Source organism: Phoca vitulina, unplaced genomic scaffold, assembly GCF_004348235.1.
Source record: "Phoca vitulina isolate PV1807 unplaced genomic scaffold, GSC_HSeal_1.0 scaffold12, whole genome shotgun sequence".
Lineage (NCBI taxonomy): Eukaryota > Metazoa > Chordata > Mammalia > Carnivora > Phocidae > Phoca > Phoca vitulina.
The window spans coordinates 48,854,917-48,926,508 of record NW_022589715.1 but is presented as its reverse complement, the minus strand read 5'-3'; the positions used below and the strand labels follow the sequence as shown (position 1 = coordinate 48,926,508).

At 44.8% G+C, this 71,592-nt stretch overlaps 1 protein-coding gene and 1 long non-coding RNA gene across 2 annotated transcripts in view; both read left to right on the top strand.

Moving 5' to 3' along the window:
• Nucleotides 1-2,789, top strand: part of LOC116636338 — a 28,830-nt gene extending 26,041 nt beyond the window's left edge. Inside the window, exon 3 of the long non-coding RNA XR_004300326.1 lies at nt 1,321-2,789. This is a non-coding gene — a long non-coding RNA (uncharacterized LOC116636338). The remainder of the gene's footprint in view (nt 1-1,320) is intronic.
• A 41,695-nt stretch (nt 2,790-44,484) lies between these two features.
• Nucleotides 44,485-57,013, top strand: LOC116636337. The gene is made up of 3 exons (XM_032411075.1): nt 44,485-44,676; nt 49,564-49,678; nt 55,313-57,013. The coding sequence occupies exons 1-3, from the start codon at nt 44,512-44,514 to the stop codon at nt 55,690-55,692; spliced, it is 660 nt and encodes a 219-aa protein (XP_032266966.1). The 5' UTR covers nt 44,485-44,511; the 3' UTR covers nt 55,693-57,013.
• The last annotated feature ends 14,579 nt before the right edge of the window (nt 57,014-71,592 follow it).

Sequence of the window (71,592 nt, the reverse complement as noted above, 5' to 3'; positions counted from 1 at the left end):
TTAGAAATAAAGGGAAAGAGATTTATTTCAGAAATAAAGACTAAATTAGGAAAACTCAAAAGAGAAGAAGCACAACAGACAAAGACAGAAGAGAAATAGTAGAAAGGAAGAAAGATATTTTTTGAAAAGGAATATAGGCCAAACCAAAGTAAAAACATAAGATTACTTCCTGTGGGAGAGGGAAGGATTAAGGTGGGAGGATCAGGGATTGTTAGAATTCTCTGAATATACATTGTTCTGTAGATTTAACTTTGCAACCATCTGAGTATGTTACACAGTAATAAAACAAAATATTTTTTTTTTAAGGTTTTATTTATTTGAGAGAGAGAGAGCAGGAGCATGGGGAGGGGCAGAAGGAGAGGGAGGAGCAGACTCCCTACTGAGCAGGGAGCCCAACTCAGGGCTTGATCCTAGGGCCCTGAGATCATGACCCGAGTCAAAGGCAGACGTTTAACCGACTGAGCCACCCAGGCATCCCAAAATAAAATATTTTAAAGGCAATCCTGAAAACAAAAAATAGAACACACACACACTAGTTTGATTTAATCTCTTTGAAGTTTTCAATGTTCAGTGTTGGTAATCCTAGTAAAGTCCTCTCTGTTTCAATCTTGTTTGTTCCTATGGAAAGTCAAAGAAGAATTGAACACTTTCCTCACAATAGACTTTTTGCGTTGCAAGGGAGTGAACAGAACTTCCCTTATCCTGGGCCAAGTGACCTCCATTCCTCTTCGCCTTTCTCTGAGGTCCAGTTTTAGCTTGCTTCCCAAACTTTCCCTTGATACTTTACAGTTCTGTTACGATTCCCTAGGTTCAAGCCTAAGATAGAGATGGGTCCGATTCATGGCAAGCCCATTTAAATTTGGCTTTCTCTCACAGTGACCTGAGGCAAGGGCATCACCAGGAGATTAAAGAATAATCAAAGTAGCTTGGAAATTGCCAGAGTGATTTGGGAGATCCCAGGACATATTAATTTTTCTGTGGGTATTGCTTATTCTCTTAGCAGTTTGTTTGTCAAGACCCCAAGTAATTTGGCCAATTGGATGTCAGCTACGTCTGGAAGGAAGTGTGACCTTGTTGAAGAGGGGCAGTTTTCAAGGCTAACAGCCGAAGGCCAGATTCCAGCAGCTTTCCCAGCTGCTGGAGGAGTAAGTCCTTCCTTCCTGAAGGGGGTCCGGACAACACGTCATAGCATCCCCTAGAACTCCCCGGAATTGTGGAGGCTCAGCCAACGTCAAGACTTTAGCCCAAATGATTATTGTCCCATTCTGTCCATTTCCCATGACTTATCAGTCTGTATTTGTCCATCTTGGTTTATTTCAGAGCGTGGCAAACCTTCCAGAGTAATTGAAATACAAAGAGAAGAGGTGTTGTCTGGAAGAATAAGCCATCTGACTGGAGAGAAGAGCAAAAGAGGAAATCGTAGAAGGACCCCATTGTCATGGTTGGTTGGCTTACAGTGGGGATGAAATCAGAACCGCGTGATGGATCCACTTTAGGTCATTGAGAATGGCTGGTGAGCAGGTGCCATGTTAGTTCTGGATCACATTTAAAGGTCATCCATGCATGATTCTTCTATCTACTGTTCATTTTAGATACACTAAGAAATCACTGCGGCGGCGGGGGAGTAAAGAACATGCCCTCCCACCTTGACCAGCCTTGTTCCCCCCAGCTGCTCCTCAGGGCCCCACTGTTGTAACCCAGGGCCTCTAGTGCAAGCTGAGAGATTAAGAATGAGGAAGAAAATATCTTTTAAAAATGAAGATAATATTCCCATTCTCTGCTCACCCTGGAGGCTTATTTTGAAAATCATAGTGATTTAACTTGTTAGCAGTTTAATTCACTTTTAAAAGATTAACCAGACTAATTATTCATCAGATTTCACCACCTTTGTCAGCCTCAATAAGGATCCTTTGTTACAATGATTAATGTGTTTTAATTGCAACTTCTCTCAGAGCAATAATTCGATCGCACAGTATTTGCCGAATCTATGGAAATCTTGGAAATGCTTTGACAGCTGAGCTATTCTTGGGAAATGAAAGTAAAGGAATATATATAACTAACAAAAAGTGTTTTATAGCATATCATTAATATGGATTTTCCCACTCTGACAGACCTTGCTCTACCCCAATCTGTGAAGCCACTTGCTGTGTACATCAATTTGCCATCCAGGAGCTCTCAGGAGCTAGGGATCAGTTAACACAGGTTACAACTTCCTCCAAGCTGGTGCCCTCCGACATATGCTAGTCATGATAATAATCGAAGCAAACATACATAGGTCCCAGGGAAAGTTAACCAGCCGGCCAGTATCCATAAATCATCATCCAGTTAAGAGGCTGGATCCTGCATTGATCATTCTGTTTTCTACCCAGTGCTGCATCTTCATTTAACTGGTGGCTGCTGTCCAAGTTAGAGATTTTTACAATATCAAAAAGATGTCTGTAGATGCTAGTGGAGAAAGTGTATGTGGCCAATACTAATTTTGAACTTAAAATGTATTTTAATGGTATTTTTGAAGCACAGTGGTTCTAGGACCTTTGGCGTCAGACAAATCTGGAGTTGATTCTTGACTCTACCACTTATTAGCTGTGAAAACTTGGGGGGGAAATCAGCAGTATCTAGCCTCCCTGAGCCTCTGTTTCCTCATCCCTTAAATTGGTATAATAATACCCACCTCGTAGTGAAGATTAAAATGAGGCCTTACATGTGAGACCGGGTGGCGCGAGCCAAGCTACTCATGCTGTTTGACAAAGTCCAAGTGTGGGGGACGATCCTGAAAACAGGAGACTCCACAGCTGGCTCCTGCTCTTCTCTTTCATTTTGTTTATGGTAATCTTTATAATTGTGGGAATATTTCTGGGGTTTCATGATAAAGTGACTACTCATCTTAGTTACGCCTATCTAAGCAATCATAATGAAACTAATTCCACAAAGAATTAGTTTCTATAGAACAAAATAACAAAACGGTCACGCTCTGTCTAGCACCTTTCTCTTTGCATACTGTTTTTTAGTTTTAGCGAAAGCCAATAAGCGGAAATCAATAAAGGTCATGTTAATCATTACAAAGGAAAAATGAAAGAAGGCTATGGCTGTAATCCAGAAAATGATCTAAGATTTGGAAAAACAAAAATATCCTAACATATAAATAAAGTTCCTCCGAGGCTGTCAGGAGGAGATGCTTGCAACCTGACCCTGTGTCTGTGTCTCCTCATTCGCCGACGCCGTCCTTTCCTACGAGAGACCCACCCCGGCTGGAGCTGGACTCCGGCAACCGAGTACGCTATCTGGACTGTAGTAAGCTTTCAAGGATGTCTGCAACAGCAGTAGGTCTTTCCAGTTTAAGAAAATCATATGTACACAAGCTTCTCTGGGCCTTACAGTAACCCGGAGACAAGCAGGAAAGGTGTGCTGCTGCTTTGATTTTTCTCAGACAAGAAAACTGGGCACGGAAGTGTGCTAATCTTGGTAAATATGTCCTCTCTGCTCATCTGCTCAGCTAAGCACAAAGGTGCTCTAAAACCCACGGATGTCGGCTCCTATTCCAGTGCTTTTTCCACTGCATCCTAGAGGCACCAAGGCCTCTGACTGAGTAGAGCAGTTGGGCACAAAATGACCGATTCCTTATCTGTTGGCAAATACTAGCCCCTCTGTTGGGATATATACATCAACAATAGCTGACAGAGCCAGGCATTACCTCATTTAATGGATCTAGCAAGCCTGGGAGGTAAATATCCCCACCAACCCCATGTCACAGCTGAGGACACTGATCACTTAGAGATAGGAAATAACTTGCCTGACAGATTTAAACCTGGGTCTGTCCAACTCCAGTGTCTGGGTTTTAACTGTACACTATTCTGCCTCCTGCAATCCCACTTTACAAAATACTAGTTTTTAAAAGGGAGTGTTTTGAGACCTCCGAGGTCTGTATGGTAATCAATTACCATGCTTTAAATTTCTGCCTTAGGGGGCACCTGGCCAGCTGGGTTAGTAGACCATGCAACTCTTGATCTTGGAGTTGTGAGTTCAAGCCCCACATTCAGCGGAGTGCTTACTTAGGAAAAACAAAAAATGATTAAAAAATAAATTACTGCCTTAGTGGATCAGGCACCATGACTCAAAAATGTCTTTAACTCCTGAACCAGAGTTTGGGAATACTGTTTTTCCTTTACTTGAGGAACAGCATTCGCTGGGGAAAGGGTTTATAGGATCAAATACTAGAAAGCAAATTCTTCCTTGGGTGTTCATCATGCATGTTTACTTAACAAAGGTGCTGAAAAATACCACGGTTAAAAAAAAATGCTTAATTGTGTTAAACCTGGTTCCTAAACTTACTTGACCACAGAACCCTTCCTTTTAGTTACAGTCATTAAGAACCTATGGAAACCAACTCTTTAAGTGTTTTTCTTTTTAATTTTTTTTATTAACATATAATAATTATTTGTTTCAGGGGTACAGGTCTGTGATTCATCAGTCTTACACAATTCACAGCACTCACCATAGCACATACCCTCCCCAGTGTCCATCACCCAGCCACCCCATCCCTCCCACCCCCTCCACTCCAGCAACCCTCAGTTTGTTTCCTGAGATTGAGTCTCTTATGGTTTGTCTCCCTCTCTGGTTTTGTCTTGTTTCATTTTTCCCTCCCTTCCCCTATGATCCTCTGTTTTGTTTCTCAAATTCCTCGTATCAGTGAGATCATATGATACTTGTCTTTTTCTGATTGACTTATTTCGCTTAACATAATACCCTCTAGTTCAACCACGTCAGTGCAAATGGCAAGATTTCATTTTTGTGATGGCTGCATAATATTCCATTATATATATACCACATCTTCTTTATCCATTTATCTGTTGATAGACATCTGGGCTCTTTCCTTGGCTATTGTGGACATTGCTGCTATAAACATTGGGGTGCACGTGCCCCTTTGGATCACTACATTTGTATCTTTGTGGTAAATACCCAGTAGTGCAATTGCTGGGTCATAGGGTAGCTCTATTTTCAACTTTTTGAGGAACCTCCATACTGTTTTCCAGAGTGGCTGCACCAGCTTGCATTCCCACCAACAGTGTAGGAAGGTTCCCCTTTCTCCACATCCTTGCCATCTGTCATTTCCTGACTTGTTAATTTTAGCCATTCTGACTGGTGTGAGGTGGTATCTCATTGAGGTTTTGATTTGTATTTCCCTGATGCCGAGTGATGTTGAGCACTTTTTCATGTGTCTGTTGGCCATTTGGATGTCGTCTTTGCAGAAATGTCTGTTCATGTCTTCTGCCCATTTCCTTTTTTTTTTTAAGTCAAAATGCACTTTTTAAAAATTTTTTTTATTATGTTATGTTAATCACCATACATTACATCATTAGTTTTTGATGTAGTGTTCCGTGATTCGTTGTTTGCGTATAACACCCAGTGCTCCATGCAGAATGTGCCCTCTTTAATACCCATCACCAGGCTAACCCACCCCCCCACCTCCCCCCAGAACCCTCAGTTGTTTTTCAGAGTCCATAGTCTCTCATGGTTCGTCTCCCCCTCCGATTTCCCCCCCACTATAGGTTCTTCCCCTTCTGTACCTCTGAAACTAATACATATGTTAAAAAAAAAAAAAAAGAAGACGACTTCTGCCCATTTCCTGATTGGATTATTTGTTCTTTGGGTGTTGAGTTTGAGAAGTTCTTTATAGATTTTGGATACTAGCCCTTTATCTGATATGTAATTTGCAAATATCTTTTCCCATTCTGTCGGTTATCTTTTGGCTTTGTTGACTGTTTCCTTTGCTGTGCAAAAGCCTCTCATCTTGATGAAGTCCCAATAATTCATTTTTGCCCTTGCTTCCCTTGCCTTTGGCGATGTTTCTAGGAAGAAGTTGCTGCGGCCGAGGCCGAAGAGGTTGCTGCCTGTGTTCTCCTCTAGGATTTTGATGGACTCCTGTCTCACATTTAGGTCTTTCATCCATTTTGAGTCTGTTTTTGTGTGTGGTGTAAGGAAATGGTCCAGTTTCATTCTTCTGCATGTGGCTGTCCAATTTTCCCAACACCATTTGTTGAAGAGACTGTCTTTTTTCCATTGGACATTCTTTCCTGCTTTATCAAAGATTAGTTGACCATAGAGTTGAGGGTCCATTTCTGGGTTCTCTATTCTGTTCCATTGATCTATGTGTCTGTTTTTGTGCCAGTACCATACTGTCTTGATGATGACAGCTTTGTAATAGAGCTTGAAGTCCGGAATTGTGATGCCACCAGCTTTGCTTTTCTTTTTCAACATTCCTCTGGCTATTCGGGGGCTTTTCTGGTTCCATACAAATTTTAGGATTATTTGTTCCATTTCTTTGAAAAAAGTTGATGGTATTTTGATAGGGATTGCATTAAATGTGTAGATTGCTCTAAGTAGCATAGACGTTTTCACAATATTTGTTCTTCCAATCCATGAGCATGGCACGTTTTTCCATTTCTTTGTGTCTTCCTCAATTTCTTTCTTGAGTACTCTGTAGTTTTCTGAGTACAGATTCTTTGCCTCTTTGGTTATATTTATTCCTAGGTATCTTATGGTTTTGGGTGTAATTGTAAATGGGATCGACTCCTTAATTTCTTTCTTGTCTTGTTGTTGGTGTATAGAAATGCCACTGATTTCTGTGCATTGATTTAATATCCTGCCACTTTACTGAATTCCTGTGTGAGTTCTAGAAGTTTTGGGGTGGAGTCTTTTGGGTTTGGAAACCAACTCATAACCAAAGGAAACAAACTGAGGGTGGCTGGAGGGGAGATGGGTGGGGGCTTGGGGTAACTGGGTGATGTAATGAGCACTGGGTGTTACATACAACTGATGAATCCCTGAACTCTACCTCTAACCTAATAAGACACTATATGTTAATTAATTGAATTTGGATTTCAAAAAAGAACCTATGGAAACTCATTTAAATAATAATCACAGCCAAATTTATGGTGCACTTAGTATATTCCAGACTCTGAACTCAGAACTTCACATGTATTCACTCGTGATGAGACTCTTATGAAGCAGGTATTTTTAGAATAATCTTACAAGGTAAGTGTTTTTATGAAACAACTTTCCCAAGATCACAGACTAATCAGTGGCAGAGCCAGGACCTGAACACAGGGTATCTCTCTCCAGAGCCCATGCTCTTTCAGCTGCCACGGGAGAGCTGATTCAGCTCACCATACTCAAAGTTATGTATTTTTTTTCTATTTTAAATATGGAAGAAGTATGCTATACTACCCCACCAAGGGGGAAAAACCTTGGCAGAACCACCTCTTTGAATCAGACACTCAACACCATCAAATTCCTCTATCTGATATTAATAACTCCATTTTTTCCCTGTAGTGCTATTTGATTCTTAAAATACTTGATCCAGTTACAGACATCTACTTACATTTTGTGTCAGACACGGAGGTAACATCTTATCTCCATGTCTCTTCCCAGATAACAGTTGCTTCAGTTTTCCTCCAGGACTAATGCACCAGGATCAGACAGATGAGAATTCTCAGAAACAGTCAGGTGATCACCCATCTGAAAGAGGAGACATGCTACTTACCCCAATAAGGCAAAAGCACGAGCATTTTCTTTTCTTTTCTCTTCATTATTTTCCTTTCTTTACTTTTATTTTATTTTATTTTATTTGTTTTTTGGTTTTAGGTGGAGCAGTGGTTTGTGCAGTGGGCCTCACTCATGTAACTGAAGATTCCCCAGTAGAGAAAAAGGACCAGGAGAAAAGGCCATATCACAAAAGGTACAGAAAGCCCAAAGAAAGCTTCCAAGTCCTGTTGTTGCCTTTCTTCCTTTTGATCCTCTCTCCCCATAGAGTGGCTTTTTTTTGAAAGCATACTTTTCCAAGTTGTTACATTAACAAATTTGCACTGATTTCTTTGTCCTTGTCATCTAAAGACCACCTTGTTGGCGGTTGGTGAACTTTTCCTTCACGCCAGGCCTGCTGCACTGTCTAATGTCACAAGTGTCTGCTCACATTAGCTCCCAGAGACTGGAGCAGATCCTGCATGGGGCCTTTCCAGCAAGTTGATTTGACAGAATGAGTCCCCATGCTAGCTCGTGGCACTTATCAGTTAGTCAGCCTTCCTTGGGGAGGAGAATTTAGAGTGCACCATATTCAGTTTCCAAATCAACGGCTGTCCCCTCAGGAAGCTGTGTGTTGCATTATTAAAAGAGATGCCTTTGACCACAGCGCCATACTTAAACATTCATCCACATTAAAAAAAAAAAACAAGGTAGAGTCGGGGGACAGCAAAACAACACATCACCCCCTTCCCTGTGTTAACTCTTTCTCCCCAGGTTTCGGGTCTCCCTCACTGAACAGTCCTGTAACCTTTATTGGTGAGCATGAACGCTTGTTATTTTTTGGTGAGCCTTGCCTTTATTTTAAAAGGGGTGCTTTTACATTACTTGGAATGGCTGTGAAACCTTCCCCTAAATTGTAAGATCTTGGAGCTGAGATCTCTCTATTCCCAACATCTGCTTTTCACTGAGCTCCCGTAGCAAAGTCAAATCCAAAAGTCTAGCCGTCAGAAACAGCAATGACTTTGGTTTATCTGTTACCTGCCTTTCCCGGGAGTTCAAATGAAATGCAAGAATTAGTTCTGAGTTGAAAATGAACAGATCTGAAGCTCACACTTTAATTATTACAACTTTGCATATTTCTAATTTAAAAAAAAAAAAGTTTATATCCAGTTTACCTTTATCTTTCCAGAGGAGGAATTGACAAGATTGGTGGAGAAAAGGAGGGGTCCTTTTTAAAACTTCATGTTGATATGAATATGAAAATGGATTAAACTCTGCTTCCAATTTCCAAACATGTGTACTTCAATGAATATTAAATGGCAGGCCCCTATCACCATCCTGACTTATTTACTCACCAGAGTTTTTATCAAAAAGGGACTGGAATTGCCTGTGGAACATGAAAGTCTCCTGTAATTGAGTTTAGAGTGGTAAATCCACTAAACAGGCCACGGCCCCAGAGACACCCCGAAACCCACCTGTCAGCTGGTGTTAGATCACAGCGCAAACAAGGCATGGCTGCCAGCTCCTGCTAAACACTGCTGTGGCCCAAAACAAAACAAAACAAAAAAAAAGAGAGAGAGAGAGAGAGAAGTTACTCCCCAGGGGATGAGGAAGGGCTGGGGGCAAATTGTGGGGGTTGGGAGGGCAGGCGAGAAACTCTCATCTAACAGCTGCCCAATGTCAGCTGGAATCATGATCTGAAACTCAGCTCAGGAGGGGCACTGGCTAGGGCCTCATTCGGTAAGGTGTCATTTCTTTATCCTAACGTCCATTAGGTAGGAGCGTAATGGAGTGGACAAGAAGCTTTTTCATCGTGGTTGAGCCGTGGAAATCAGAGCTCAGAGAGTTTCAGTGAGAATAAAGGTTTAACTGGCTTAAGACTGGTGCAGAAAGGTCCACATCTGGAATGGAGGAAAATGTCCGACTAAGACATGTTAAACCACACAGGGATGGGAATAGGAACAATGCAAGCTGGAGAACCATAATTCATCCGATAAACATTGATTAATTGTTTACTAGTGCCGATTGCTCAGTGTATAAAGATGAATAAGACATAGTCCTTGCCCTGAAGGAAAATGTATAATGTGCTTGGGGAAACACACAGACAAGTCAGCTATTGCAGTACAGTGCATCAAGGGCTTTGGGAGCAAAAGTATGTGCCTAAAATAATAAGTTAGGGACAGGCCTATCAAGGGAGAAAGAGAAATCAAACGATCAAGGGCTTTATCAGCCTGGCTAATCAGTCTGAAGTTTATCCTGAAAGCCATGGGGAACAATGGAAGGATTTTAAGCAGAGGAGTGATGTGGTCAGGTTTGTGTTTTAGAAAGACCAGTTTACCTATTGTGCATAGCATGAATTAGAAGGGGCAAGGCTGGAAACAGGAAGGCCAAGTGGAAGGCAATTACAGGAGTCTTTGAGAGAGGGGGTGATGGCCCAAACCAAGGAAGTCACAGTGGAGATGGAGAAGAAGGGACAGAATGAGAAATATTATAGAAAAGAATCAGCAGGGCTTGGAAGGCAATTGAAAGTGGGAAAAAGAAGGGGAGGGGTCCCCGGGTGGCTCAGTCGGTTAAGCGTCTGCCTTCAGCTCAGGTCATGATCTCAGGGTCCTGGGATCAAGCTCCTTGCCGGGCTCCCTGCTCAGTGGGGAGTCTGCTTCTCCCTCTCCGTCTGCCTCTCTCCCCACTCATGCTCTCTATCTCTCTCTCTCAAATAAATAAAATCTTAAAAAAAAAAGAAAGAAAGAAAGAAAGTGGGAAAGGAGGGAGGAATTCAGAGTGGCTCTAAGGCTTCTGGCTTGGGTGTAGGGTTGCTGGATTTAGCAGATAAAAATATATGCAATATTTGGGACATATTGATACTAAAAAATGATTCCTTTTTTTATCTGAAATTCAAATTCAATATTTAACATTTAATTCAATATCCAGCAAACCGACCTGGGGAGCTGGGTAAGTGGTAGGGTATCTGTCAAGCTGGGGATTGGAGGAGGCACCGTTGGAAGCAGAGGCAAAGAACATGATGAGTTTACACTTATTTATATTGAGTTTGAGGTATCCAAGGGATATAACTGGGTTCCGATTATCCCCCAATACCTTTCTGCCCTTCTGCAAGGATAGTGGTCGCTGGCACATGGCCCCCCACCTGATGATTTTACTTCCCAGCTTCCCTTGCAGAAAGTAACCATATGACCATACTCCGGCCTGTGGAATGTGAGAAGTGATGTGTGTCTTGCTCTTAGAAGGATGGGGCATAGGGGCTCAGTCGGATAAGCGCCCGACTCTTGGTTTTGACTCAGGTTATGATCTTAGGGTCCTGAAATAGAGCCCCGTTTCCAGCTCTGCGCTCAGCGGGGAGTCTGCTTTTCTCCCTCTCTCTCCCCTTCTCCCTCTGCCCCTTTCCTGTCTTATGCATGCGCTCTCTCTTTCTCTCTCTCCCTCTCTCTCTCTCTCTCTAATAAATAAATAAATAAATAAAAGAAGGATTGGGCATGAACCTCTCCTGCCTCTTTTCTCCTTTCCACTGGCCGAAAGATCACCAGCACTGAAGGAGCCAACATGGGCTCAGAGATGAAAATGTTGAAGGTGGCCGTGCCCTGTCACTTGCCCTGGGCAGTCTACCTCTGAATTTTTCCAGGAGGGAGAAATAAGCTTAGTCTGTACCTTAACTACAATACAACATCCAAGAGGAAATGTTCAGGGGCCCCTGGGTGGCTCAGTCGTTAAGCATCTGCCTTCGGCTCAGGTCATGATCCCGGGGTCCTGGGATCGAGCCCCACATCGGGCTCCCTGCTCAGCGGGAAGCCTGCTTCTCCCTCCCTCACTCCCCCTGCTTGTGTTCCCTCTCTCGCTGTGTCTCTCTCTGTCAAATAAATAAATAAAATATTTTTTAAAAAAAAGGAGGAAATGCTCAATAGCAGTTGAACATAGAAGCCTGCAGCTGGAGAAAGGGGCAAGAGCTAGAGACCCGAGAATTGGGAGTGGTTAGCAGACACGCACTGAATGAGGCTTTAGTTTAGACGAGGTCTGTTAGAGGGAATGTATGGTGAGAAGAATGAAGCACGACAAAGTCAGTTCTGTCTTTTTTCTATGGACACTTTTTTTGGGGGGGAGACACAACTTTAAACTTACCCTCGGGTTAATCGAGATGTTCCTGTAGTAGTAGGATGGATGTTTGAGAGTTTGGTTTTCATTTGCCAAGCCTTCTGCCTCTGTATGCCACGTGTTAATGTTCGGTGCTACTGAGTTCATTCGTTTGTCTTTGGATTTCTATTTCAGCAGTGTCTGGGAAGCAGGTGTGTTCCGGTGCCCTGGGGGCATGCGGGCATTTGTGCAGGGGGCTGGCTGTGCTGGGGTCTCTGCTAGGGTCAGTTTCCATGTGTGTAGTCAGTTTCCATGGGTGTGTCGGCACACATGTGCATCTGCTCCTCTCTGTCCTGACTTGTCGATGTGTGCCCTGAGGATGTCCTTGTGTGTGTGTCTGTGACAGATGCTGCTTATTTCGGCTTAGTTAGTAGCCAATTCCCAGCACTGCCAAGAAGCAGTAGCCTTTTAGATTCTTCTCACATAGAAGTCTATTTTGTCCCAATTCTGTCCATTTTGGAGTAGCTTTTAAAAGATCCTTTCAGGGGTGCCTGTGTGGGTCAGTCGTTAAGCGTCTGCCTTCGGCTCAGGTCATGATCCCAGCGTCCTGGGATCGAGCCCCGCATCGGGCTCCCTGCTCAGCGGGAAGCCTGCTTCTCCCTCTCCCACTCCCCCTGCTTGTGTTCTCTCTCTCGCTGTGTCTCTCTCTCTGTCAAAATAAATAGATAAAATCTTTTTTAAAAAGTTATTTTATTTTTTTAAAGATTTTATTTATTCACTTGAGAGAGAGAGAGTGAGTGAGAGAGAGCATGAGTGGGGGAGGGGCGGGTGGCAGAGGCAGAGGGAGAAGCAGATTCCCCGCTGAGCAGGGAGCCCCATACGGGGCTCGATTGAAGGACCGTGGGATCACAACCCGAGCTGAAGGCAGATGCTTAACCAGCTGAGCCACCCAGGTGCCCTTAGACTTTATTTTTTAGATCAGTCTTCAGGTTTGCAACAAAATAGGTAGGAAGATACAGAGATTTCCCATATACTTCCTGCTTTGACAGGTGCGTAGCCTCCCCCAGCAGAGTGGTACTCTTGTTACAACTGATCAGTCTACATTGATACATCATTATCACTCAAAGTCCATAGTTTACATTAGGATTCATTCTTGGTTTTATACATTCTGTGGGTTTGGGCAAACGTATAATGACATGTATCCATTATGATAGTATCATAGACTAACTCTACCATTTTGCATTTGGTTTTGTCGGTGTTCTGGATTTTGGCCATTCTAATAGGTATATGGTGCTATCTATCTCATTGCTGTTTTCAGTTATCTTTTCAAATCCAAAATGCCTGAAGGAACAGTCTCCCAAACTTGCCAAGGACATTCCTTGCTTCTTCCATCTGAGTCTACCTGTTCTCCCCAGACCCAGACTGAGGCTATATTTTACATAATATGATACAAACTGGGATCTGCATGGGTGTCAGGGGCACCACACTGTGTGTGTGTTTATGGTAATTTCTAAACATACTCAAAATTGGAATAAAAGGACCTCCCTATATCCATCACCCAGCTTCAATAATTATCAACATTTTGCCATCCTTATTTCATCTGTCTTTCCCTTTTTTCCTGCTTGTGTATTTTAAGCAAATATTAGATAGCTTGTCTTTTCACCTGAAAATTTCAGTTTGTATCTCTAATTTTTTTAAGATTTTATTAATTTATCGGAGAGAGAGTAAGCCAGAGAGAGAGCACAAGCTGGAAGAGAGCAGAGAGAAAAGGAGAAGTGGACTCCCCGTTGAGCAGGGAGCCCGATGTGGGGCTCAATGCGGGGCTCGATCCCAGGACCCTGGGACCATGACCTGAGTCAAAGGCAGATGCTTAACCGTCTGAGCCACCCAGATGCCCTTGTATCTCTAATTGATAAGAATTTTTTAGGGGCGCCTGGGTGGCTCAGGCATTAAGCATCTGCCTTCGGCTCAGGTCGTGATCCCAGGGTCCTGGGATCGAGCCCCACATCGGGCTCCCTGCTCCGCGGGGAGGCCTGCTTCTCCCTCTCCTACTCCCCCTGCTTGTGTTCCCTCTCTCGCTATGTCTCTCTCTGTCAAATAAATAAATAAAATCTTTAAAAAAAAAAAAAAGACTTTTTTACATCCCGCAATGTCATTTACCTAACAAAATTAATAATAATTCCTCAAAATCATCTAAACCCAGTCCATATTCAAATTTCTTAATTATCTCAGACACCTTTTTTACAGTTGGCTTTTTCAAAATCCACATGTTGCATATGGTTGTGTCTCTTAGTTTCTTTTGTTCTGAGGCAGTCCATCCTGGCCATTGATTTGGGGAGGAGCCGGCTCATTTGTCCTGTATAATGTCTGTGTTCTGTATTTGATTATTTTCTTGTGGAGTCAGATAAAATGTTCCTCTGTCCTCCATATTCCCGGTAAACTGATAGTTATATTTAGGGCCTCGATTAGATTCAAGATCAATATTTTTAGGCACCCATACTTCATAGGGTGGTGCTTTTACTGTGAGACCTACAATATCTTGATGTTTCACACTTAATGTTGCCAACATCGATCATTAGGTTTAGGTAGTGTCAGCCTGCAGAGTTCCCCATTAACCTTCACCCGATGATTTTAGCATTCATTGATGATTGCTACCTAGGTCCATTATTTCATTTGGAATATTAGTAATTTTTGAAAACTTTGTTATTCTTTCTGTGATTATGAGCTGGGACTCTTCCGGCTCAGCAGACTGCTAATCAAGGGAATAATGGAGTTGCTAGACACTCAAGGCCGAGTGAGGGCCCTGTTTTCCTGACCTTGTTCCATATTAAAAAAAATTAGTTCACCTTCCTCAACACGTGATGGTCTAGCTTAAATTCCAGGCTTGGTCCAACTGAAGTGACCCTTTGTACTCAGATAATGTTGACGTTAGCAAGGGTCCTAGGAGAGGGGTCTGCCTTTTGCTTCAGGAAAAGAGGGCTCTAAGTGTTGCAGGAGGAGTCTTTTCCTAAGACACAAGGAGCTTAGAGCTGCTCAGGAAGTTTGCTGATTTGGGGAGGACTTTCTTTAGCCTTTCCCACCTCAGTCAGGCTCAGTCTGGGACTCTGAGGCTCCTGCTTTTCAGGGAAGCAGCAACCATTCAACCAATGATCCCAATGACCACATAGCCGAGACTCTGATGCTTTAGCTTTCTGGCACATCCCTCTCTGTCCTCAGATGGACTCTAGGCCCTTTGCCACCCCGGCTTGGGCACTGAGCTCCACACTCCTTTGAGAAACAAGAACACAGCTGACGTCCTGCCTAGTGTCCCTCCATTAGCCCTTTCCTGGATCTGAAGTCTTCTGAAGAAAGCCCCATGACAAACAAGACCCAATCTCTGGGTTCAATACTCAGTTCTGAGGGACCAGCACTTGAGGGAAGACTGGGCTCTGTCATCTGTCAGGCTGTATGGATGACTCCCTGCTCAGCAGCTGACTAAATCAAAGAAACCGTTCTTCCTTTCATACAAAAACATGGGCCTGCATGGAAAAAGCTGCACCAGCACTCATTTCGGAGGGAAGGGGGGGAGATGTATTTTAAATTTTCCCTAAAGATGTGCTTTAGTCGGATTCCATGGTACACATTATTGGCTTTAAAATAATGAGACTTTTGGGCACCTGGGTGGCTCAGTCGGTTAAGCGGCTGCCTTTGGCTCAGGTCATGATCCCGGGGTCTTGGGATCGAGCCCCGCATCGGGCTCCGTGCTCAGCGGGAAGCCTACTTCTCCCTCTCCCACTCCCCCTGCTTGTGTTCCCTCTCTCGCTGTCTCTCTCTCTGTCAAATAAATCAATTAAATAAATAAATAAATAATAAAAGAATGAGACTTTTAATCTCAAGACATTCACTGAAAATGCATACATTCTTCAAAATAATCACTTGCCTTTAGATGGTTACAAACCCCAGAGGAAAATCTGTGTTATTTCTTTGTATTCCCATCAGTAACCGTTTGGCTTAGAGTGACTTTTAGCTGTTTCCAAAAAATCAAATCCACCCTGAAAGCAAAGTGGTGTGCCTTCATGGAGGGTGGCCAAAGCAGAAGCCGCAGGCTGAGCGCGGCCAGCAGGGCAAGGAGAGCTTGCTTGCCCCTGCGCCTCTCAGACTTGGACACTAGATGGCAGGCTTACCTTCCAGATAGAGGCGTCTGGTACCTTGTGGATTGATGTGTCTGGCACGGGCAGCCCTGCCTCTGCGTCCGGCTGCCACTCACACTCCAGTAGATCCCAGGGACCTGGTGGGCTCCCCAGGGTGGGTGTGACTCAGCTTTGGTGAGGAGCAAGGGGAAGAGGGGTCTGGTTTGGGAATGCCTGCCTGACTGCAGCTATAGTAGGCTCAGGGTCCGGGCTCACTGGATCCCAAACCTCCTGGCTTGTGGCTACAGTGACTCCACTACAGGGCCAGCCACGCCCCCCTCCTACCTGCCGGCCCTAGGTGCGGGGCTTAGAAACGTCTCCAGCTTCCCCTGGGCTGGCTCAAAGTGCGAGGTCCTTCAGACCTCCCAAACCCAGGGAGGTGATGCTTTTTGCAAGCTTCTCTCAAATAGAGGGTGCTGCTCTGAGTGTGGGAACTGCTGAGCGCCAGCAAGGAAATACACAAGCCTTTGCTGATCCTGGGCTGAGGTCTGTGGTTTCATTATTGTGCAAGCCTCATAGTATTCTTGACACTTCTTTTGGCTGCCCCTGCCCTCCTCCCATCCTGTTCAGGGTTTAGATATCAGTACACATAAGTCCTCCTTTGGGGGGCAAGAACCTTCATGGGTTTGCTTCTGGATTCCTGGTGTCTGGCACACCGTGAGGGCCTCAGTGGATGTTTGCTAAATGAAATGATTGAATGAATGAATGAATGTCGGGACTGAAAAATCATTTCGTTTAACCTAATTCTAAAAAGGATCCCAAATGGATGGGAATGTGTATTTTCTGGGATGCCCGCCTTTACCTTTACTCCTTCTTCCTCACCCCAGGTGAGATTCCACCCCAGGATCTGAATTTGGGTTATGCCTGAACCTTTCTTACATCTAGCGAAAACCTCCCACGCTGCAATTTGAGACAGTTCTTTTTGCTATGATCTCAGCACAAGTCGATGATGGGATTGGGAAAAAATATTGTTAGGGGATGAGTTGTGTCCCCCAAAACCATACATTGAAGGCCTACCCCCTAGTACCTCAGAATGTGGCTTCATTTGGAGATAGGATCTTTAAAGAGGTAATCAAGGCTGTTAGGGTGAGCCCTAATCCAATCTGACTGGTGTCCTTATTGGAAGGGGAGATTTGGACACACGGGGAGACACCAGGGATGTGTGCACAGAGGAACAACCATGTGAAGGGGCAGCAAAGAGGCCACCTGCGAGCCAAGGAGAGAGAGACTTCAGAGGAAACCAACTCTGCGGGCACCTTGATCTTGGACTTCCTGTCTCTGGAACCGTGAGCAAATAAATTTCTGTTATTTAATCCAGCCACTCAGTGGTATTTTGTTATGGCAGCCCTAGCAAATGATTACAAATATGATGATATGATAGGATAGGATTAAAATATAATAAACATGATACGATACGTAATGTTTTGCCCCTTTTGTCAGCATGTCCAGTGTCTAAAGAACTGTTGTCTAATTGATACGATGGCAGCTGAAGTGTCCACCTCTGGCCCCTGGCCCCTGGCCCTTGCCGGGTAGGTGGGAGGGAGAAAGAAAGAAAGGCCTCCTTAGAAAGGAGAGATGTCGACAGCTTTAGTCATGGTGTGGGCTGCCCTCCCAGGTCTTCTTTATTTTTTTATATTTTTTAAAGATTTTATTTATTTATTTATTTATTTATTTATTTAATAGAGAGAGAGCGCACACAGCAGGGGGAGTGACAAGCAGAGGGAGAGGGAGAAGCAGACTCCCCGCTGAGCAGGTAGCCCAATGCGGGGCTCGATCCCAGGACCCTGGGACCATGACCCCAGCAGAAGGCAGACACTGAACCAACTGAGCCACCCAGGCGCCCCTCCCAGGTCCTTTTTAGAAAAACCCATCATCCGCTATGATGAAGAACAGGGTGATAGAGCCCTCGGGAGAGTGGGTTCCTGGGCACCACAAAAGCTAAGCTCCTCAAAGAGGTCAGCACGGCCTCAGCGGCCCAAAGGCTGACACGTCAAGACAAATCAAGTCTGTCAGAGAGAGAAAGCAGCAGAAGAGGCTGCTTGTGGGCGATTAGATTAGACCAGAGAAGATTGAGTAAAGGCTCCCCACCTGGAGATGGAGGACATGGAAGGGAAGGAGGCAGGGCACGGGGCTGGCTGTGGAAGTGTCAATGAGAAGCTAAAACACTGAAGCAAAGTCAGCTCAGCAGACACAGAACACCTTGGGGTCAGAGACCATTGAAGGGGTAGCGGTGAAAAACAAGGCAGCTCCTCTCTCCTTCCAGAGTCACATTGACATGGTAGGATTTGGTCTTATGAGGACTGACTATAGGTAATTCACTCTGTAGAGTGGAAATTCTGGGTCACGTTATGGGTGGAGGGGCCGGGATGCATGGAGGAAGCTAAAACTGAGACTCAGCTCTCCTGGGCGTGTGGCCACAGGTGGTTGTGGCACAGGGAGGCCACGCCTTCCTTGCACTGCTGGAGACCTTCCCTCTCCTCCCGTAAATGCCAGTGTGAGTAGACATACTGGGGAGAAGAGAGACACCCCAATAGGAGTACACGTAGCGAGGAGACCATCACCCGTAGTGAGTGTCTCCTGCCTTGGCACAGACATACAAGAAGGGAAGTGGGGAAAGGGGCTTTTCCCTCTGCCCTAATTTCCAACTTAGTCTGGCTCAGATGAAGGAGCTAAGAATAAACCTTGGTCTCTTGGTCCTGGACTCAGGATTAGCCCCCGCCCCTTCCCTCCACCTACCCCCCTGTCTCACCACATTTCTCACTCCAAGGAGAGATGGCAGAGAATCTGGTCCTGCAGCTCCAACCGTGTGTCTGTGGGCAGCAGAGCTGGGTGGTTGCACTTCACTATTGGGAAACACTTGGGCCCCTAAGAAAGAAGAACAAACCACGAAAAGCTTAGATACCACCACTTAACACCCCATTTCCCTGATGAAGTTATCAAGACCCAAAATGGGAGAAAGGACCTGCCAAAGGTCACACGGGACTGCTCAGATCTTCTAGTAGGTATTACCCAATGTAGCCATGTAGGTCACTTCAAAACACATACCATAGAGTAATAGCTCAAATACAGCCTTTTTTTTTTTTTTTGGTCTATGTACCAATCTAGTCTATTTTTCAAAAGCCAATTCTTAAAGCACTTTAAATATCCCCTAACTACCTTATGTCAAAATTCTAACATGCACATGAAAATAAATAGAGACTGCTCCTATGTAACCGTGTCTAGGTGGATGGTCATTTCTAGGCCCTACGTTTTGTAAAGCACATCAACACGGAGCAACAAGCTAACTATGGTGGGAAGCTTCTGGAAACCAGGCCATACAGAGGAGACACTAGGGAAATTCAGCTTGTGGAAGAAAATACTGAAGAGAACCATGACAATGAGCTTCAGAAGGTGAAGGCTGAAGGTAGGAGAGTGTGAATCACATACATATTGTTCCTCAGGGCAAAACTAGGACCTAAACCTGCTAGAAGTCAGATTCAGATCAGAGGAAGAAAGAACTTTCCAGGTTAGATTTTCCTTTCTTCTCAGTCTTCTTTGGAGAGGGTTGTCTTAGCTTGGGCTTCTGTAACAAAATACCATAGACTGGATGGCTTAAACGACACACATTTCTCACAGTCCTGGAGATAGGAAGTCCGAGGTCAGGAAGCCAGCATGGTTGGGTTCTTGGTAAGGGCCTGCTTCCTGGTTTACAGATGGCCACCTTCTCCCTGTATCTTCACATGGCAGGGAGAGAGCGGGATCTCAAGTCTCTTACTCTTCTTATAAAGACATTAATTCCAGGAGTGCCTGGGTGGCTCAGTCGGTTGGGCGTCTGCCTTCGGCTCAGGTCATGATCCCAGGGTCCTGGGATCCAGCCCCGAAATCGGGCTCCCTGCTCAGCGGGGAGCCTGATTCTCCCTCTGCCTGCCGCTCCCCTGGCTTGTGCACTCTCTCTCTCTGATAAATAAATCTTTTTTTTTTTTTTTAAAGGCATTAATTCCATCATGAAGTCCCACCCTCATGACCTAATCTAACCATAACTGCCTCCCAAAGGCCCCATCTCCAAATACCATCACATTGGGGATTTGGGTTTCCACATGTGAATTTGGGAAAGACACACTTATTCAGTCCATAGTAAGGGTTTTTGGTAACATACAACTGATTCACAAGAGAACGCCATTACCTTGTAGATGTTTCTCTCTGACAGACCCAGAATCTCCTCAGGGACCTCAAGGAACTGAGTGCTGTCTACACTGAATCCAGCGTTCGGCAGAGGGCAGAAGTATAGGAAAAACCCAAGGAGCCTGGGGGGGAGGACAAGAGAAGTGACAGAAGGGGCTCCTGAATGCCTGGGTGTTGTGGTGCCTCATTAGCAGTGGGAACTAGTGGTTCAGCCTTAGCCGGGGGTGTGCAGGACATGGGTTCTCTGGCTACCATGAGATTATGGTGCTTCCTGTGTAGAGACCTGGGAGCCATTTTTCTGAGCACATAGAAGTAGAGCAAACTTACAGTTGTATTGTGGTTTGTTGTTGTTGTTTTGTTTTGTTTCTGGGGTTTTTTTTGGGGGGGGTGGGGTTTTTTTGTGCATCATGGTTACAGACCCAGCCGTCAATATGACCATCTTTTTGAACCGTATGGTGGCAGTGGCACATTTAGTGCCCTTAGCCCTCTCCATTGGAATGGAGCAGAGAGGGACTCAATGTCCATAAAGGCAGGACCACTGTTGAAGAAACTCCCAGCTATTTGTACTCCGCCATTCTCTTCTTCTACCCATGTAAGCTCCCTGAAGCAGAACCATAGTTATGTAGGTTGTGCACTGCACAACTCCAGGAGGCCCCATTCCCAACCTGTGCAATTCTCACTGGCAGCTCTATGTGAAGTCAGAGACCACGGGGAAGTCAGAGACCACGGGGAGCCCAGGAGCCAGCCCAAACCATTATTTCAAAAAGACTCATTGCCTTGGGGCCCCTGGCTGGCTCAGTTGGTGGAGTGTGTGACTCTTGGTCTTGGGTTGTGAGTTTGAGCCCCACAGTGGGTGGGGAGATTACTTAAAGATAAAATCTTTAACCAGGTCCCAGCCCGTCCATGGTTTGGGGTTGCTGCCTGCCTCAAAAAGGACAGCAAAGTCGTCTTCTCCTCTGAAAAAGCCTCCTACGTAGTTGGCTTTGGCATCTTCCGGGAATAGGGAGTCAGGGATTGAGGCCTCATGAGTTTGGGTTTTCAGCTGAGGTAGAGAGAGAAGCCAGTGCTTATAACCAGAAAGTCTAGAGTCCGGTGTAGTTACCTCTAAGACTCACGACTGTTAACCCAGCCTGGGCTCTATTTCACGACAGTCATAGAACTGGATTCCTTAACAATAAAATAATAATAATACAGTTAAAAATAAAATAAAATCTTTTTTTTTTTTTATTTTAATATTTTTTTTTTTTAAGATTTTACTTATTTATTTGAGAGAGAGAGAATGAGAGAGAGCACATGAGAGGGGGGAGGGTCAGAGGGAGAAGCAGACTCCCTGCCGAGCAGGGAGCCTGATGTGGGACTCGATCCAGGGACCCCAGGATCACGACCTGAGCTGAAGGCAGTCGCTTAACCAACTGAGCCACCCAGGCGCCCTAAAAATAAAATAAAATCTTAAAAAGAAACAAACACTCATTGCCTCGAGAGGGGCAGTTGACCTTTTCACAGACAGTGGTATGAGATTGACGGGGTTCCAGCCACACCACCAATGGAAGATGAGTGGCCCTCCCAGGTATTTCCCTACTGGACATGACCTTCAGGAAAATTACAAAATGAGTGGTTCTCAAGTTCTCACACTAAGTTGGATATTTTTATTTTATTTTTCCTTTACATTGCTCAAAAGCAACTTAACCAGTATAATATGCTGATGGAAAACGTTGCATATTAAATCCCAAAGTATAAGTTATAGGCTTAATTTTAACCTAATGTCATTTGAAATGGGAAACCATAGTTGCAAATAGCCCTGAATGTGATTAAACCCCAATAGGGGTTGGGAATAATGGAGACATGACAGACCCCCTCACAATAGCTTGCTCCGCACAATAGGCTAAATGAAATTATGTACCTGACACACGGTGTATTTTCTGAGAACTAAAATGCACTTAACATCTCTGCAGTTGATATGCCAGATATTTTTTTTTTCCTATGGAGAAGAACATTAAATTTTTAAATAATTTATATATCTTTTTCAGTTGCTGGAAAAACTGTGATCTGCCAGTACTACTTACTGGAAAATCTATGACTCTCTTGAAAAAGGTCCCCCTGCCTTCATGGGTGAAATTGAGAAATTTAGAAAGAATGACAAATTGGCCATGATGCTGGGAAGGAGAGAGGTGGAGGTGGCCAGAGTCCCAGGGACTGGGCTTTAAATAAGAAAGCGTTCCCCGGTTTTCAGAGAAACTTGGGGTGGGGGGATTCCTTCAGTCACTGAGAGCTCAACACTGCACTTTATTCTGGCGAAACCCTGAAACATTGTCTGTCTCTGGGTAAGAAGAACAGAAGGAAGTAGAAGGTGTGGTCAAATGTGTCTTGAAGACACTATTTTTCCCATAGAAAAGTTTTTTTAAAGATTTTATTTATTTATTTGACAGAGAGAGACACAGCAAGAGAGGGAACACAAGCAGGGGGAGTGGGAGAGGGAGAAGCAGGCTTCCCGCGGAGCAGGGAGCCCGATGCGGGGCTCGATCCCAGGACCCTGGGATCATGACCTGAGCCGAAGGCAGACGCTTAACGACTGAGCCACCCAGGCGCCCTGAACAATTCAGTTTTGATCCCAGTACTCCACCACTGACTGACTTCCCGTTATAGCAAAACTTTTCAAAAATTCACTCTTCCCTCTTGAAACCTCTCAGGTTCGGGCTTTTGTGTCTACTACTTCACACGGCCACGTTTGCCAAGGTCACAGAGGGCCTCCACACAGGAAATGTAATGGTCAGCTTTTGTGGTCATCTCACTAGGCTTCTCAGCTGGGTATTGGACATGACTGCTCATGCTTTCCTCCTTGAAATACTTTCTTCAGGGATCCCACCTGCTTCTGTCTTACTACCTGTCCTTCTCAGTCTCGACATCTCTATATGGATGTGTAAGAGGCCCCTAAGTATGTCCGAAACTAGACTCTTAATATCCACCATCCAAGTTTGTTCTTGCCGCTTACCAGTTAATACATAGGCCAAAAATCTCATAATCAACTTTAACTTTTCTTTTTTTTAACACCCACAACCAGTCCTTGGACAATACCTTTCAGATCTGCCTTCAAAATATAACAGAATCTAACCTTTGCTCACCATCTCCACTGCTGTTTTCCTGGTTCAAACCATCCACCCTCCCTCCCCCACCCCCATGATCACAAGAACCTCCAAACTGCATTCTGCTTCTGCTCCCTCCCCACCTCACAGACTGGTCTCAAAACCCCAGCCCCAGTGGGCTAGTGAGCTTGTTCACATTTAAGTCTGATCACAGGATCCAGACTTGCATTCTTTCTCTAATATCCTGCTGCCCTCCTCCTTCCAAGAAGGTCACATCTAGGTGGGGGACAAGGAAAGGATTGGTGGAATTAGGACTTGAGTCAAGCTTGAATAACAAATAGCATTCAAATGGGCAAGGGTGGGGAGACAGTGCACTCTGGGGAATGCCACAGGTGGGGTCCCCAAAGCCTCAAGGCTCACATGTATTCAGAGATCGGAGAAGGGCCCAGGGGGGTGGACATGTAACATTCATGCTGGGGAGTGCCTGGGAAGATGGGTGGAGGGCCTTGAATGTCACGCTCAGGAGTTTGGCCTTTATCCTGCATTTTCCAGGAGGCTTGGGCATAAGGGGAGTGGGAGCAACTATGAAATTCACTTAGCATAGTTATCTCAGCTGCCTGCCAAGTAGTCTATTTAGTCCAATTCACAGGCAGAGCTTTGTTGAGCATTGAGAAGTCACTTGCTCCGTGTGAATCCAATCACCACGGCAGGCACACCTCAAAGAGGGAACACACAGCCGCCTCTGAAAAGCCTACCCCACACTCTGGCACCTCAATTCATGAATATGCTTTTCCAACGTCTGACGCTGCTGCTTAGCAAGGATATTATGGGACAAATCCCTGATTTGACCTTTTGTATCTCTATCCATCCCACTGTGCTAAAAGCAATTATGTGCGTCTTGTGTGTGGCTGTTGGAAAGGAGTCACTTAGCGACGGGTCTCTTTCACACTCCAACTGTCCTCTCGCTCATTCCTTACCCCCCTCGCCACGGCCTGCACAGCAGGCCTCCTCCCCTGCTTGGTAGAGTCGAAAATGGCATTAAGGGGAGGCGAGCGGGTGTAAACAGGTGGAAACGGTTCCCGTCATGGCGATTAGCATTCCCCCTGGCCAGGCACAGCAATGGAGGGAAAATGGGGCTATAGGGGGGGACAGGGAGGAGAACGCTGGCGGGGAGCCGGAGGCAGAAGAGGGCTGAACTCCTTGTCAAAGGCACAGCCAACTTTCTACAAAAACTTCCTACAAAACAAAGCAATCCTCACGTCAGGGTGAATGGTAATGGTCTCTGCCTGGGGATGATCTGTCAGCTCTCTTCTTTGCCTGTAGTAGATTTATGTGTGCTCGTGTCTGGGTGATTAAATATGTGTGCAAGGATCGACGTCTGCACGTGTCGGAATGCACAGTTGTGTCTGAGTGTGTCTGCATCTGGTTGTGTGCGTTCCAGTGTCCGTACGAATGCCTGAGTGTTTTCTACGTGTGTAGACTAGTAAGTGTGGATGCCTAGGAGAACACATGTTGGTACCTATCTATGTGTATCTAAGGATGTGTATATGGAACGTGTGTATCTGCACAGATGCATGCGTGTCATTTCTGGACATGGTATATTTCTCTGTGTATCCGTGTGTGGAGGTACTTGTTGGCATGCATGAAAAGGGGCTGAGTGGAGAAGAGCTCCCCTCTCCTTCTCTCTGACAGAGCAGCTCAGCATGACTGTGGAGGTCATTCTAATCCTGGCCAGAGAGGGGAGCCTTGAGGTTACTAAATTGCCCAAGGGTTTGGTTCTTCGGGAACTTAGACCCTTGACTCCGTTCTCCCCGTCCCCCAAACTCCAGCCCTAAATGTAGTGGAAAGACAGACCCCAGAGCTAGGGAGGATGTCCAGGAAGACAACCCAGGGAGACAGTTAACAGGCTGGAGGTAAGACCCCCAAGGAATTGGGAGAAGATCAAGGATCTTTTCTGAGCTTCTGTATATAAATAATTTACAGTGGAAAAGTGAGCTGGCCTCTTGGGCAGGAGGTAAATGCAGACAATGAAATAATGGTGAGTAAAGTGATCTGCTCCCAGCCCAGGTTCACCCCTGATTGAGCTGAAAAAAGACTGGGGGAGAGGAAGTAAAACTGGCAGGTGTAGGAGGGATATCAGAGCCGACCTGGACCATCTCTGCCGTCTGCAAGATTGCTCACCTCCCAGTCCCACGGACATTCACCTGATGGTGCCGCCATTGACTCAGGAACTATGGCAGAAAGGAGAGAATTAGCAAGGCCTGCAGTCAGAACTATATGTTATTATCCAAAAAACCTCCCAAGCACGGCAGGTTTTATTGCAGTTGGCAGCTTCCTGCCACTCCAACTTCCAATCAGCAGTGTGTGACCTGCCTGACATGATCTTGTCACCCATTCCAGATCATTTGGGGCCTTTCAGATTATTTGCAAGGTAGGGAGGGGTTGATGAAGCCCCAGGGTTAGGCTCTCTCCTTTTAAAATCATCCGAGAGACTTGCTCAGACCTTTTATGATTACTCATTGATTGCTCATTGTGTGTAAACTAAGAATAGAGATAGAAAACAAAATAAAAATTATCCATGAGGACACAAGCTGCAATAACCAACATTTAACACTCCGATGGATATCTGCCCAGGCTTTTTCTTCCTGTGTATATAGCTATGTGCATATATATATGTATACATATATATATACATATATATATATATATATATACAGTATTTGTTTTATATATATATACTTTTATAAATATAACTTATTTTTATCACTTATTTTATCACTTATTAATATGTTTTAAATATCTTTCCATGTCAATAAAAATTTACACCATTTTAATTTTTTTCCAAGTTTTTATTTAAATTCCAGCTAGTTAACATACAGTGCAATATTAGTTTCAGGAGTAGAATTTAGTGATTCAACACTTCCATACAAGGCTCAGTGCTCATCACAAGTGCCCTCCTTAACTCCTTAATCCCACATCGCAGCCATTACAGGGACTGAGAGCCTCTCAAGGCCAGGGACTGGATTCTCCTTACCACCATGTGCCCAATACCTGACCCCGTGTCAGACGCACAGCCCAGAAGATGCTAACGAGTACTGCATAGGAGAACACAACGTGGGAACCACCAGCAGCCAGCCTTAGTCCCGCTGGATCGTCTTTCCCATCATCTGCACTGGTGACCAGTGCCCTCCACTCCTGCCAAGAATCTCAGCCAAGCCTGTGGGCTCTGAAGCCAGAGTGTGTGGGTTCAAATCCCTCCTCCTCCACTTACTAGTGCAATCCTGGGTTAGTGACCTAACACATCTGTACCTCAGTGTCCTCATTTGTGAAATGGGAGTAAGAATAGGACCTATCTCATCACAGGGTATGGGGGCGATTAGTTGGTTCATATTTACACAGCACCAGAAACAGGAGTGAGCACTTTGTAAGCTCTCAGAAACAGCCAGCTGTGACTATTACCATGATTATTACCTCAAATGGAGAGAAGTGAGCCTTTCAGTCAATCTTGGAAGGCTTGGCTTCTTGTAATTATATCTCTTTTGACTCTTCAAAAGAGCTCTGCTCTTTTGAGTTCCTCTCTTTCTCTCCCCAGAGACCTGGAGCTTATGTGTCTGAAAGCTATTAAGCAGACCTGTGCCGCCTCCATTACTCAAGGCAGAGCGCCTGGCCCCCATTACTCTCCTGCATCTGACGGAGTTCTTGGCTTCTCTTAAGCACTTGTCTCAGGGATTAAAAGACAGTCTTTGTTTCCCCATCTTTGTACAATTGGGAATCTGACCATTGGCTCCAAGATCACCTTTATAATTTTCCCAAGGACCCCAGAACCCCTATTCATGCTAATACAGTGTTGGTGGCCTACGGTGATGTCTAGAGCTTCTGAGGTGGGCACACAGACTTCCAGGGACATGGACACATTGTCTCCCATCAGAAGAAAATGACATGTGCTCTGAGTTGTACATCTAGGCTTGGGAATGGCCTGTACAGAACTATTCACATTCTCGGAGTCCTTTGTGATCCATAGTATGCTTTTTAGCAGGGTCTTCTCTGGAGTTAAGGAAACTCTGTGGAGCTCTAGCAAGTCATGTCCTTGACAACATGTGAAAGAAGTGAAGTCTGTCTCCGGTACTCCCATCTGTGCATTCAGGCCCCGCTTAGTGATTCATTCAATGGATGTTCCTTGAGTACATGCCACCAGGCATGTCTGGTGCTGGGAGAGTGAAACGTCCAACATGGAACCTGAGCCTTAGAGTTCGTAGTCAACCACGTATATGGTCAACAAACGATCATGTAAGACAGTGCATTCCCTGCTATGATGAGGAAAGCACAGGGAGCCATAGGGATACACTGCAGGGGCATCAGGCCCAGACTGAGATGAGTAGGAAAGGCCTCCTGAAGGAAGGGACGTCTGAACTGGAATTTGGAGGATGAGTAGGAGTTAGGCAGCCAAAGGAGTGGGCACAGTATATTGAAAGGCCAGAAAACAGAAGAGAGCAAGGAATGATGAAGGGTTTGAAGGATGTTGAGTGTTTCAGGATCGTAGCATTACCAAGGCAAGAGTGATGAGAGAAAAAGCTAGGGAGGCAGGCAGGGACCAGATCCTAATGGGTATCTTGAGCCATGGTAAGGATTAACACTGTATTCCCTATCCTCAAGTGCTTGTCCCACGTCCAATTCCTCCTGATTCCCTGTTGCTATGTCTGCTGATAAGGCTTAATACTCATGGGGGAGGTGAGGACAGGGTGCATTTCATTTTAGAAGGGACCTCAGAAGAGAAACAAAAATTATGTCTAAGAGAATGAAGCTATCATGGCATAATGGCCATCAGTGGGAAGGACATTTTGGAAGCGAGGAATCCTGCCTAACTCCTCTTTAAGCATCAATGCGTATGTAGCTGCCTGCTTCTGAAACTCAGGGAATGCATTCTTTTGTTTTTCTTTTTTCTTTTTTTTAAAGATTTTATTTATTTATTTGACAGAGAGAGACACAGCAAGAGAAGGAACACAAGCAGGGGGAGTGGGAGAGGGAGAAGCAGGCCTCCCGCTGAGCAGGGAGCCCGATGCGGGGCTCGATCCCAGGACCCTGGAATCATGACCTGAGCCGAAGGCAGACGCTTAACGACTGAGCCACCCAGGCGCCCCGTTCTTTTGTTTTTCATAAGAATCACGTAAACCAGTTTTTGCTCCATAAGGACACAGAAGCCATAATCTTGTGCATTGTGTCGAGAGAGAAGCCCACGAGCATGTAGGAGCAGTTAAAACGGATTTAAGTGAGGTGACATGTATGAAAGAGCCTAGCCCAAAGTGGACATTAAAGAAATATTTGCTAAAATAAATAAATAAATAAATAAATATTTGCTGGACTTGCCGATACCATTTCAACTAACTATCCTCAGGTGCTCACCCTTTCTGAGTGTCAGGCCCAATATGCAGTGAGTGGTGCAAAGAAGTACGTGGTCTGGCTCAGGAGTTCAGGCATCTCCACTGTTGATGCTCACGGCTGTAAATGCACATGGCGGCACACGGTGATATTGAAGCCTGACAAATGGATAGCTGAGACAAGTAGAACTTTCGGACCTCTCTTCTGGCGAGGTTCCTGGAGGAGACAGGACTTGAGCAGAGCCAGAAGGAGAGTATTTACCTGGGAAGAGAAGACAGGAATCAGGGATGAGTGGGAGGGACATATTTTGCTAAGAATTGAGAGGAATAGGGGGGGGAATGGAGGTGGGGATGGGGCTAGCATCAACAAAGGCATGCACAGAAAAAGCAATCCCACCAACTAGGTACTGCAGTCAGCTGGACCGGGGAGATTGAACCCTGGCGTCGCCTCTTATAAGCTGGGTGAACCTGGATAAGTTACTTACCTGAGTCTCCGTTTTCCTCATCTTTAAACTCGGACTAGTGGAAACCCAGCTAACATGAGAAGCAACATGGTGTAGACCGTTTGCCACTGAGGTTAAGAGCAAGGGTTTAGGGGTCAGACAGAACTTGCTTCACGTCACACTCAGCAAGCTACGGCTGGTATGGATTTGGGTAAATTAACTAACCTCTCCAAGGTCAGTAAGGGAGATTGTTGTGGTAGTACCGTGTCACAGATCTGTCCAGACGAACACATGAGATAACACAGGTAAAGGACACAATGCTTGGTGCTTCCAGCATGATTGGGTGCTATTTACTAGGTAATATGGTGAGAGGAATACATCTGCAGAAGGAGAGGAATGTGAAATCAGTGCAGGGCAACTTCACCAATCGCCCTCCAGGCTGGAGGGTGTAAGCCTAGAGAGACTTCCTTCCCTCCCGGTTACCAGTGGCCAGAAGCTCCTTAAGCAAACCACATGATCTACCTGGAACTGAAGCAACATGGGAGCTTCTGCCAAGTGCCCCTAGGGCCTGCCAAAAGCAGACGTTTCCATGACTGCCAGAACAACAAGGCCCCCAGATTGACATCTGAGTGCTACTACCATCTGTGTTTCAAAGGACAGGAGGAAAATGCTCTAATTAATTAGCTGGAAAGAGGCTGAATGGAAATGCATACGCCTGGGTGTGGCCGGCAGTGTTGAGTAAAAGGAGTAGAGAAAGAGCAGGTCACATCAAGATTCATTAAGCTTTATTGACCTGGATGGTGATGAGAAGTCAATATTGGCTACGAGTGGAAAGTTTTACTGGGGATCAAAATCCAAAGTGCAGAAGAGTTGTTTGATGTTTTCCATCCCAGGACAGCCCATTGGTGTGTGGGCTTGGCTATAATTTTCTTTTGCCTCTTGAGGTAAAGATTATAACAAGTAAATTTGAAAGGAGAAATGTATTTCCACCCCCCCAACCCCAGCGGTAGGGAAGGAGGAGTTACATCAGGTCTGACTAAGTTAGAGGGGGCCTGTCGCACAGGAAATGGAACATTGGTCCCAGCCTCTGCCTCCCCCCTCCCCCCGCTCTGCTCTGAAGTGTCCCCATTCTGGTAGCCTTTATGTCCCTCACTGCCATTTCGACCTCCTACCGGAGAAGGATCTCTTTGGACATATTTGTTTAGGTTTGTTTGTTTTTACCCTGAATTGTTGAGTGCCTTCTACTGAGCTCATGTTACATCCAGTTTTCACACTCTGCTGGGGAAGGCAGACACATACAGGTAACATATACTACCAGTGATCATTGTTTTAGTGGTGGAATGAGCACGGTGCATTGTTGCTTAGAGGCGAGGCCAGAATGAACATTCCAAAGTGCAGTCTGATGCCCACTGCCTCTCTCTGTCCTGCGTCCATCACTGGAGGGCAGAGCAAGGGTCAATATGGAGAGGGTACCCCCTCCAGATGGGTCTGGGGGTACTGGTACTCCCGTGCTCAGCGACATAGCCTGGGTTGAATGGTTCAATCAGTAATCCAGAAATCATGGCTGCTTGCCTGCTGTGGGCACACCTGTGTGCTAGATGTTTTAGTGTAGGGAGCAGGGTGGGTAAAGAAGGCATGTGGGGGCTGCCCTCAAGGGGTTCATAGCCTAACTGGAGAGGTAAAAACTAAGCTAGCAAGCAGATGTGCTGGGAAAGGGTTTTGTTTTTGTTCTCTCTTTCTCTCTTTTTCTTGGAATGCCTACTAGGGTGGGATGCAGAGGGAGACAGACTCTTCTAGCATGACTGGGTACAGATGTACATGCTGTGCACTATACAATTTGAGGGAGAGCCATTCACATAGACAGTGAGTGACCCTACTGGAAGAGTCCTGGGTGATGCAGAAGGTCAAATAATTTTAGAGATCTCATGCCCGGAAGGCAACCCACCATGAAGTTCTCCTTCCCTAATCCCATTCTCCACTTGGCAGGCTCTAGTGCCCTCTAGAGCAGTGTTATTCAATAGAACTTTGTGTGATGTTGGTGATGTTCTTTATCTGTGCTGGCCCATATGGAGGTCGCTAACCACATGTGCCACCTGGACACTTGAAATGTTGCCAGTGTCACTGGGGAACCGAACTTTACATGTTATTTAATTTTAATTAATAATTTAAGTAGCTACCTGTGGCTAGTGGCTAGTATTGGAGAGCACAGCTCTGGAGTGAAGGATAGGCAGGCTAACAAGAAGTAAAACCCCCGAGATGAGAGCAAAAGGATATAAAGTGACTATGGGGCTTTTGAAGAGGAAGAAGACAAAGACAGTTTAAGGGTGAAGAAGTTTCTCTGCCAACCGTGAGGGAGCAGACATTTAAACAGGATCAAGAACACCGATGCAAAAAAATCAGTGGCCAGTCACACAGTATATGACTTGACTTACATGAAATGTCCAGAATGGGGAAACCCATAGGGTCAAAAAGCTGATTAGTGGAGAAATGAGGGAATGGAGAGTGGCCGCTTGATGGGTCCAGAGTTTCCCTCTGGGGCAATGAAATGTTTGGAACTAGACATGGGTGGGAGTTGTATGACACTGGGAATATACGAGATGCCACTGAGTTGTACATCAATAATTTTATGTCATGGCAATTTTACTTTAGTTGAAAGAGAACCCAAATCACTGGCAGTGAGAGGGGAGCTGGTACTACTGACAAAAACATATGAACAGGGGCTTCTGGGTGGCTCAGTCGGTTAAACGTCTGCCTTCGGCTCAGGTCATGGTCCCGGGGTCCTGGGATCGAGTCCTACATCAGGCTCCCTGGTCAGCGGGTAGTCTGCTACTCCCTCTCCCGTTCCCCCTGCTTGTGCACTCGTGCACTCTCTCTCTCTGTCAAATAAATAAAATCTTAAAAAAAAGAAACCATATGAACACTCCCATGTCCCTAACTTTCCTTGTGATCTCTAAAGAGGTGGGATATATGATATACACCCAAAATAAAGCACTTTTATACATGCTTCAGGATTCTGTGTGAATGTGTGTGTCACAGCTGACATGTAAGACCACTTGGAGTTTGGGCTGTCCCATCTGGGACAGAGATGTATGCTGGTGTGATCAAGGAGTATAGTTAGGAATGACCAAGGACTAGACTATTGGGGTATGGGGGGAATGATATCAAGATAGCTTGGAAGGGTAAACCTCAGTCATTCATTCCCTCTGATTTGGTCAGTTGGGTTGTATTAGGCATTATAGATTTGAGAGCTTGAAAGGACCCAAAGTGATCATTAGGCCATCCTCTTCCCTTGGGTACTACCACCCTCCAAGTGAAAGTGACCAGATGGCCCAGACTGGCAATTACAGAAGTAGTAGTACCAGAAACGGCTCCCATTAATGAGGGCTTACTCTGCGTGCACAGCACTGTGCTAAGCATATCACACGTATTATTCTGCTTATGGTTTATTCTCTCCACAACCCTATGAAGTATGCATCAGTTCTATTTCAGAGATGAGAAAGCGGGTCCAGAGCACTCATTCAAACCAGAAAGCATCAGAGCCAGAATTCAAACCTACAAATATCTGACCCCAAAGCCTGTTCTTGTTTTGTTTTTTTTTTTAAGATTTTATTTATTTGTTTGACACAGAGAGAGAGAGACAGCGAGAGAGGGAACACAAGCAGGGGAAGTGGGAGAGGGAGAAGCAGGCTTCCCGCCGAGCAGGGAGCCCGATGCAGGCTCGATCCCAGGACCCTGGGATCATGACCTGAAGGCAGACGCTTAACCAACTGAGCCACCCAGGCGCCCCAAAGCCTATTCTTGTAACTGCTACTCAACATTGCTTCTGATGTACTGTATTTATTTCACTGTTTTTTTACTGTCTTTATTTCACTATTTCCGGGGTAAAAGTGGCATTTTTATGGGAAAAAAAAAAATCTTACCATCATCCCTTGGCCATGTGTTATGCATTTCCTCTGCCGTAACTTTGTTTACTTCTTCTCTTCATCTCTCAGATTCTATTCACCCTTCAAAGCCCAGCTCAGGCCCAGAGTCTCCATGAAGACTTCCTTTGTCCTTTTAGATCAGAATGATCTCTCCCACCTCTAGATTCCTGTAACACTTTAAAAAATTTTTTTGATAAACTATTGTTTTTAAGTGTTAAGAATTTTAGCGTATAGCTCAATGGGTTTTTATATATACATTACCTGTACAGCCATCAGATCAAGATATCAAACGTTTCTAGCACTCAGAAGATTCCCTTGGGCCCCTTCCCTGTCCATACATGCCATTAGCCTTCTGTTACCATCCGCAAATTTCACCTGTTCTTAAAATGTTTATGAACGGGTCACATAGTATGTAGTTTTGTATCTGGCTTCTTCATCCTGTGATATTTGTCTATGATATTCATTACGCTGTTGTTTATTAGCATTTTATTCTTTTTTATTGCTATGTAGTATTCCTTTGTACAAATATACCATAATCAATCCATTCTTCTGCAGATGGACATTGGGTCTGTGATGGTTAGTTTTTTGTGTCAACTTGGCTAGGCTCTAGTACCCAGTTAACCAACCACTAACCTAGGTGTTGCAGTGAAGATATTTTGTAGATGTGATAGAATCTACAACCAGTTGAACTGCAGTAAAGGAGATTACTTTTGATAATGGGGGTGGGGCCTTCCGATCAGTTAAAGGCCTTAAGAACAAAAACCGAGGTTTCCCAGAGAAGAAATTTTGCTTCAAGACTGCAGCATTGGGCGCCTGGGTGGCTCAGTCGGTTGAGTGTCTGCCTTCAGCTCAAGTGAAGATCCCAGGGTCCTGGGATCGAGCCCCACATTGGGCTCCCTGCTCAGTGGGGAGCTTGCTTCTCCCTCTCCCTCTGCCTGCCGCTCCCCCTGCTTGCTTGCGCTCTCTCTCTCAAAAATAAATATATAAATCTTAAAAAAAAAAAAGACTGCAATATTAACTCCTGCCTGAGTTTCCAGCCTGCTGACCTGCCATAGAGATTTCAGAGATGCTAGCCTCCCCAACTGCATGAGCCAATTTCTTAAATTTCTTTTCTTTTTTAAAAAAGATTTTATTTATTTATTTGACAGAGAGAGAGCGTGAGAGCACAAGCAAGGGGGAGCGGCAGAGGGAGGGGGAGAAGCAGGCTCCCCACTGAGCAGGGAGCCCGATATGGGGCTCGATCCCAGGACCCTGGGATCATGACCTGAGCCGAAGGCAGCCGCTTAACCGACTGAGCCACCCAGGCATCCCTTAAATTTCTTAATATATGTATGTATAGATCGTAGTTGTTCTGTTTCCCTGGAGAATTTGGATATAAGGTTTCCAGATTTGGGCTACAGTGAATAAAGTTTCTATGCACCTTCTTGTATGTCTTTTGGTGGATATATGCGCTGGTTTCTCTTGGGTCTATCCCCGGAAGATGAATGCCAAGTCATGGGGCACCTACTTTCGAAATCACACACGTGACAGTTATTATTGACTGCCTAGACTAATCAGTTACATTTAAGGTAGATTGCTTAGGGCTAAAAGTGACTATAGAATTTGTTTTGTCCATGTCCTTCACTTTCCACGGGAGAAACATGAGTCCTAGAGTTATCTGCACAAAGTGATAGAATGAGTTAAGTATTTAGTTAGTGCTAATAGAATATTTGGAGCTATAAGGAACATAAAACTTAATTCGAATTCAGCAGTAAGGAAATGTATTATGTCATACAAGGAGAAGTTCACTGGTACGGGAGCTTCAGAGTTGCTTAATTCAGCAGCTCAATAACATCATCAAAGATTAGATTCTTTTCACTGTTCTGTCATCCTCAGGATGTTGACTCTGACCTCAGATTGGCCCTGCTTAGTCACAAATTGAGTACAGAAGTTCCAGGCGTCAGGCCCTTCAGTGTCCAAAGGATGAAGAGATTGTCTTCTTCCTCTTATCTTCCTTGGAAGCCAAGAATTTTTCTCAGAAATCCTCCAGCACATTTTCCCCCCAACATCTCTTTGCCAGAAATGGGTCAGATGGCCACCCTCGTGTCAATTACTGTCAAGGGGAATCAGACCCTCATTGATTCCTGGGTCTGCAGATGCATCTTTCCTTCCTTCACGTGGGAAAGAGGCAGATATTTGGACACAACCAGGGGGTTCTGCCAGCAATGGAAGAAGAAAGAATGGATATTGTGGAGTTAAGGAATGGTGTTTCCCTACATTAGTGCGCCCAGGTAGCCTAAAACCTACTTGAAGACAGAAACTGTCATTTTCTTGAGTCCTCCATGATACCCATGAAGGCAGTCAAGGGCCCACTAAGATTTTCTTTGCTAGCGGAGGACAGATTTTTTTCCCTTAATTTTAAATTTATGTCCAGCTTTACATATATAAGGTAAATCATGCATATTTACTCAACTTGAAACATTCTAGATGTAGTTTTCTTCATGTTTCTTGTATTGGGGGTTTATTGGGTTTTTTGGAGCTGTGGGTTTATAGTTTTCATCAAACTGGAAATTTTTCCAGCATTATTTCTTCATATAGATTTCTGTGCTCCCCCACCCCCTTTCAGAGACGGCAACTATACATATATTAGGTTGTGCAAAGTTGTCCCAAAGCTGACTGATGCTCTTTTTATTTATTTTCATTCTTTTTCCTTCAGCTTAAAATATTCAGAGTACCAAGGTGCCGTATTTGGGGGTAGCAGATCTTGACCCCGGCCAAATTTTTTCACAAGACCCAATGAAAATTCAGATTTCCTTACTGATTGGAGAGTGTGTGCTGCTGAACATCCATCTGTAGAGATGGAGAATCATGACTGTTTTCTTCCCTTGTAGTTAAAACCTACTCCTATGCTTCCCTTGGTGGCCTGCGGAGTTTTCTTCCTCTAGGGCAGCAAGACATGTCAAACCATGGTGGTGGAGAAATAGATGGTTCCTGAAATCAGACTTCTTGCTCGTGCAGCAACTTCTGCCTGGCCTAGGAGAGAAGAACATCTCAAAATTCATCTGCAAAAAGGGAAGGAAAGAGCAAGAGAAAGTCCACTTACTTTGGGAAAATTCCACAGTTATCACTGACCAACAAAAGCTCTGCCTGGAGTGGGAGTGCAAACCTTTGGCTTGATCACTGAAATTTCTGTAGTCTGATCTCCTAGCAGGCACACACACACACACACACAATATATACACATATATATATATATTCATTATATATATATATATATATTCATTATATATATATATATGAAGAACTACCTGTGCCTCTAAAAGAGCCTTCATTGGGGTACCTCGCTGACTCAGTCAGTAGAGCATGTGACTCTTAGTCTCAGGGTCATGAGCTCGAGCCATACGTTGGGTGTAGAGCTTTACTTAAAAATAAATTTAAAAAATAATAATTAAAAAAAAAACAAAATAGCCTTCATTTAAAAAAATTAATTAATTTATTTGACAGACAGAGACACAGCGAGAGAGGGAACACAAGCAGGGGGAGTGGGAAAGGGAGAAGCAGTCTTCCCGCGGAGCACGGAGCCCGATGCGGGGCTCGATCCCAGGACCCTGGGACCATGACCTGAGCCGAAGGCAGACGCTTAACGACTGAGCCACCCAGCCGCCCCAGAGCCTTCATTTATAAAACACATTTCACGTACATTATCCTATTTAATCCTCACATGAGATAACTGAGGGTCAGAGAATAGCTTGTCCAATATCACACAGATGGAAAATGATGGAGTCCTCTGACTCCCAAGTCCCATGTTAGTTTCAGCACACCAGCACTGCCTCACATACATACAGGGAGACAAAACCACTGGAAGGTTGCACACTATCATTAAAGAAATAAATTGATTAAAACAATATTCATAGTATGACCCTCATCTGTTAGAAAACGTATTTATACACGTAAATACATACAAAGAATGCAGGAAGGATATGATACGTTGAAAGAGACGGGGAGTTTATGTGCCTTTTTTCTTTTCTGACTGGTCAATATGACCTGGAGTAGCACTGTCCTATGGAACTGTCTGCCACGATGGAAATGTTCCATATCTGCACTCCCCCAGTACAGTAGCCACTAGATACATAGCTAAGTGAGCACTTGCAATTTGTCTAGTCCTAACTGAGAAGTAAGTGTAAAATACATACTGAGTTTTTAAGGCTTAGTATGAAAAGAAGAATGTGAAATATCTCATTTAGTTTACTTTTTATACTGATTGAATGTTGAAATGATTCTATCTTGGATACGGTGGGCTAAATAAAACATTATCAAAAGCAATCTCACTTGTTTCTTTTTACTTCTTTTAATGTCGCTGCTGGAAAATTCTACATTATATACGTGGCTTACAGTATGTGTCCATTGAGCAGCACTGGTCTAGAGTTCAAGAGCATGAAATTCACCATCAGGCCCACTTGAGTTCAACTCCCAGTCTTCACTTTTCTAAGTAGGTGACCTTGAACAAGTTACAGAACTCATCCCTTGTTCTTTTTTAGTTGTTAAACAGGAATAATGATTGTCCCTAGCTCAGAGAGTTATTGTTAGGATTAAATGAGTTGATGATGGAAAGCTTCTACGGCAGGGAGTGCCTGGCACCTGTTAAATGCTTGATAAGAATTCGTCGTCATTCTTTTTTCTAAATTTCCTAAGGTGGATGTGAATTTCTTATATAATAAAGATTAAAAAGAAAAGTGAAATCATTAAATTTTTAAGTAAAGCAATTATTTTTAACCCTGGTCAGAAGCTGAGTATTTATGTTGTTTTAAAGCCATATAGTCATGTTTGCTTTGTTTTATTGTGTGTGTGTGTACAAACCTTGGACGCAAGTGGAGTTGGGGACCGTCACAAGTGACCATTTATTAGGCAATCTCATTCTTGCCTTCTGACCCGGGTCCTCCCCCTCCATCAAAGGGAGGGGATAATTGCATCATGGTTCCCCCTGGCATGCACAACACACCAAGTGTTCGCCTATATTTAGCCAACATGAAGTCACTGAAACTCTATGCCCACTAGATGCAATTCGTGCTTTGTTATTTGTTGCTCACATGGCTTATATCCTGACTGCTCTGCATAGTCTGTGTCCTTAGATGAATTTAAAAGAACTGAAAACCTTTTGTGCTGAGAAAACTGCTTGGGGAGTAGGAACTGAAATCCCAAGTCACTGAATCCCCTGGAAGGGACCCTGAGGTGAATGCTTGAGGCTTCCTGCAAGCCAGCGAGACCTCAATTATCCTCCTCTTTGATGGCAGGGGGAGGAGCAGGGTGAGCAGGCTGGGGAAGGAAGGGCTGGCTGTATTCTACCCAAGCGGTAGAAGCAGCACGTCTGGTCGGTGGCTCCCAGAAACGGTCCCAGCTCCACTTTCCTTCCTGCAATCAGAAATGGCACCTGGAACGCAAAAACACAGAGCAGCTCAGCAGGGCTGACTCTACAAGGGGACAAGGGCTGGGGGCTGCCCACAAGGCGTGGTTTCAGAGGTTCACCATGTTGGCTAGTGCCTCCATTTTACTCTTGGGGCCTCTTCCCTCTAGTTTAAGGCTCTGAAGTGCTGTGTGTGTGTGTGTGTTATTGGGGACATTAGTTTAGACGCCCAATTCTCAAATTTTTGTTTCTCAAAATTGTCCTCACTTTGGATGGCAAAGACTTACTCCTATCAGAGATCCAAGTTTTGTTTTATTTAACAAACAAAATAACTTCCAGGGAACAGGCAAAGAAATAAAGCAAACACTATCGAAAATATCTCTAAAGTACATGAGGTATTCATAAAAGTGTTTTACAGGGTAAAGCAAGATATTCCTGAGGCCAAAGATTCTAGACAAAAATTTAGAGACCAGTTGACATGCTTATACCCTCAAACATTACCGTTCTCTTGTCCTCTATGCCTTATTTCATCACTCAGACTTTTATTCTAAAATAGATGATTTTATGATGAAAAATATTTAAAAGTTATTTTCAAAAGAATATGAAGCTTCATTTTCAAAAACATTTTTGAAACTTGTTTTTATATCGCAGATTATATTAAAAGTGAGAGGGGGAAAAAAGTGAATGAATATTTCAGAAAAGCATAAACAAACCCGATTTCGTTTATCAACTACAGAAACACAGACTTTAATGACTTTTAAATATTCATTCATTCATTTAACAAATATTTACTGAGTACCCAGTGTGAATAATAGTAGTGTACATTGGTGTCCTCGCTTTATCTATCTTTCATTAAGTAATCATAATTGTTGTAATTTTACTAACAAATATGTTTCTGACATCATTCTTCTTTGCTTGCAATACAGATTTGCGAATGTTATTAAAAATTTATCCGGGGACAACATTAAAAAGAAAATGAAAGCAACCACATAAGCTCAACTCAGTGGCAGTTGGAAGTGGCCTTGTCTATGAACAGAACATTGTTGTATCCCAATGGACTGTGAGAAAGAGGTTACAGACAATGACCAGCACACCTTTTTTCTCTCTCACAAAAGAAGTATGCAAGTAAGTTCAGGGGAATTCATTTCAGGGGAAACATTGAGTCAACTCAGATTGATTAAAAAGTAAAGTATTTCAAACTTCAGCATTCTATTATTAGTAACAAGTTAATTTCCACATACCTCGCACTTTAATGAGAATAGCTGTGTTGGATAGTAACCAGTCATCAACACCTCAGTGTGAATGAAGATCTGAGAGTAGATTCTCTGAGAGGGAGTGAGGTAGCTAGAAGGAGAGAACGGTGGGTACTTGGAGCAGGCAGGGGGCACCCTGGGAAGAAAACGTCTCTAACTTCCTAGTTTGCACAGGAACCCTGGTCTCCGGAATAACCTGCCTAGGTCCAAGTCCTACTTTCCCCCAAATCATAGCAACTGAGTTCTTTACAATGACAATTCATATCTTACTTCTACTAATTGCTATGATTACCATTACTAATTACCATGATGGAAAAGAGAAGACTGCTCTTTCTGAGAGTTTTTATAGATTGACAGTCATTATAGTGATCATTTATGGTTAAGTGTTTAAATGCATTAAAGTGGATGTGGTAAGCCTGGAAATACATATTGTTGCTATGGTTTAAGATCTAAATAAAAATAATAAGTCCATTAGCACAACAGTTAAAATACGCCATAGTATAATTGACAATAGCTTTTACTACCAGAAGTATATAACAGATGATTTTTAAAAATTTCATAAAGAGCATGTTTTCAAATCTGTGTGCAAAAGATAGATTATTCAATAAATGGGGTACCGATTTGAAAAAGAAAATAAAAATAAAATCTCTATCTCACTCTTTATATAAAATCCATTTAAAAGGTCTAAAAATTTAAACAAAATAAATGAATCCATTAAAATTCCAGAAGATAAACTGAGTGTGTATTTTTTTATAATCTTGGAGTGAGGAAGTTCTTTTCAAGCAGAAATTCTCAAAGAAAAGACTGTCAGTTGGGCTTTTTTTTTTTTTTTTAAGCTAAAATGTCTCCACAGCAAAAATTGAAATGTCTCCTTACTTCACAGAAACAAGGTTGAAATAATACTGGGGGGAAATGTGCAATAATAATGACAAAGGGATACGATAAAATATGCATAAAACACAATGACCATAATAAATTTTATATATAGGAACAAACAATACTATAAAAAATGGGCAAAGACTGGAATAAGGAGTTCAAAGAAGAAGCATAACTGTCCCCAAACTGTTGAGCCCGGTTAAGATGTGAAAGGGAGACACTCTCCAGACCACCAGCCCAAGCCCCCATTTTACAAGGGGAAACTGAGTCTCAGAAAAGTTCAGTGAGACACCTCATGGCAGCCAACCCATTAGTGCAGAATTAATTCAACTTTACCTTGAAAACGGTCTCTAGAGATCTTTAGGCATCAAAAGTGAACAAAAGAAGATGAAGCTGCCACCCTCCACATCCAGACCTCTGTGTGTGTGGCTTCCAGAAGGACATCAGGGAGAATATGGGAGAAGCAAAGGGAGATCCCAAGGCCCTGTTGGCACTCTTGTCTGCAGAGTGAGAGGGACCCAGCTCATTTGGCTTGGCTGCTCTTGCGGTGGCTTTCAGAGGCTCACGTTGTGAGACACTGAGTTAAAAAGACATTCCAGGTCAGCCCCCATTTGTCTGGATGACAACCTCCAGCCCAGCTCTGCTAAAGGTCACTGCCTGCAGGGCAAGGCCTTGCCAACAATGGATGCAAAGACCAGACCTGCCATCCAGGATTGGACACTGATACAATATGAATGGAAACTAACAAGAGCGTGGAGAAAGCAAGATCTGTATAATCCTAGCTGTTTTAGCTATTGCCTGGGGCAGGGGGTCCCTAAAGCTGGCCTGCACACTGTGGCCATGGGAAATAATACTTTTAGGTAGTATACAGACATATTTGAAATTTTAACGACCTTGTATTTGATCCATTATGTCTCCATACATAACTGGCCCAACAAAGTCATGATCTCACATACATGGTTTTTAAGGATAAGCCTGCAGTAAGTGTTTAGGTTAAATAAATGACTTCATTTAAAGAACAATGCTAGGGGCACCTGGCTGGCTCAGGTGGAGCATGGGACTCTTGATCTCAGGATTGTGAGTTTGAAGCCCACGTTGAGTGTAGAGGTTACTTAAAAATAAAATCAGTAAGGAAAGAAAGAAAGAAAAGGAAAAAGAAAGAAAAAGAAAGAAAGAAAGAAAGAAAGAAAGAAAGAAAGAAAGAAAGAAAGAAAGAAAGAAGAAAGAAAGAAAGAAGAAAGAAAGAAAAAAGAAAGAAAGAAAGAAAGAAGAAAGAAAGAGAAAGAAAGAATACTGAGTATTAATGGTGCAGGTGTTTGAACACAGCAAAGATGGTGAATAAGGTTTGCCAATGGCTGAAGTTTGTGTGATTTTTTTTTTTTTTTTAACAGAGAGAGAGAGACAGCGAGAGAGGGAACACAAGCAGGGGGATAGAGAGAGGGAGAAGCAGATTCCCTGCTGAGCAGGGAGCCTGATGTGGGGCTCGATCCCAGGACCCTGGGATCATGACCTGAGCCGAAGGCAGACGCTTAACAACTGAGCCACCCAGGCATCCCTTGTGTGATTTTTCTGCACCAGTTCTGGAAAGTAATACATTTTACAATGCCTGCCAACCCATGCATGCATACATACATGTACTCAGCTGTAAGAAAGACTCTGAGAAACAACGTTTACCGCTATTTAGGTGATGCACTCTGGACCCTTGATTCATCTTTGACTCCCCCTTGCCCTTGTCTTTCTCCTTCTCCCCATAATCAATTGTCTTTAAGTTCTTCCTGTCAGTTCTGGGGCGCCTGGGTGGCTCAGTCGTTAAGCGTCTGCCTTCGGCTCAGGTCATGATCCCAGGGTCCTGGGATCGAGCCCCACATCGGGCTCCCTGCTCCGTGGGAGGCCTGCTTCTCCCTCTCCCACTCCCCTTGCTTGTGTTCCCTCTCTGGCTGTCTTTCTCTCTGTCAAATAAATAAAACCTTAAAAAAAAAAAAAGTTCTTCCTGTCAGTTCTGCTTCTAAAGAGTCTTTATTCACCCCTTTTTCCATCTCCAGGGCTTCCTTCCTGGTCTCTGCCCTCATTACCTTTCACCTGGATGATAGCCTAGCTCATCTCCTCGCCTCCAATCCAATTTTTCTCCTTCAATCCACCCTCCACACTGTTGCCAAAAAGGCCTTAAAAAAACAAACAAACAAACTCTGAGCTGACCCCATTGTGCCCCAGTGCACAGGATAAAGTCCAAGCTTCTCAGCAAGACTTGAAAAGCACCTGGTTGCTGGTTCCTGCTGACCCTTCCAAATTCCAACCCTGGCAGAATCAGGACTAGAAACCCAGGTCTCTTGATTCTCAAGTCTAGTGCTCTTCTCAGCATACCACGCTGCCTCCTCAAAGAATCTCTCCCTGTCGTTTTCATTCCACAGGTGATATCTGCATAGCTAAACTGACTTGCTGGCACCGGGAGTTTTTGTTTTTGTTTAAGATTTTATTTATTTGAGGGAGAGAGAGAATGAAAGAGAGGTCACAAGCAGGGGGTAAGGGTAGAGGGAGAAGCAGATTCCTGGCTGAGCAGGGAACCTGAGGCGGGACTTGATCCCAGGACCCTAGGATCATGACCTGAGCCAAAGGCAGATGCTTAAGTGACTGAGCCACCCAGGTGTCCTGGCACAGGGAGTTTTAAGTATACCCTGAAAAAGTAGACCAGGCCATAGACAAGGGCACTGTGTCCCTTATCCATTATGAGCACATCATGTCATAAGTGATAGATGTGAATAAAAAGGAATTGAAAAATGTCTATTAGGCAGGGCACCTGGCTGGCTCAGTCAGTAGAGCATGGGACTCTTGATCTCAGGGTTGTGCGTTCGAGCCTCACTGTTGGTTATAGAGATTACGAAAAAATAATAGTAATAATAAATTTTTTTAAAAAGTGTCCATTGGGCAAAACTGAATTCACGCTGAGGACCACCGATACTGCATAAGGATTATCTAGGCCATCCTCACTTTGCAATTCTTCCACAAGAAGCAGATGGTCTGTAGCGAATTTAACCCATTGGTTAAATTCCAGTCTCGATCAGCCTACTAGAGTCAGCAGAGTATACCCCACTCCCCCACCCCCACCCCCACTGATGGTAGGCTGGCCTTAGCCAATGGAATATTAGTGGACATGACACACAGAGGCTCCAAATGTGTTTGCTGGCTTTGACTTGGCCTCTTGAACAGGTAACGCCCTCTGCCAGAAGAGCTTGCCTCAGGTAGCCTTTGTCCTTTCATCCTGGGTCGGGAAACAGAACCAGGCGGAACCTGTATCTGACCCTCAGCCAGGAGTCCAGCCTCGCTCAGCCAGCCCAGGTGAGCCCAGCTGAGATCACACCAAGGCTGCCCTGCAGACCCATTAGCAGGAAAAATAAATGCGTGTTGTCCCCAGCCACTGAGATTTTTGAGGTGGTTTGCAACGAAGCAAAAACTGACTAACCCAAAAGTAAAGTGGGTTTTGTTTTGTTTTCGTTTTTATCAAGCTAAACATCAACTCCTTTTCCTTTTGTGGATCATCTGCAGGGGGAAAAGTAATAACGCTCAGTTGACCTTCTGCGAGCCCCCAGCATATTTCTGGGGCATCTCCCAGCATGCCGGTTGCGTAACGCAGAAAGCTCTGCAGCCTCATTCTCACATTAGCCTGACAAGAAAGTAAATTAGGACTGTTAACTCCTGCACTCACTCCCCCACTTCAGTCACTGCCAAGCCCAAACTAAAACAGAAAATCCGGTGGCCCTGTGTTTAAATTGGCATAGCCATGCTACTGCTTCTCCTTTCAGAAACTGCCAACTGTTTTTATCAGGGGTCTCCAGCGTTGGGGATCCTGCCCCACTCGTTTTAAGCCATGATTTTTTTTCCAGCAAGAGTTCGTGGTGCCCGAGTCCTTTTATAAAAGGAATGTTCCCAAGGAGGAAGCCAACAAGGGTCAACTCCACAATGTCCAAAGGCCCGGATCACCCAGACCTCGTTTTCCTCTAGCTGAGGTCGCGGAGGAGCGTCCTTGCCCTCTGTTTGGTCTCCTCCGTGTTTTCCTTCCCCTCCCCGGGACTGCCCAGCTCGCGCCTGTTGTCACCAGGTCCTAACAGCGGGCGGAGGTCCGCCTCCCCGCCGCCCGGAGCCTCCGCGCCATTACAAACATTCTCCTCCAGGTGGCAGTAGAGAGCCGCTCCCCGCCTGGCAGCTTACGTCACCTTGTTTACCCGGCTCCGGGTCATTTTTAGATCTAAGATCACAGGATGTTAATTGGGCCAATGATTTCCCATTCGTTTTGGCAAAAGGCCCTTCTTGTGGGCGTCCGGACAAGCACGATGTCCTTCTTGACAATGAAATTTTGCTGCGGGGAGTATTTATTCGCAAACACTTGGAATTTCATCTTTAGGAGATGGGAAAGCTGCGTGTTGGTATGTGCTATGGGCTTGTGTCGGGGTCACTTTCGTTTTGGAGCCTGAACGAGGGTGGCATGAACTAGGGAGAGTGGGGAGGCCAGATACTACAGTGCTGTCTGGGTGACATCTCCAGAGCCAACCGAGAGCCCGCAGGAGGAGTCTGCCTTTTGCACTTCCCTTTCCCCTGTATAAAATAATTACTCAGCAGGAAAGCATTTGGACTTTGGAACTTGGAGGGATAAGGAAAACAGCTGATTTGGCCAATCTGTGTCCTGATTCACTGTGGGGAGACACCGTGAAGCTCAGGGGTTCGGAGAGGCGCCTGCCTCAGATGCCCTCGCCCAGGAACTGGATCTCAGTGTCTCATAGATCACACATTTCACAGGCTGGAACTTTTCATGCCAACACAACAAGCACCACTTATTTATTACTCCCACGATACCCAGCTACTGATGAGGACAGGTGAGGAGGCCCAGAGGAGCTAAATGGCCTCGCTCACTCTCATCTCCAGGCCTGGGTCGTTTGAGCCCCAGTAAAAGTGTCAGAAGCCCTGGAGTTTCTGCTCTTTCTGCGCCAGCTCTGGTGGGTAGGAGATGCAAGGCGCCAGAGTTTGCCCATGACTGTGCAAGAGGCAAAATAAACAAATAGAAGTCCTCAGTTATGCAGTCCTCTACAAGAAGAGGGGAGACACATCATATGCTCAAGGAAAGCAAGAGAAAATCTATAATGTTAAAAATAAATGAGCCTCGAAGTTTTTTAAGTGCCTGTTCCTCTCTGCCCACCCCCCATCTCATCCTTTTAGCGCTCCTGCAGCTGCTGGGCTTACAGAAAGCCTCCCAGAGACGGCAGAGTCCCTCTCGCTCGGGTCCTGGGCAGTCCCCTGGAGTGATGGCACTGGCCTGGAGAGATAGATGGTTTTCACGTGGGCAGGAAGGGAAGGAAAATCCTCTTCAGTTCGAGGCCACGACCATTTCTCGAGCACCTGATCTGTGTCAGCTACTCAGGCAGGCAATATAAGGTTATAAAAACACGGAAAGTCACGGTCCCCGCCACTGCAGAACTTTTGAGTCTTAGTGGTATAAGTTTATCATCATAGGGAATTTTCGCTCCTTTTGGAAAGCACATGCTGAAAGAAGGGTTGAAAGAGATTTACAACAGAAAAGGAGAATGTCAGGTAAATAGTTTGGAAAAGCATACCTCCACTTGGGTGTCTACTTAAGAGTGAGTTGGGTGGGGGGGCTCCTGGGTGGCTCAGTCGGTTAAGCATCTGCCTTGGGCTCAGGTCATGATCCCAGGGTCCTGGGATGGAGCCCCACATCAGGCTCCCTGCTCTACAGGCAGCCTGCTTCTCCCTTTCCCTCTGCTTCTCCCTCTGTTTGTGCTCTCTCTGTCAAATAAATAAATAAAATCTTAAAAAAAAAAAAGGTGAGTTGGGGGGCGCCTGGGTGGTTCATTCATTAAGCATCTGCTTTCGGCTCAGGTCATGATCTCAGGATTCTGGGATCGAGCCCCACGTTGGTCTCCCTGCTCAGCAGGGGAGTCTGCTTCTTCTTCTCCCTCTGCCCCTTCCCAGTCGTGTTCCCTCTCTCTCTCAAATTTATTTTTGAGCCACTCAGGCGCCCCCATAAATAAAATATTTTTTTTTAAAAGTGGGTTGGGAACAGGGCTTGGCAACAATGGCAGAGCTGCTTGGTGGACAATGGGAGCCCGGCACCCCAGGCACTCTGGGGCTCTAAGGTGATGGAGGGAGGTGGAAAGAGGAAGGAGGGAGACACTTGCTCAGGGTCAAATGGTGCATCGAAGGGCAAGGATTTGAACCATGGAATTCTCCAAAGAAGGTTCATGTGTGGGGAGCATACCCTAATAGCTGCCTCCAGTAGGGAGCATTCCCTAGAGCTGCTTGCTTATAGGACAAGCATAGAGACCCGGCTTCAGTTTCCTGCATCTGTGAATAGGAGGTAATACAGGAATAGAAAAAAATAAAAGGCCCCAGAGCCACTTACCACCCGTAAACTTGCCTTTTTAAATGCTTTTTGTCTCGGGCGCCTGGGTGGCTCAGTTGGTTAAGTGACTGCCTTCGGCTCAGGTCATGATCCTGGAGTCCCGGGATCGAGTCCCACATCGGGCTCCCCGCTCAGCGGGGAGTCTGCTTCTCCCTCTAACCCTCTCATGCTCTATCTCATTCTCTCTCTCAAATAAATAAATAAATAAATAAATCTTTAAAAAAAAAAAAAAAAAAAATAAATGCTTTTTGTCTCGAACCTGGTGATAATTCAGATCCATCCTAATCACAGGGCAGAGCAAATGGAGAGAAAGCAAACAATGAAATTTTTAAATTTTTTATGGTTATATGAAATTTAAAAATGATTTTAAAGAACTTTTTAATTGTTAGAAGACAAATAGAGACACAGCATAAAACAAGCACACAAATTAATAAATTATAAGGCAGATACGTCAGTAACCTTGCAACCACCCATGGAAGGAGACAGAACCATACCAGCAATCCCAGCAAGAACTTTTTAAGCCACAGTAACTGTTGCAGGCTCCAAGGACAGGTCATTTGAAGGATGTTCGGAAGCCTCCAAGGAACAGATGGCCCTTCAGCCATCAACCAAGCAATATTTATGGACTACGTATAATGCTCCCACATTCAAAGTATAGGGCCTCATCCCCACACATTATACCTGAAGGAGGTGAGAGAGGAAAGGGATCAGCATTTATTGAGTACCTACTGTATGCTAAGTGCTTTACTTAAGTTATCTCTAAGGGAGATCAACTAAGCATGAATGCTCATTATAACTTGTGAGGTTGAGGTTACAATCCCCACTTTACAGATGGGAAAACTGATGCATAGAGAGGTTAAGTAACTTGCCCAGGGTCCTCTGGCCTGTAAGAGGCAATTGGCACTTGAAGTGAGGCCGTCTGGCTCCAGAGCCCTGCATTCTCTTTTTTTTTAATATTTATTCATTTGAGACACAAAGATACAGAGAGAGAGAGAGAAAGCATGAGCAGGGAGAGAGGCAGAGGGAGAGGGAGAAGCAGGCTCCTCGCTGAGCCAGGAACCCGATGTGGGGCTCGATCCCAGGACCCTGGGATCATGACCTGAGCCGAAGGCAGACGCTTAACCATCTGAGCCACCCAGGCGCCCCGAGAGCCCTGCATTCTTCTCCGCCACCCTCGATAAGAAGTCGGTTATATGCTAGATACTTCTGTTTGCCCTTCTAGATCCACTCTCCATCCTTCCCTACCCTGGTCTGTGCTGCAGACCTGCTCAGTGGGTTCCCTCACTCACCCTTTGGCTTTGGGTTGGGTTTAGCCAGTGGGTATCCTGGATGGGAGAACAGAGAGAGGGAGACGCGGGAGGGAGGCCTGGATGGGGGCACCCCTGGGGCCGGCTGCGTCCCTTTTCTCAGGATCACAGCTCTGGTCAGGCGGCCCTAAGTGCACACACTACAGGCTTCAGTGACCACACCTCCCCTCGCCCCTTCAGGCCTCGGGGTGGTCGAGTAGCTGTGGCTTCTTGCCCTACCTCTGTGGTTTCCCTACATCCTGCCCACACCTTTGTAACTAGCCCCTCTATTCAACTTTCTTCAAATTACCCAATTTGAGTGTGCCATCGTGTCCTGCCCAGGTCTGGCCTGATAGAAACAGGAAGGCAGGAAAGCAGCAGCTCCGAATCCTCCCTCCCTGTGTGGGCAGCATTCCTCATGGGTACAGGACCGGTCACAGGTGAATCAGAATGACCTCTCATTGCAAGGGCTCCAGGATGTTCTTTGGGGGAGGCGGAGAGGATCCTAGGCCTTCTGGGAAAAGGGCTAAAGGGAAGAAACAGATTAGGGCGGGACGGGGGGAATGGGGGAGAGGGAGGCGTGGAAGAGGTGGGCTCCCAGAGCCAGATGGCCTGGGTTCAAATCCCAGGTCCTCCACCTACCAGATGCATGACCTTTGGCAATTCATTTAATATTTCCATGCCTAACTTTCCCCATCTGTAAGGTTGGATGATAAGAGTAAAGGAGTCAATGAATGCAGATGGCCTGCCCATATTCAGGGTTATATTACTGAGGGAGATCAGGCCTTTGAACATGTTTGACCTTTGAAAAATACGGGGCAGATTCACCTGCCCCAGCCCTTGGGGACAATGCACTGGGAAATCAGAAAGCAAACCGTGCAGCAGACTGCCCCAGCTTGGATCCCAGGACCAGCATGGAAAGCTAAGGGAGGCATGGAATCCTTCCAGTACCTCTTGGCCCTGTCCTTGATTAGGCTGCCACTTGAGGGCATACAGAGCAGATGTCCATCAGAAGACCAGAGCAAGTGAAGTTGCCAGAAAGATCTCACACTGGAAGAACCGAGTACCAAAGCACTTCTCCCCTTCCTAAAGGCTGCCCTCTGTAAACATCACTTCTCTCTCCTCCATTGTCAGTTTCTCCCTCCGGAAAGGAAAAGTCTCATCAGCATACAAAGATGCTCTAATATCTTGGGACGCCTGGGTGGCTCAGTCGGTTAAGCATCTGCCTGCGGCTCAGGTCATGATCCCAGGGTCCTGGGATAGAGCCCCACATCGGGCACCCTGCTCAGCAGGGAGCCTGCTTCTTCCTCTCCCTCTGCTGCTCCACCTGCTTGTTCTCTCTCTCTCTCTGACAAATGAATAAATAAAATCTTAAAAAAAAAAATGCTCTAATAGCTCTTAAACTCTTCTTTGATTTCACATCTTCTTCCATTTTTCTGGTCCCATAGCAAAATTTCTTCCAAGCGTTGTCTGTAAACACTTTTTCCCTCCTGTTCTCTCCTCCATAGATCCATTAGCATTTCAGTCTCAAATTGCTCTCCCAAGCCACTCTTCTCAGTCACCAATAAGCTCCATGTTGCTCCATCTAATGGTCACCTTTTTATCCTTTTCAGCCTCTCAGCCGCATTTGGCCCGTTGGGACAACGCTCTGGGTTGACACAGCTTCCTGCCTCAGCTTCCGTGGATGTGCGGGATCCAGGAGGCCGAGACCTCCTCCTGCCTCTCCAGGTTTGTCAGCGTGCCAGGCCAGCAAGCCTACTCCTCGAGAGCTCTTGGGGTGTAGAGTGTGGAGAGATGAGCTCATTTAACAGTTCTTCACAGTGCCTCAGGAAATGTGAGGAAACTTCCATCTTTGCTGATCATTGGAAGCCTGAGGCTGATGGGAGTTGGAGAGGGGAAGGTAGCCAGGGAGAAGCACTGGGAGATGGTACAGGGATGAGCTCCGGTCTGTGCCACCCCACAGCCCTGGCAGCTCACAACAGTCAGATGCTGACATTCATCTCTGCATTTTTATGGTCAACTGGCCCTTATTATTCCTGTTTTACAAGGGAAGAAAATGGAAGCAGGGAGGATAAGGAATTCATTCATTTTCCCGGTCAGGGTCATATAAGGTGAGGCTGTCCCGCAATAGGGCTCTGTGCAGAAGCCCTCACCCTTCCCCACTCCTGTCCTGTAGGGTCTCCAGAACATAAAACTCAGTCTATAGCACTTTCCAAGTCTTTGCCAGAATCCTCTCTTGAGCAAACCCAGAGCAGACTTGGGACCAGAGCTTAGTCCCAGGAGCTTAGCATGGCTATTCTTCATCGGTCCTGGGTGCCTTGTTTTTGCGTCGTGGGGAAAGCATTAGGGCAAAGAGGGAATGGGCAAGGGTGAGGCAAACACAGGAAACAGCTCTTTTTAATATTGTCTGCAGAGACTGCGTCATGAGGATGAGAGGCGGGATTTCTCTCAGTGAGAAATGCTTGAGAGAAGCCAGTGGTGGTCTTTAGCCTTTATACATTGTAAGTGTCATGGCCAAGTTCGCAGGACCAGTCTGGAGCTCCAGTGACAAAATGTCTGAGGGTTTCCCATTCCTCCTTGCTTGGAAGTGGCATCCAGGGTCTCTGGTAAGGGGTGTTTTGGGTGAGGATGGTGGTTTCGTTCCCCATGGAGACAGTTTTAGGGGATGGGATTTCCACTCCTTTGTTCCTTCCATCCCATACCCTTGAGCCAAGTAGCCTTCCTCTGCACACTCGTCCTCATCTCTTGCTGTGTCTTTGGAACACTAATGAGAAATAGAATGTAGGGGCGCCTGGGTGACTCAGTTGGTTGAGTGTCCAACACTTGATTTTGGCTCAGGTAACAATATCAGGGTCGTGAGATCGAGCCCTGTGTGGGGCTCCATGCTCAGCAGGGGAGTTGGCTCGAGTCTCTCCCTCTGCCTGTCCCCTTACTCATGCACGCTCGCTCTCTCTCTCAAATAAATAAAGAAATCTTTTTTAAAAATTTAAAAAAGAAGTAGAATGTAGAGAGAAGCATGGAGTCATATTAGATGTGCGTTTGAATGTGAGCTACACTGCATAGTCACTGGTGCTCTCTATGTCTCAGAGCCTCAGTTTCCCCATCTTTGAAATGCAAATAATAAAAATCACCTCATGGAGTTATTGTGAGGATCAGAGTCAGTGTTCATATGGTTTCCGCACAGGTGCATGGTTGGTACTCAGTAAGCAGTGGCAGATACGATAAAGTTCCCATTAGGCTAGCCTTTTACCTAAACCCCTTCCTATACAAAAAAATCTGGCAAGTCACTTATATCAACTAGGATGCTTTCACCTATAAGCACAGAAAATCCAACTGAACTTAAGAGTAAGGAAAATGTGTCATCTACTTGGGAAATCCAGAGGCAACCTCAGGGATGGCTGATCCATAGCTTAACAATGTCATAAAGGCCATGCATTCTTCCATCTCTCTGACCTGCATCCTTGGCCTGTCTGCTTCATCCACTGGTCGTCTTCCTCATGCTTTCAAGATGGTGGGCACAATTCTAGATGTCACTTAGAAACACAACCACATCCAATAGTGGGAGAGGACCGTCTCTTCCTATATATGCCTGTTTAAGCAAGGAAATCTTGCTGAGAATCCACCCGGCATACTTATCCTATCTCATCAACCAGAATGATCTCATGAACTTATGCTTGAACGAGAAGACAATCACTGCAATTGGTTGTTTCAATCAGCTTTTATTCCTGAAGCAGGAGGGATGGTTATTGGATAGACAACCAACCAATGATCTGCTCCACTGTTTGTTTAGCAATATCCAAAAAAAGGTTTATGCATCTATTAAGTGCTCGGGCTTTGGAGGTACTGTCGTCATAGCTTCATGTCAACCACTGCACACTTAGAACATAAATGTTGGCGATCTTGACTCACAGAGAGGAGATGCTCAGGAAATGTCCTCTGAAGCAAGGAGCCAAAGGGCAAGGTGGAGGTGCCTGGGCCGGGTTCATTCATGACCAGGAAGCAATATCTTGGAAGCAGGGCTTGCCAAGAAGGTGAGGGAGCTCCCCAAGCTTCAAGCTGGCACTCAGTTCCCAATTATGTTTCCAGAATTATTAGCTTTGATTCTGTGAGAAAGGAGCACATCAAAGCCAGAATCCTATGAATGAAAATGTTGACTAATCGAGCTAATTATAGTTCAGTCATCTGAATTTTCACACAATGAGCCCGAGTTCTCATGAAAGCCTTCTCCTGGGCAGGAGGAGGCTTTGATGATGAAGCAGCTATTTATGTCCCAGACCCAGTCCTCCCCACTCTGGCCAGGGAATCCTTACTGGAGTGCCTTTTGCCCACTCAAACCTCTTATGGGTTCTACTCCAGCTTTCTTGAAAGCTGAAGCAAGCTCAGTTGAGGGGGAGATTATAAAGATATTGGGAGCAAGATTCTCCTCCCTGGAGAAAGATCTAACCAGTGGTTCAGAATGTCATGATAAGATTCTTTTCATTTTCAACTTTATTCCAGATTTAAAAACACTTAGGTAATTTACATAGCCTAATTATACTTTAGGGAGAAACTTCTCACTTAACATGTCTCAGTTATCAGATGCAGAATGGTATAATAAATTTTAATCACTGTTTAGATGTTCTTTGCTGCAGAGTTAGTAATATAGACTAAGCCTAAATCTTTGATGAGCTACCAACGACAGTGTTTGGTTGTCACCACTGGGGAGGAGGATGCCATTGACATCTAATGTGTGAGGCCAGGGACACTGCTAAACGTCCTACTATGTGCAGTGCAGACCCCCACGACAAAGAATTATCTGACCACAATGTTAGTAGTGCTGAGGTTGAAGAACCCCGTGTTAAAGGGTAAAGGTCCACTCAACATTGGTTATCCACTCAAGGTTGCAGCAAGTTTGCTTAAATGGTGTCACCTGCCACCCAAAAACATGTTTTGGCAGGTTCCTTTACACTGTACATTTCTGAAAGAGAGATAGGAAGGAAGAAATGAATGAAATCTATGGCAATCATAGACTCAAGTCTTATGGAAGATGATTAATTCTTCCTGGCCAGTATGCTTGCTCTTCAGATAGCTGGTCCTTGATGAATAATGATGATGTGTATGGATGCTTGGGCCCCTGGTGAGGCACTCTCCCTGTGTGGACAATTAAAGAAGTAGATATATAGAATATGCTCTGCTCAGTATGTCCCCAAACTACCTCTTTTTAAAGGAAGTTTTAATTCATTCTCTTGTAAATACTACATAAGCAATAACAAATTTTAAAATTATGCAAGATCTAGGTATGAACTAAGGACTCTTTTTATTAAACTTAACTGTTATCAAACTGTGTGTAAATCAACTAAGGGAGATTTAGGCCTTCCTCTTGCTTCCTGATTGTCCTCGTTATCCAGGGTATTTAGAGCTTGAAGTTAATTTGTCTTTTCAACACACTTTTAACTGTAAAGATGTTCTGTTCTGTCTTGTCCTTTTGGAGCAACACCACTTAAAAATTGTTTTAACGAATGCATGCATGTAATTTAAAAAGTCAAATAATGGCGCCTGGGTGGCTCAGTCGATTAAGTATCTGCCTTTGGCTGAGGTCACGATCTTGGGGTCCTGGGATTGAGCCCCACTTTGGGTTCCCTGCTCAACGGGGATTCTGCTTCCCCTCTGCCCCTCCCCACCTCCCCACCCCGTGCTCGCTCTCAAATAAATAAATAAAATCTTTAAAAAAAAAAAGTCAAGGGCGCCTGGGTGGCTCAGTTGGTTAAGCGACTGCCTTCGGCTCAGGTCATGATCCTGGAGTCCCTGGATCGAGTCCCGCATCGGGCTCCCTGCTCGGCAGGGAGTCTGCTTCTCCCTCTGACCCTCCCCCCTCTCATGTACTCGCTCTCTCTCATTCTCTCTCTCTCAAATAAATAAATAAAATACTAAAAAAAATAAAAATAAAAATAAAAATAAAAAAATTAAAAAAAAGTCAAATAATACTGAAAGTCCAGTGAACTGTGGCAGTTTCCTTCCTCATTCCCTCTCACACCCCTAAGTCTTCCTGGTTTTTTTCTGGCATTTACATGTTGCCGTATTTTAAATAAACCACATGGGCTATTTTCTTTCAGTTCCTATATTGGTAAATGAGGATTTAGTGTTCTTTTCAACCATCCCTTTCCTAGTCCTCCCTACATCAGCATATCATAATTTTTGGTTAAATTAATGTTTGGTGTTTATATCATTATACATATGCAAGGAAAGCAGAGCATCGTAGTGTACTATTATTTTTTCTTTATTACGTTTTGTTTTTCCTGGTATTAACAATTGCCTTGTTTGTTTACTAGCAACTACTTTAAATTTCTTTCTTTGCAGTACCTTTGGTCAAAAGTATTGCACTTGTGACCTAATTTCTCTTTGCGGAGGCCAAATTTAGCTGACATTCTGAGTTTTCAGCCCCCAAATGCCCTCTACCTCAGGACTCACTAAAAAAGGAGACTCAGCCTAAGATGCAGCCCATTTCCCATCATCGGCTTTATTTTCCCCAAATGGGTCATTCTTCAATCACAGCTTTTCATCTCCATTTAAGAACCTAGCTTCTGGGGTGCCTGGCTGGCTCAGTCGGTAGAGCATGTGACTCCTGATCTCGGAGTTGTGAAGTCGAGTTCCTTGTTGGGCATAGAGTTTACTTAAAAAGAAAGAGAGAGGGATGCCTGGGTGGCTCAGTCGGTTAAGCATCTGCCTTCAGCTCAGGTCATGATCCCAGGGTCCTGGGATCGAGTCCTACGTTGGGCTCCTTGCTCAGTGGGGAGCCTGCTTCTCCCTCTGCCTGCCTCTCTCTCTCTTTCTTCTTCTTCTTCTTCTTCTTCTTCTTCTTCTTCTTCTTCTTCTTCTCTCTGACAAATAAATAAAAATATTTAAAAAAAAATAAAGTTGTTGCCCATCAGAAAAAAAATTAAAAAAAAAAAAAAGGAGAGAACCCAACTCCAGCTGACCTTCTGTGGCTTCTTGCAAGGGGCCACGTAAGAGCAAATACATGAACCCTTGACACTGCAGTCTCCCCAGTCACACAGCTGAGATCCATTATTAAACAGCCAAGAGTGGTTTCTTCAGAAGGTCTTAAGGACCAATACTGGCTCCAGCACAGGCGATCACAAATTCAATAGCTTCCAAAAACTAAAAACACAATTCAGCGTTCACAGAGAGCTGCCTCTGACATCTCTCTTTTCTCCTTGTTGGCTCTGTACTATTGCTAGTTGCCCTTTGGGTCCACGACCTTTCGGTTGCCTAACTCATAATCTTGGACTGTGCACAATCCAGGGGTTTGTTGAGAACGGTGTCAAGCCAGTGGCGACCTCTGTGGTTTCTGCTTTCACTGAGCATGGTCTACCATACCCGCAGGATTCATTGCCCTGCTCCGGGTCCTCTCTGCAAGGATCGATGCTGGAACCCTGGTCTTCCTGCCCCCGGGGCCGAGTGGGTCTGTCCTAGAAGATGAGGACTCCAGTGTGGAGGGGAGCAAACCTCATTCAAAATGTGCACGTTTCAATTCATGCAGAGAAGAGGCCTCAGTCAGCAGAGGGTCTCCACCAGAACAGCTCCTCTCCCGAAGCGCGCTGGCGTCTCAAGGAGCCGATAGCAGCTTCCGGACTCCGCTGATTCAGCCCTGGCCCGCCTGCTCCTGGAGGATGCTTGATCATGTCAGCTTCCTGGCTTTAGCCTACCACGCTTGTGTCTATTCCTGTACCCTCTCTTACGGAATTTCTTCCCATCCAAACTGAGCAGTCGGGGAAGGAAGTCAAGCAGTCTCTGCTGTAAAACCCTGAAGCATCCCGAGCTCTCCCAGACTCAGTGACCCCTCCTGCTAACAGAAAGACGGATGCCAAAGCGCTGGCCCAGGATCTTTTCCTGAAATACAGCCCTGCTTTCTACTTCTGCATCTCTGCTCAATTCTGCACAGAGAACAAAGGGATTTTTATGGAGGCAGACACACCCCACATTCCTAGTTTACAGAATTTATTTTTAACCAGAACTGCATTTAGAAATATGTGAGCAATCATACTAGTAATAATAGACGGAAGAGGAGAAGTACGTGTGGATTCATCTTCCTGGGTATGTGTGGCTCCAGTCAATATTTAAAATGGTCTCAAGTTCTCGGAGCACACACTGACTGTCTGATGGGGGAGGCGGTGAGGAGAGAGACAGGTAGGAGTGGGAAAGCTGACCTAGGATTAAAAATTAATTGTGCTCAATTTTTAAATGAGATTGTTGTAGGCAGATGGCTATGAATTTTAATATGATTTTGTATTTAACTTTTTTTTTTTTTTGAGGAGATTTAAACTCTATTATTCACCAACTAGGCAATTTATGAACTCACATTTCGGCTTTAATTCTACCTCATCACAAGTAGAATTACAGGGCTGGAAAAACTCCACCAATCATCCTCTGTTGGAAAGAACCACACCCAAAGCCAACCAGAGCAACAGGGATCCCTAACACATTTTTTAAGACTTCTAATTTAAGGTATTCCACGGCCAGTCTCCCTTGGGAGCCAATTCTGGTGTTCCACTCTTCCATTCAGTCAGCCCCTGCTGTGCTTCCTCTTTCTCTGCTTCATGGGGCTGGGGAGACAGAGGAACCATCCCCATCCCAGGCTCCATCAGCCTCGGCCCCTCCGGGGGCCCGCAGGCCTGTTCCACGGACTGTGAAGTACATCAGGCCACAGCCCTGGGCCAGATGGGGAGAACGGTAAATAGGGAAGGCCCTTCCCACTTTGGGTATAGGAACTAACCTGATTTCAGAGGCTGGTCCCACAAGGGTGTTTGGTCTATGTCAGGGCCCAAAGAGAAAAGAAAGACTGGGCAAGGAGTGGTACTACAGGGTCCTCATTGGATGGTGTTGGAGGACATGCAGCCATAGTAATGCAAGGATTGTCTCCAGTAGGGATGTGGTCCTGGAAGAGCTGAGCATTCATAAAGGGTATCAGCAAATGGATGAGGGCACAGAGAGGAGTATGCTTTCTTTTGGGGAAAGAAATCAGCAAGAAGAAGGCCAGGTATCAGGACCCTGCGTCAGCAAGCTGGAGGGCAGAATAATTATCAAGTTCTAGAGGGGGGGGGCGCCTGGGGGGCTCAGTCGGTTAAGCGTCTGCCTTCGGCTCGGGTCATGATCTCAGGGTCTTGGGATCGAGTCCCTCATCGGGCTCCCTGCTCACCAGGGAGTCTGCTTCTCCCTCTCCCTCTGTCTCTTCCCCCTGCTCATGCTCTCTCTCTCAAATAAATAAATAAAATCTTAAAAAAAAAAAAGTTCTAGAGGGAAGGTGGGATCCGTTCTGGCCATTATGGATGCAACTCTTCTCATCATGCCCACTCTCTCCGGACACCTTATTATATCTTTGGAGTCGGTGACCATTTTGATGACTTCCTATTTTAGATCTCCAGCCTCTGCCCCTTTCCTGGACTCCAGACCTTCATATCCAGCTGCCCACTGGACCCCTACACTTAACATGTCCAAAGAAACTCAACAGCTCTCCCCAACCCATTCCTCTTCCTATGTTCTTTGTCCCAAGGAAAGCACTTATTCTCGACTCCTCCTTCTTCTCACCCACCATATTTAGTCTCTTGTCAAATCCAGTCGCATGTGCCTTCTGAATAGCTCCTCATTTTCTCCCCTCATCTTCACTGCTAAAATCTTAATTCTGATCACCATCAGCTCTTGCTAGAATTTTCACTGCAGCCTCTTATGTGTTCTGCCTGCCTCTAGACGTGCATGTCCTTTGCCCATCCTTCCTCCTAAATGCAACTTTGATTCTATCTCTTTTGCTTAAAATCCTTCACCTGGTGCCCATTGTCCCCGGGATAAAGTGCAAAACCTGTTAATGTGACTGAAAGGCTCATGACCTGCCCCGCTTGCTGCCCGTCATCACCTCGTGCCCCTTCCGCCACATCATCCCACAGCTGTACTGAGCTTCTGGCAGGTCCCTGAGGAAGCCCTGATTTCTCTGGACTCCACAGCTGTGTACATGAAGTTCTCCCTTTCTTCATCTGAGTAACTTTTGATCATCTTTTGGGACTCAATTCAAAGTATCATCTCAGGATGCCTGGGTGGCTCAGTCAGTTAAGTGGCTGCCTTTGGCTCAGGTCATGGTCCCAGGGTCCTGGGATCGAGCCCCGCATCGGGCTCCCTGCTCAGTGGGAAGCCTGCTTCTCCCTTTCCCACTCCCCCTGCTTGTGTTCCCTCTCTTGCTGTCTCTCTCTGTCAAATAAATAAAATCTTAAAAAAAAAAAAGTACCATCTTCTTGAGAATTCCTTCTCTGGGTAAGTGCTTCTCCACCTGCTTCCACAGCCTCTGTCCTCCTGCTCATCTCCTGTGTGGATCTTCCTGACCAGACTTGTGAACACCTCCAGGCAGAAACCAGGTCTTTTTCACTGAAGAGCAATGCAGCAATGGGGAGACTGTGGGCCTTGGAGTCAGCCAGACCTGTGTTTGAAAACCAAACCTGAAGTAAGACACCCTAGACAAGATTTTTATCATCTCGAGATCTCTGTGTCATTATAGCTGTAATCCTCATAAGCTGTTGTGACACAGCTTAAACATGGTAAATTTACAAAGTACTGCGCATTGAGCCTGATACATCATAGGTGCTCAGTAAATGTTGGGTGAAGGGAATGCAGAAAGAGAAGCTCCAAATAGGTTTATGGGCTCGTGGTCACGTGTCAGAGAGGCTGATGTGGGTCCCTGTGACCTTGGCCATCTATGCAGAGAGATGGCAGGACCGGATGGAATTAAGGTCAGACTCCATCTAGAGGGGAAAAGCTAACTGAGCTGATGGAGAGCAAGACAAGGAAGACCGACAGCGAACACAGGAGGTCTCCGTGAGATTGCATGCGGCATTTGACCGTGACAGGGCCATTGCGGAAGGCCTGGCTCAAAGGGTCACACTTGCCAAGTGCCGTAAGCTGACATTGGACAGTAGGAAGCACATTCTCGCCCTCGCTCTGGTGCTTTGAAAACACACTTGGCTGGTCCCCGACTCCGGGTGTTTGGTTTCAAGTACTCAAGTAGACCCAGGACTGGGCATCTTTAAAAGCTCTTCAGAAAATGCAGTTGTAGGGGCACCTGCCTGGCTCAGTCAGTGGAGCGTGTGACTCTTGATCTCAGAGTTGTGAGTTGGAGCCCCACACTGGGTGTAGAGATTACTTTAAAAAATAAAATCTTCAAGAAGAGAAAGGAAAAGGAAAAGAAAATCCAGATGTAGGCAGGGCTGAGAATCACTACTTTTTTTATTTTTTAAAGATTTTATTTATTTATTTGACAGAGAGAGAGACAGCAAGAGAGGGAACACAGGCAGGGGGAGTGGGAGAGGGAGAAGCAGGCTTCCCGCAGAGCAGGGAGCCGGATGCAGGGCTCGATCCCAGGACCCTGGAATCATGACCTGAGCTGAAGGCAGATGCCCAACAACTGAGCCACCCAGGCACCCTGAGAATCACTACTTTAAAGTGAAGGCAGCCCAGTCCAGGGAGGGGAGGGAATACCATACCTCCCAGAGCAGTAGGGACTAAGTTTGCCCCTACACCCCCAGAGTGTCCCCTGGGCATAACTGAAGGAATACATGGTGGGGACTGGCTGCTACTTTCTTACCTGCCCTGGTTGGGACTAGCTTCACATTAGAGCTGGCCCGTCCACAGACCAAGTGGCAGGGAACAGGGAGAGACAAGGGTAGGGAAAATGAAGCTAATGGACACACTCGTCCTGATCTCAAAACTCCATCCTGCCTCTCCAGCCCCTCCCCTAAGGAAACCAGCTGCTCTTTGGGAGGAAGAAGGTCCTTTGGGAGGTGATGGGGTGGAGCACCTTGCTTTCCTTCATATCCCCTCCAAGAGCAGAGGGGGAAGCCAGTGGGGAGCTGCTTTTCACTTCTCCTTGGGGAACAGCTCAGAGATGGCAGTGTAGAGCTCATGGTCATTCTAAGAATGTAAGGAATTTTTTTGGATAAGAAATGAATTCCCAGCCAGCTGTAGCAGACTCTTAGTTTGAAGATGTCATAACCAAGAATGAGAAAAAAAAATTTTTTTAATGAGGGAGTAACTCATTAAAAAATTAGAATCAGCTGACATTTATTTGAAAAATGCCTAGTTCTCTACTCTGTGGATTTCCACAATTTATATATAAAAGGTAATCAGGATGATGATACCCATTACAGTTCACAAGAAATAGCCCCACCAATAAGAGGCATCATGAAGAGACTTCTAGTAAAAGCTGTCCTTTATTTTATCACCCTGGTCCTCCCAAGACCCTACAAATATTTGATCATGCCAACATGATCAAAAGTCATCGATCAAGGGTTGCATGCAATGAGTTGCATGCAAAAGTCATTGATCACTGCTTGCATGTAATGCAAACAGCCTCTTTGTCAGCCTCTGCCTGGGAAAAATAAAAAGAGAGGGCCATGGATCACTAAGAAGTAAAAACGAAATCTCCTCCCCTGGACTTTCAATACAGAGGCATAGCCCAGGAGAGGAAAGCAAATGAAATAAAAAAAACCCCAAAGGGTGAGAGGATAACCTGTTACTGACCTTGATGTGTCCCCACCCCCCCAGCCCCACCCCACCTCCAACACCTTCATACACCTATATACACCTCTTGCCACCTTACTGTAAACTCAGTGCAGTACAAAACTACAGCTTTTGTGCCCACAAAGTATTCCCTACCCACCCCCACCCCCCAAAAGCAGGAAATTTTGTAAAGTGGTTCACGATCCTAGAAGGTACCTAATTGTAGAGAGACCTGAAAATAAAGGATCTCCCGTTCCCTGTGGGCAGGGACTCAACACAGACTATCTTAGTTCAATCATCTCTTCCTTTTTGGAAATTAACAGCTCAAGTCTCTATTGATTTAACATGCTGTCCCTGTGATGCAGTGGGGATTTCACACAAGTAATGAGGACAGGCTGTTCTGTGATTATTTAACCCTTCTGGTCCTTTGTTTTTGTAATTTTCTCTAAAATGAAACAACTCAAATATGTGAATCTATTAGAGGGAACAAGACCAACTCTTGTGGTTCCTCTTGTACTTTAAATATATGTATTATTGAAATGTATTGTAGCAGTAAGAAAATTTCAGTCTGTATCTCTGCAATGTACTCTGAACCCCAGATAGTCCTGTAAAGGAGCAGGCTCCATAATACAGTAGGACATTAAGCAAGAGACAGGACAGGGAATGAGAGGGGGGGCAGTGCACATGCTCCTTAATTTTCTTTCCTAGGTCTCTGCCTCTTTGCCTTTGAGTAGTCTGGGGCTGTGCTTGCTTGTGATGATATCAGCTTGCTGAAGGTAAAATTACGATGGTAGACTAAATCAGGCCCCTACACTTCAGTGTAGGGAGAAGGAGGATGAGGGACGAAAAGAAGCTGGAGCTGCTGTTTAAAGTACTGTAGAGTAATTGTCAGGATCGATCAATTACTTTATACAAAATTGAATTGTCAGGGAGGATTCTTCCCTTTGCGGAAGGAAGAAGCAGAGTCCTTTATTCCTCATGATTTCAAGGATAAGGAAGGTGTTCTAAATTAGGGGAAGGGGGGAATAAAAAGAGAAGCCTTGTTACCTAGGCCACTTAACAGATGTCCAGTGGGCACCTGCTATGTGCAAAGACCTGAGCCGGGCCAAGGAAAAGCCCCACCTCTGCCATGAGCTTGGGAGTTGCATGGGTGGAGAGGTCACCATGGCATCCTGGCTGTGCCAGACAGTGTCACCGTCTCACACACTATTATAAGTTAGTCACATTTGTCTCTGGACTCCTCCTCCCCATCCTTACCTTGTTGGGGGTCATCCTGGTGTGGTCAGCACATTTTGCTCCCAGGGCTCCCGGCCTCACCCATTCCCTTTCATTTCCCCCTTCCCAAGCTCATCTGTCTTAGCTCCTGTACGTTAGACTCCAAGCAGGGCAGGAGAAAGAGCACCTTGTTCTGTCCTTCCTGGGTGAATTTTGGCAAGTCATTTCATTTCTTTGAAATCTCAACTTTTTCTGTTAATCAGGACAATAGTAACGCTTGGCTTGTATTGTGAGGATTCAGTGAATGATGAAAGTGAAATTAACTACAGCGGATTTTCATAGAGAATGTCACACGTGGCAGGCACTGTGCTGAATGCTCTCCGTACTGTATCTCATGTCATCCTTCCAAAGGCCAGTAACGCAGGCAGGCGTTCTCCTGGTCATTTACAGGTGGAGAAACTTGAGGCTTAGAGATTAAGTAATTTGCCCCCAAGTCATTGCTAGTTCATTGGAAGTGTCCAGTAGTCTTACTCTAAGGTCCGTGCTGTTGACCACGGTGCCCACTGCCTCTATAAATGCCCGTGTGGGATGCTAGGTCAGCAGGAGATCATTTTATTAGATACAGCTAACACACAGTACCGTTTGTTATTAGACAGATTTGAAGGTACCAAAGATCATATCATTTACATGGAAAGAATGCAGAGCGATTAACTTACATAGAACCACAGGCTTTAGAGGTGAAAGGGTTCTTTGAGATGATCCAGGCTTATGGTTTACAAACTCTGCTTCTCAGAAGCCCTATACCAAGCTCTGCTTTTATCTCTTTTAAAATTTATTATTATTTCTAGGCAGCATTTTGTCTGAAGAATAATTCTAGGGCTTACTCTTTTCTAATTCACTATCATTTTGGGGGGAGCATTTTCCTGAAGCCATAAGAGATAGACAGACTCAAGGTTTCCTGACATCTGGTCCAGGTCTCTCTTCACTCCTCAGTCCTGTCTCTTGACACAATGTATCCAATGTAGTAAAGATTTGAGAATATTAAAAATGAATAATCAAGAGAGGCTTCTTCAAAGAAATATCTCAGGAAGGCACATAGGCCTGGATGAACTAAGCAAAGGCATGTAAAAAGTAATGAGGCATGGTAACAAATAATTTTAAAAGATTTGGAGAGGGGCTTGGAAATACTGTCAGTGATGACTATTATGAGGTTGTCTCCTGTGGGAGTAAGCAGAGAAATACCATCCCATGAGGCCCTGAAGTTCAAGGATTTATTCATTCAGCCATCAATTATAAAACATCTACCCTATACCAGGCGCTCTACTAGGCAGAGGGACCACAAAGATGAAAAGACAGTGTCCCTGCACTTAAGAGGCTGACTTACTGAGTAGGGGGTGACATGGCAGAGGCATTGGTGTGATGAAAGCAGTGACAGAGATTTACAGAGAGTCCTGGGGATACTTGGAGAATGGACATCTTATCCTGGCCCCGGTAGGGAGAGGGTGGTAGTCAGGTAAACTTCCTGGAAGATATAACATCTGAGAAGAAGTCAAATTCAAGGAGATTGACGTAAGAGGACAGTGTTCTAGCCTTGGATAGAATTGAATTTGGTTTCTTTCTACTTTGCTGATGAAGCAGAGATGGGCCATCCAGCAGGGCCACAAACCGATCACCCCAAACCACACTGCCGCAGGGGTGTTGCTAACCGGAAGGTCTGCTTTCAAGTACTGTCAATAGTTTCCTAAGATGATTTCTTCTCATAGAGATGAAAACAGCTATTCTCAGAATCAGAGCCAGGTGGCATGTTCCTCAAGTAATTACTTAGATCTCACCTCCTGTGTGTGATTTCTAAATAGGTGTATGTTATGGGAGCCACACTGCAGAGCTAGGAGATGCTCCACAAAAAATACAAAAATGAACTGCATTACTTGCAGTTAGGAGGCTAACTTGCTGGAACAAATGGACCCAGAGATACAATGGCTGAAATCCAGCAAAATTTATCACTCATGAAACAGGGCAAATAGTCCAAGACATCAACAGCTTTCTTCTACCTGAGAAATCATGCCCCACGCTCCTTCCTCTGAGATTCCGCTTCCTTGGGGCCTCTGTCTTGAAGCACCTGGGTGGCTCAGTTGGTTGAACATCCAACTTTTGATTTCGGCTCAGGTCTTGATCTCAGGGTTGTGAGACGGAGCCCCTCATCGGGCTCCACGCTCAGCGTGGAGTCTGCTTTTCTCTTTCTCTCTCTCTCTCTCTCTCCCCTCTCCCTTTTCCTTTGCCCCTCCTCCTGGTTGTATTCTCTCTCTCTCAATTAATTAATTAATCTTAGGGCATCTGTCTCTCTGTGTCCAATTAGAGGAAGGGGAAAATAAGTGTGAACACTTTCTTAAAGAGCTACACCCAGGGGGGTGCCTGCGTGGCTCGGTCGGTTAAGCATCTGCCTTCGGCTCAGGTCGTGATCCCGGGGTCCTGAGATGGAGTCCCGCATCAGGCTCCCTGCTCAGCGGGGAGTCTGCTTCTCCCTCTCCCTCTGCTTGCCACTCCCCCTGCTGTGCTCTCTTACTTTCTGTCAAATAAATAAATAAATGAGTAAATATCTTTAAAAAAACAAAGAGCTACACCCAGGCCTGGCACATATGGGTTCCCTTCATGTTTTATTGGCAGAGATTTGTCACGTGGTCACATATGACTTCTGGGGCTGGTGGGAAATGTAGTTCCAGGCTGAGCAGCTGCTCCAGCCACAACTCTGTTGATTCAGATGAGGAAGATTCAGGTGGATGGCTACTGTCTTCATCACATAGATGGAAAGAAAGAAAATGGACCATCACAAAAAATGTAAGAATGTTACTAATAAGAGTGCCTCTGGGGCCCCTAAGCAGTCAGTTAAGTGTCATGATTCCGGGGTCCTGGGATCGAGCCCCACTTCTGCCTCTCTGTGATCTCTCTCGCATTCCCACTCTCTCTCAAATAAATAAATAAATAAAATCTTAAAAAAAAAAAAAAAAAAAAAAAGAGTGCCTCCAGCTCCAGAACATTTTATAATTACTTGCTAGGTAATGTCGATACCTGACCACATGTACCCTTAAACATTTCAGATAGAAGCCTGTTCATAAATGGAAAACATGGGACCATGATCAGGTGATTATATGTTCTGGTTTATCAAAACCTTGATTAATTTTTTAAAAATATTTAAGAAATCTGACAACTAGGTAAGTAATATTAACAATAGTAAATCATGGGAAGGTGTCAGAATTTTTCAATCAGAGCAATTTTTTTCACACCAGCAAATTTTTTTCAGTGTCTTTCCTGTGCTAAATACTTTGGGGTTATATAAAAAAAGATACTGTCGGGCTGCCTGGGTGGCTCAATCATTTTGGGTGTCTGAATCTTGGTTTTGGCTCAGGTCATGCTCTCCGGGTAGTGGGATCGAGCCCTGTGTCAGGCTCCACATTCCATGGGGAGTCTGCTTGAAGATCCTCTCTCCTTCTCCCTCTGCCCCTCTCCCCTACACTCTCTCTAAAATAAATAAATAAATCTTAAAAAAAAAAAAAAGATGCTGTCCTTTAAAATTGTATGTATGTATATATGCAATTAGGAGTTAAATAGAAGTGATGCAACACAACGATACTGTTGACTGCCAAATGGATTACACAGAAAAAAGGTAGGTATGGTCAGAAGGCATAGAGAAAGCAGGATTCGAGCCAAGTCTTAAAGTGTGGGCGAAGTGTTGATAGGCATAATGGTTGGAAAGACATTACATGCACAAAAGGTTCTGAAGCAAAAGAGAATGAAACATATGTGAGGGACAGAGGGGAGATCATCATGAATGAAGAAATGGTTAACAGCGATTCATTATGGTGGTGACTGTCCATGAGCAGGGTGAAGTGGGAAAAATAGGGAGTTAACCTTCTGCTCCCTAGGTGGAAATGAGGAATGAGGTGGAAGTAGGGTGTAGCTTAAAAAGCTCCTTAAGTTAGGCTGGCACACCTCTTTATTGAAACATTTTGAAATACCATTTAAATACGTTAATGGTTAAATAGGTTAATTTGGGGGCACCTGGCTGACTCAGTTAGTAGAAAATGGGACTCTGCATCTCAGAGTTGTGAGTTCAAGCCCCACATTGTGCGTGGAGAGAGAGAGAAAGAGAGAGAGAGATAGACAGATAGATAAAATTTGCTTATTGAAAATATTTGGGGTGCCTGGGTGACTCAATCGGTTAAGCGTCTGCCTTCGGCTCAAGTTATGATCCCAGGGTCCTGGGATCGAGCCCCACATCGGGCTCCCTACTCAGCAGGGGTCTGCTTCTCCTTCTCCCTCTGCCCCTGCTCCTGTGTTCTCTCTCTCTCACTCACTCTCTCTCTTTCAAATAAATAATCTTTAAACATTTTTTTAAAAAATGAAAGAAAAGAGGGGCACGTGGGTGGCTCAGTCGTTAAGTGTCTGCCTTCAACTCAGGTCTTGATCCCAGGGTCCTGGGCTGGAGCCCCGCATCAGGTTCCCTGCTCCACGGGAAGCCTGCTTCTCCCTCTCCCACTCCCCCTGCTTGTGTTCCCTCTCTGTGTCTCTCTCTGTCAAATAAATAAATAAAATCTTAAAAAAAAAAAAAAAAAAGAGAAGAAAATATTTGACTTCTTTTTTTCAAGTCTGGAGTAGGCTTTAAATTTTAAAGCACTTGGGGCGCCTGGGTGGCTCAGTTGGTTGGGCGACTGCCTTCGGCTCAGGTCATGGTCCTGGAGTCCCGGGATCGAGTCCCGCATCGGGCTCCCTGCTCAGCAGGGAGTCTGCTTCTCACTCTGACCCTCCCCCCTCTCATGCTCTCTCTCTCTCTCATTCTCTCTCTCAAATAAATAAATAAAATCTTTAAAAAAAAAATAAAAAATAAATTTTAAAGCCCCCACTTGGAAAAATATTTCAGGCTAACATTAAGATTCTACTTAGCATGATGGTGATTGGTACGATTCACTTAATAAGTAGCCCATAGATGATTGAATTGATAAACTGCTTGGTAAACACCTTAAGGTAGGTTTGTAACTGCAGGGTATGCAGAATTCTAAATTTTTTTAATCAATTTATTTATTTATTTATTTAGAGAGAATGAGAGCACGAGCCAGGGGCAGGGTAGAGGGAGAGGGAGAGAGAGCTTCCCAGGCAGATTCTGCACTGAGCGCCAAGCCAGACGCAGGGCTTAATCTCACAACCCTGAGATCATGACCTGAACTGAAATCAAGAGTCAGACGCTTAACCGACTGAGCCAACCAGGCGCCCTAGGGTAAGCAGAATTCTAAAGATAGCCCCCAAGATTCCTGTCCACTGGTTATTCAATCAAAACTAATCTAGTAATGCCATGAAGAGATTTTGAAAATATAATTACAGTCCCAAGTTAGTTGACCTGAAGATACAGCTAGCCCTTTCAAGCTGAGCTTTTTCTCTGGCCAGTAGCAGAAGAGGAAGTCAGAGAGACTGGAAGTGAGGGGCTCCACGTGCCATTGCTGACTTTGAAGACGGAGACCATGTGAGAAGGAGTGCGGGTAGCTTCTAGAAGCAGATAGTGGCCCCTAAATGACAACCAGCAAAAAAATGGGGACCTCAGTCATAAGATACCAAATTCTACCAATAACCTAAATGAAGTTGTAAGCAGATTCTTTCTGAGAGTCTCCAGAAAAGAGCCCAGTCTAGCCAACACTTTGATTTTGACCTTGTGAGACTCTTAGCAGAGAGCCCAGTTGAGCTGCCCAGACTTCTGACCTACAGAACTATGAGCTAATAAATGAATGTTGTTTTGAACTGCTATGTTCATGGTGATTTGTTACATAGCAATAGAAAACCAATATAAATGGATACCTGAATTCAATTTAAGCAGAGGTGGTGTACTTCAAGACTCCATTCTAATCCTCTGTGAAAACTCCTGATCCTCCCCAGAGTGATCTTTTTCTCTCTCTAATCCTAAAGGACTACATTTTTATCATTCTGGAGTTAGATCTCACGTATTGCCTGGCACTTTGTGTACCCGACCTTCCTTTTGCCCCTAGGTGGTAAGCTCCATGATGGAAAGAATCAGCTCTTTACAGTTTCTCCTTCTAAACGTCTGGGAACATCAGAAGAGGTGGTGGGCAAGCCAGGTTTTTAAGAATTTTCTGTCCACAAAAGCAAACGAAATATTCTTGAGAAGGAGCAAATGGCTCTCATTTTCTCTTGGTAAATAAGACTGAGACAACATTCAGTTGCTAAGATCAAGGTTACCGATCTCCTGTGAGTGCCAGCCTGACCGGGGTGCTATCACTCCATAATGGGCAAACCAGAATGACTGGTCTGACTCAGAAAGGTATCATTGAGACCCTTCCAGTCTGTTTTATTCCTAGTGCCAGTTAGAACTCCACCACCATGGCTCCATCCTGCCCCTGTTTGCTGCGGGGCCAATGACCGTGGCAGGGTGACGAGGCCTGGCTTACAAATTACAACGTTCTTTTCTTAGGTAATCATGTGAAAACAGTCTTGCTAGCCTCTAGATGCAATATCCTTTACTTCTGAGAAACTCCTTAAGGCACGTGTGTTTCTCATATGGGTGGATTTTATCATAAACTCTTACCTGTATGCATGACCCACTAATGCAAATAACTTAAATTCTAAAAGCACATTTTATATAGCGATAGACCGATTCTGTAACAAGTTAGCAATGTGCTCACAGAGTTCTGCAAGAAGGCATGGAGGGCCTGCTCCAGAGCTAGGAAGTAATTTCTCTTTAATTCCCCCCGTGGTGGCAGAGGAAGGACGACCTTTTGGTGCCGGAAGGAGTGATCGGACAACCCCTGAAATAGAAGTTTTGCTTGGGACCGTTCCTGAGGTTGGAACGCCCGGTTTTCAGAAACTCTCATGACCCTCAATGGTGATTTTATTTGTTAAGGTTCAGAAACTAAATCAAATGCAAGTTTGGAAGAGATTTTTCAGATAAAATTTACTAGCAATATTTTTACTGGCCTCATGCATGCTACTATGCCCTTTTATTTTTAGATTGATCTATCTTCCCCTTTTCCAGTTTTGCAGTAATTCAGAAAGTATCCTGAAGTTCTCCTGCTCAGCAGCAATGACCCCCTCTCCCCCCATTCAAGTCAAAATCTGGGATATTCTCCTTCAAAATATCTTTCAAAACCATTCTCAGGGCGCCTGGCTGGCTCAGTTGGTAGAGCCTCTGACTCTTGATCTTGGGGTCATGAGTTGGAGCCCCACCTTGGGTGTAGAGATTACATAATACATGCATACATAAATACCATTCTCCTTTCTCCATCCTTCTCCTCACTGCCTTGGTTAGGGTCCCCAGGATTCCAGCCTTTCTCTCCTGTACACCAGACCCGCATGATTTTTCTAAAACATCAGTCCAGTTCTGTTTCACTTAAAATCCTCTGTCCCACTGCCGTCAGAGGATACTTCACATGCTCCAGCTAGACTGGTCATGCCTTTGGTTCACTTGTCTCCCCTCTTCACCCTCTTTCTTTATTTCTTCAGTGCTTCTCAAAGTGTAGTCCTTAGATGAGCCCTAAAAAAACCGCCACTTGGGATGCCTGGGTGGCTCAGTTGGTTAAGCATCTGCCTTTGGCTCAGGTCATGATCCCAGAGTCCCGGGATTGAGCCCCACATTGAGCTCCACATCAGGATCGCTGCTCCGTGGGGAGTCTGCTTCTCCCTCTGCCCCTCACCCTGCTTGTGCTCACTCTCTCTCTCTCAAATAAATAAAGAAAATCTTTTAAAAAAAGAAAGAAAGGAAGAAAGAAAGAAAGAAAGAAAGAAAGAAAGAAAGAAAGAAAGAAAGAAAGAAAGAAAGAAAGAAATCACCACTTACTAAAATTACAGATTCCTGGATCCTGTCTGAGGTCTACAGAATCAAAAACTATGGGACGTGGGGCCAGAAATCTGCACTGTTAAGGTCTGCGCTGATGCTCAGCCAACACGGCAGTTTTCCAAACTACTTCTTCAATGTCCCACATTCTCTCTTCTTCATGCCTTTGTGCTCTGTGCCCTGCACAGACACACACGCTTCTCTGGCTAGCTGAATTTGGACTGTGTGCTTCTAGAATTGTTCTAAAAGCTCTTTAAGAGTCACCTTTAGGAAGCCTGCCCTGACTCCCCTAGGCTCCCTTAAGGCAAAGAATTGCAGTTTGTTATTGCTGCCAGTTACCTGTCTGTCCACGGCCAGGTAAGCCTTTTACAGGTAGGGGCTGTATCTTTCATCTGTCCCTAGAGCCTGGCAGAGTGCTGGGAATGTTGTGGTCCCTGATAAGTATTTGTGAGTGTGTGAAGAAACCAACAAATGCACAATTTTCATATCTTATTAGGAAAACCATAATCTGATACAAGAGCTAAAAATTAAAAGTTCGTAAACTGAGGGAATTTGTGCTTTGCTCTAATGGATAGTCATATATGGTAATTGTCATTTCATAGATGAAAACTATAGTTGTAGGTGAACTTTTAATTTCTTCCTGATGGTGTCCCGAGTTCTGATGCATTGTGCTGTAGGAAAGATGGATTCATCTGGGAGTTAGACAATCCTGGGCTCCCACCTCAGCCCTGCCAAGTACCAGCTGTGTGGCTTCAAGCAAGTTGCTTAATTTCTCATTATGTGAGTCAGAAAAGTCTTTTACATATGCAGAGGAAATAATATACCTACTCATAGAGGGAAAATGGGATGTAATGAAATAAAATGTGTAAGACATGGCAGGTGGTGAAAAAAAGGCTTATTCTCTCTCATTTATCGTCAGAAAGGAGCTTAGATTGTTACTGAGTGTCTACTGTATGTCAAATATTTTATTAGATATTGGGGATGGAAGAGGAATGCAAAAAAATACACATAGAATTGTGTCTTTTTACTTAAGAGATAGTGTTTCAAAAGAGCTTATGATGTATTAAGGATTATAAATAAACTCATAAATCAATTTTATTAATTTTTATAAAAAAACAAAGATCTCAGCTACAAGGAGGTTGCTAGTTACCTTCCAGAATTCATCTCTCCTTATTCCATAGGGCTAGAACCCCTCAGTGTAAGTCAAGTAAATGGCCACGTGGAAAAAAATATGACATTTCCTAGCGTTCTTCACTATTAAATGTGATCATTTGCCCAAGTTCTGACTAATGGGATATGAATATAGCATGAGAAAATTTCAGAAAACATCCTTAAAGAGAGGGAACATGCTGTCTCTCTCCATTTTCACCTTTCTACTGATGGCCTGGGACCTTAATGGTTGGAGCTAGAGAAGTCATTCTTGGGCCATAGTGTAGAAGCTGTGTATTGAGGATGGAGAAGCAGCAGAAATCCAGAAGCCTGGTCTCTGATGATCCCATGATACCATCATACCAGCCCCAAATTGCCTATATTTATTTGACACACAAATAAACATCAATCCAGTATTGTTTGGCTTTTCTTCATTCACAGCTGAAGTTAATCCTAAACAATACAAACTAATACTGACTCATAAAACTTCAAGCCGTCTTTAAGTTTTTAATGGAGAAAGGCTTATGTTATAATGATAAATGAGAACAATGCAGGAGACCAAACTGTGTATGCGAAAATACATGGAAGATAGAAATAGGAAGGAAATATGCCAAATTCTTAACTTTTTGGTTTAGGATGGTAGGTTTTTTTTTTCCTGTTTCATGTTTTTTTGTACTCCTCAATTTTTTAACTTAAAAATTTGTATTTTCAATCTTTTTGAGCGGATATACATTTGAGCTCAATTGGTAGCAACCACTGAACACAGTGTTTTCTTTATCAACTAGTCTTTTAAACTTGACATTATTTCTTTTTTCCTTTTTTTTTTTATTAAAGATTTTACTTATTTATTTGAGAGAGAGAGCACGAGCCAGTGGAGAGGCAGAGGGAGAGAGAGAAGCAGGCTCCCTGCTGAGCAGGGAACCCAATGCGG

Excerpts from the sequence above, each read along its gene's own strand:
- LOC116636337 (XM_032411075.1), top strand. The coding sequence starts at position 44,512 with ATGTTAATTGGGCCAATGATTTCCCATTCGTTTTGGCAAAAGGCCCTT. Across the intron at positions 44,677-49,563 it reads GATGGGAAAGCTGCGTGTTG|CCTCTCAGCCGCATTTGGCC; the intron begins GTATGTGCTATG and ends TATCCTTTTCAG. Across the intron at positions 49,679-55,312 it reads ACCTCCTCCTGCCTCTCCAG|GATTCATTGCCCTGCTCCGG; the intron begins GTTTGTCAGCGT and ends CCATACCCGCAG.